The sequence below is a fragment of the Xenopus laevis genome, chromosome 2S (assembly GCF_017654675.1).
Source record: "Xenopus laevis strain J_2021 chromosome 2S, Xenopus_laevis_v10.1, whole genome shotgun sequence".
Taxonomy (NCBI): Eukaryota; Metazoa; Chordata; class Amphibia; order Anura; family Pipidae; genus Xenopus; species Xenopus laevis.
The window spans coordinates 28,356,914-28,428,340 of record NC_054374.1 but is presented as its reverse complement, the minus strand read 5'-3'; the positions used below and the strand labels follow the sequence as shown (position 1 = coordinate 28,428,340).

Below are 71,427 nucleotides of genomic sequence, written 5' to 3'. Positions count from 1 at the left end.
GGGGGACAGAGGGGCCCGGACCAAGGGGTCTGCTGAACTGAAACACTGTGTGCGGCGACCAAGATTGCCGCTTGCGAGAAGTAATTTAGCGGCGGAGCGGCGGGGCGGATCTGAGGCTCTCCGACGGGACAGGAGATGTGCGAGCGCTGAAGGTCAGCGGATGCGTGTATGCAGGTGTACGTGCGTGCAGCTAAGCCGGGGCCCCTGAAGATTTTTTGCAGGGGGGCCCGGTTAGCTGTAGTTACGCCGCTGTCAGCAGCTCTCAGAAAGATGGGGGGCCGGGCTAATCAAGTAAGTGTGGAGTGGCAGGGCCCCACTTACCCTCGGACCCCCCTACAACTCCCCCCCCCCCTGTCCCCCCTGATGGCTGCCCTGCACACGGATAAAAGAAGTAGGTAGAAAAACTCAGAAGGTTCCTGGGCTTGATACGCGAGACTCCTCCCATTATTTATCTGTCTCTTAGCAACCATTCATGCCTAGGGCCAATCAAAAGTAGAAGTGGCGGAGGGATACCGCTAGATGTTTCAATAGCGCAGTTAAAGCCTGCGAGGAAACTTTATCTTTACAATTATCTTGCTTCAGGTGGGCAGTGACGGGAACAGCTCGGTTATTAGAAGGACACCCCTCCCGGGCTGTCAGATACACAGAGGCGGTGGGACAATTTGACAAAATGGTGAAAAAAAAAATAGAAAACGAGAGGCGGAAGGATCTGTACAAGTCAAGTTCACTCGCGATTATATAAGGCGCTAACCGGGCCGGCTGGCAGTCAGTTAGCTGAAAGATAATTTACAGCAGAAGGAAGCAGAGCTCTATCTGTCAGTCCAAACGCCGCTTACTCTGACCCGCTACCCAGGTGAGTGCGACTTGTCCCCGAGTGGAAGTGAAACCCTCCTTCTCTCTCCGCGGCTTGTGGGGGCTCAGGTTGCTGCGCTACTCACACGTACAGTGTTTGCTTTACGGTCCGCTGGGAGAGGAATCCAGGGAGTTGTAAAGGGGCGAATCAGGAGTGAGGCTGCGGGGAGTTGTTGCTCAGTTGTGGGGGGATTTGGGAGTGAGGCTGCTGGGAGTTGTAGCTCAAGCTGGGGGGGGTTTGGGAGTGAGACTGCTGGGAGTTGTAGCTCAAGCTGGGGGGGGGTTTGGGAGTGAGACTGCTGGGAGTTGTAGCTCAAGCTGGGGGGGGGTTTGGGAGTGAGACTGCTGGGAGTTGTAGCTCAAGCTGGGGGGGGTTTGGGAGTGAGACTGCTGGGAGTTGTAGCTCAAGCTGGGGGGGGTTTGGGAGTGAGACTGCTGGGAGTTGTAGCTCAAGCTGGTGGGGTTTGGGAGTGAGGCTGCTGGGAGTTGTAGCTCAAGCTGGTGGGGTTTGGAAGTGAGGCTGCTGGGAGTTGTAGCTCAAGCTGGTGGGGTTTGGGAGTGAGGCTGCTGGGAGTTGTAGCTCAAGCTGGTGGGGTTTGGGAGTGAGGCTGCTGGGAGTTGTAGCTCAAGCTGGTGGGGTTTGGGAGTGAGGCTGCTGGGAGTTGTAGCTCAAGCTGGTGGGGTTTGGGAGTGAGGCTGCTGGGAGTTGTAGCTCAAGCTGGGGGGGTTAGGGAGTGAGGCTGCTGGGAGTTGTCGCTCTGCTGTGGGGGGGATTTGGGAGTGAGGCTGCTGGGAGTTGTCACTCTGCTGTGGGGGTGTTTGGGAGTGAGGCTGCTGGGAGTTGTAGGTCGGCAGCTGATTTAGGGCCAGTGTATGCTGGGAAGTAAAGCTGGGGGTGGTGGGCTTGCTTGGCACTATGGGAGTGAGTTGGGGGGGTTGCTGGCATATGGGGTGCAGTTGTTGGGTGGCACATGAGTTTATTGGGGGTGGGCACTTATTGTATAGTGCTCTGTAAAGACTGCAACTTACCTGGGGCAGAGCCTTGTGCTTTATCCCCTGGAGGGGCAGATTGTGAGTGGGCTTAGTCGCTGTATAGTTGGGGGGGGGGGCCTCTCTGTTCTAGGAATGCCAGCGTCTATATGTCCCAGGGCTGGGTCCTTATTGGCTCTGTGAGGGTCCTGGGTGGCTGCTAGAACTTGGCGCTACTTCTTGGCATTCTGCTGGTGTTCCAGGAGTTGTAACTGGGGTGCTGGGAGTTGATTGTACCGTCCACTTGATCATGAGTAAAGTATTTGACAGGAGATTGGCTGCCTGGTCTGTGCATGTGAATTGCGTTCTTGTGATCTGCCCCAAAGAGCTTGCACTTCTCCCTGCCCCCATGGTCTTGAAAGTGGTTAATGTGGCTGCTGTGTGGGAGGAAGAGGCGGCATGAGTCGCTTTCTTTGCTCCGTGAGATCACGTCTGGCACTGGGTCACATTGTGCCGACATATGGCTGGGCCAACTCCCCTAATAACTGTCCTGCCACAGACACTCAGGTAATTTTATAAATGGCATTTGTGGCCCATTTAAAAATCTCCAAAATGTATTCACGTCTGTAGCCGATGTGGCTGGGCATCCTGTAAACTGCTGCCTGGCATTGGTACCACCCCACTGGCCATGGTTGTAACTGGCAAACTGCCCGCAAAGGCTCTTCTTCTCAACCTTTTCCTATTGTGCCCTGAGCCTTTTCTATAAGGAGCCGAGACATTTATATGGCGGCACATGCCACAGCACTGTGAGCTTGCCGGGCACCAGCCATGTTGGACTGGCTATAGTTATTAGACTGGGTATGGCTGGTGGTGCCTTACAGCTGCTGTGCCAGTGCATGTTGTACGTAGTTATGGCTGGTGGTGCTGTGCCAGGCAGGAGAGTCTATAGTGGAAGAGTGTTAGTGGACTCTGGTTCTGAGCTCAGTATTAACTGGTTAGTGACAAATGTGACTTAACCCTGTGGGTGCCCCTTTCTAGATAACTAACTACAGTATCCGTTTTGTTTCCCTGTAACTGGGTTGGTGGCAGAGAAAAATGACACTTGTTCAGTCCATGGCAGGAAGGGGCTGCTGGGTGAGTGCTGTTCCCTCCTAATTGTGAGCTACATCGTTTCAAGAGCCCACATCCCATGAGCTTCTGCTCTGCGCGGAGATCCGGTTGGTGTGCCAGGCAGACTTCTTCTCTCCTATTGGCAGTATCTGGCGGGTTATAAATACATTTTATTGGGATGTGCCGCCCCCTGTGGAGGGTCTGGCAGTGGCTGCCCAGTGTCCAATCTGTTTCCTAAATAACGTGGGGAGGCTGCTGGGGGGGGTTGTAGGGCCTTACAGTGGGTGCCAACTTTACCCATGATGATTCTGCCCACGCTAGCCCTGCTGTTGGGTCTGATAGTCTTCTGGCCAGTGAGGCTGTATATCTGCTCCAACCCTCCTCTTCTTCCCTTATTAGCTCTGCCTTGCAGGGTGTCACTGGCCCTAAATATAGCCGGAACCCCGCACCCCCCACCCATGCAGGTACAGCGTGTTCCCTCTCGTATGGGTAGAACAGCAGACGGGCATCCTAGCTGCTCTGTGCCTCCTGCTTTTGTCCCGGGAGCTTGCAATCTTTACATGTTAGTATGGGATGGGCTTTATTAAAGGGTTAAGACACAGTGTGAAGGTACAGCTTGTGCCATCTTAGCCCAGTGCTCCCCGTGGTCCTGTGCGATATTCTTTCAGGAATCATTCTGGTTTCATAGGATGACTCCCACATATAATGGGGGTCCCCAGAGTTTTGTACTGCCGCCCCCCTGCTGACCATATATATATAATTATGCAACTGTGGAATGGTTCTATCCCATTGGTTGCTGCATTTGGTGCGAGCCACTTGTCCCCAGACGCAGCAACACTTTCTCTGCACATGGGGTTAAATTCTGGCCCCGGGCCCCAACGTTCAGAGCACACACTTGGCTTTGTTGCGGGGAGATTGGGTTACGTTGCTGCTAAATATATTCTTTAGGGAAAAGGCAGAAGGTTTGAGGGCTGCCGGTGTCACAATACAGGATTGTGATGGTTCCTACGCCCAGTACCGACCCTCTTGGGACCCTGCTGACTCCAGTGCATAGGAATGAGCTGGGGGATCGGGTTCTGTGTTTGACATCACAAGCCTGTATGGAATGGCGGGTATTATGACTTGCTGACGGTGCCTCACTGAGGAGGCTTATCTGGAAGTTGCGGTTCAGACGCCGGCATAATTGCAGGAAGGCCCCTCATCAAACTGCTTCATACAGGGACTTGTTATAGGGGGCACTATCTGTCCCCCCCCCCCCCCCACAGTGGAATTGCTCTTAAGATTTATAGGTGGGAACAGTCCTTAAAGGAGAAGTGATGCCTCTTAACTCTGCTTGGCATTTTGGAGGGTAGAACAGGATTTACTTTGCCTTTAAGCAGCACTTAGTAGGCTGCAATTCTATTGCCCCCCTAATGGAGTTGGGTTTCTGAGATTTTATTTTTGTTGCCTCTAGCTAGTGAATGGCCTTGGTTTGTATATAAGGTGCAGCCTGGTGAGAGCACCCATGCATGAGTAGCGACCCCATCCCTTTAGGCTAAAGGCACATGGGTACCTCCCGTGTATATACAGCCCTTGTGGCATTAGCCTTAAGGCCCCCAAACACAGGCCGATTAAAAGCTGCCGACAGACCAAGTCGATAGCTTATCGGCCCCTGTGGTAGAGCTCACCGGAATTCTGGCAGATGCCGATCGGGCAGGTTACAAAATCCCGTCTAATCGCGGCCGCATCTTTACGTTGACGCGGTCCCGCAATCCGACCGCCCGTTTGGCCTCTATTGATCCGATTGTTGGGCCCATGATCGGATCAGCCGGATATTGGCCACTTCAATGTGGGCATATCGGGGAGCTATCCACTCGTTTGGAGACATTGCCAAACAAACTGATCTCTAAGTCTATGGTCACCTTTAGACTCTGGACATGAACCCATGTGGTATGTGCCAAACCAACTAGAACCACACAAGCTGCCCACCTACCATGGTACCAGGGTCTGTTCCAGTCGCCACTCCTCGTTTATATATTGCCAGCAAGTTAGGCTGCACTTTACATTCATTTATAAGGGGGGGTTACAAAGTAAACCAGAATCCTGCTCACAAGCTTACACTCTGCTGCATCTCCCGAAGGTGGCACAGAACCTGGCATCTAATGAGGGGCAAAACTATTCAATAATTCTCCGTTCCTTGGTAGTACTTCTATGGTAGATTAGCTGTTACTCCCTGCATCCCCTCTCCTGATTGGTTGTGGGCATGTCTCTGCATGTACAGCACATGGCGCTGGGCTCATCCCTCAACCCAACTGATATGAAAAGAGAAGTAGCCGGGTTGTTTGCTGTGGCTCTAGTAATTAACAGTGGGACTCAGGAATCAGATAAGTGGCAGTGAAGGTGACTAACTGCTGCTTGTAGCGCTCGGGTGACTCTCTCCTACAGGCTCCTCGGCAGCACCTGCTTCTCCTGTACTCCCTTCTGCAGGGGCCCCAGTGACATTACTGCCTGATGTTTTTGTTTTCCTCTGCTTTTATCTATCTTGGGGGAGCCCTTGGATATCATTGCAGTGCTCGGTTACTGTACTAAAGTCTCTCTTGTCTGCTCCGATGAATCCCTACAGCTTCCCCTTATTCCCCGGCTCCTCTCTGTATTATTTTAACCCTGGGCCGGAATCTCTGTCCATGGAAGAAATGGCTAAATTGTTTCCAGAAGCTTCCGGATGGCTGTTCCACTCAACCTGTCTGTGCAGAAATAATAATTTCCGATTACGCAGTCTGTGCTGAGACTAAAGCGGTTTGTGTGTGATGCCATAACTGTCTGTGCTCTCGGCGTACTATAGGGGAACCCGCCCCGGTGTTTCCGACATGGCCTCTCCCTGTCAATCCCGACATGCTTTATGGCAGCTGAGATTCTAGCTATCTGTATAACAGAGCATTCTGTCCCAGTGGCTGTACAGATCCTGTCTGATCACCATTGGAAGCAGCAGTCCTGCCCTGCTTTATGGCAGCTGAGATTCTAGCATTCTGTCCCAGTGACAGATACTATGAAGTTGCTCAGGGCAATGTGAGGATTCCTGCCTTTCCCTTGTATAAGATATGATGCTGTTTACAACAGTGCAGTTTATTCTCTTTATTTAAGGACTGAATAAGAGGGTGATGTTTGGGGTGACTGCTTACTTGTCAGTACTAAGTGGCCTTCATGCTGGGCCCCCCTTGGCTCATAACAAGGTTACAGATATATAGAAACATTGGGGTAACAGTCACCCTGCTATAGTTCCAGGGGTACCCAGGGCACAGGTAAATGGGTGCACAGGTTCAGCAGGACAATGCCTGGGGGTTGCAGGGGCAGTACTGATACAGGCAGTGAAACCTCGCCCCACGGAGAGAAAAGGAATCTCCTGGAAATTCATGTATTCGGGCAGGCCTAGACTAAGCGATTGGAGCAGACACGTCGCAATGAGACTAAACGCATGGGCTGCATTTTTCATCCGACAGTCGGATCAATGTAGTTGTTACCTGCAATTTCTCCTTCACTTCCATTTTCATTAAAACATCCGACACATCGCATGCGTTTAGTCACATTGCGATGTGTCTGCTCCAATCGCTTTGTCTAGTCCTGCACTTAAAGGTGGCCATAGATGCAAAGATCCGCTTGTTTGGAAACATCGCCAAACGAGCGGATCTTTCCCCGATATGCCATTAACATATGGGAGCCACAATCGTGGATGCCGTGGACACTCTGTACATTATGGGGCTCGTGGATGAGTTCAGAGATGGACAGGAATGGGTGCAAGTAATCTGGATTTCAGTGTGGTAAGATAAATTGCTCTCAAAATAATGATTCTGTGTCTGTCTCTGCCCATCTGATTCTCTGAAGTTGTTTTAGGCCAGGTCAAGGTTCTCCTTTCCCACATTAGAAAATCATGCCTGTCCCCTTTAAACCTGTGTTTGCACTGAACCCACCCTTATAATTCTTGTCTGTTTCCCAGAATGCCGAGGTGTCTGTGTTTTTAAGGTGAACATCCGGTTCATCGGCGGCTTGCTGGCAGCATTCTACCTGTCTGGGCAAGAGGTAAGTACATACACAGAGCTGCTGCCACGAGGCAAGGCAGAATAGACCTCCATAAAAGTCTCTAGCAATAGTCCATCTCCTCTGCATCCCGGTCACATGGTCAGGTAGATGTGGAACATGAGGGGATAATATTTGAAGCTATGGGAGGGCTGTGTCCTGCCATGCTTTAGCCAGGAAGACAACTGTGCTGGGATCAATCTGTGTGTTTCCATGCTTTGGCCAGGGAGACGACTGACTCAAGGGGTTAATAGTGCACTGGCACCTATAGCTACAAACTCTGCTGATCTCCTACCTGCAGCCATGTGTTCCCTTGAAGTCCCTGATTTTCCCAGCATTTCCTGCTGCAAATGCTCTTTGCCTCTGGTCTCAGTGATTGATGGTGTCTCGTCCCCTGCACCAGTCCTGCAGAGAATGCAGGATTGGCCGCAGCAATTGCACCATTAAGCATTCCCCTCAGTATTTGCTACTCGCTCTGTGTGTTGGATATGGTAATTAGGAGTGATCTCAAGGGCCGGTCCCACAATCCTCCTGGGCAAAGGGAGTCACGTAGGGTGGGTGGTGCTTCAGCATGACTATGTACAGTCAGTAACATCAGGGGTGTCCAGGAGTAGCAGGGAGTATTATAAGGACTGGGTGCCACAAAGTATAATTGCCTTGTTCAATGTCCTCAGAAATGCCAACGCTGCCCAGGTAGGTATCTGTCTGCCCTGCACTAGTATGGCCCTGGTACCTCACCCCATGAGGTATGGAAAGTAAGAAGCCTCGGGGAGTAGATAGTAACACCCCAGGGGCAGTGTTATGGTGTGTAGTTAGAACCAGCAGTTCTGTGTACTACAGGTGGCACTTCTATACCTACTAAATTAGCCCCATTAGCAGCAGCAGACACAGCGTATCGGATGCATTTCCCACATCCCCAGGGCCCCTTCGCCATTGCTCGCATGTTTCCTACAGTCCGGGATATTCTCTTGCTCTGATTAGCTTCATAAACTGACGCAGCTCTGTAGCATGAATCATCCGTAATAGTTTGTCTGCTCTGATTAGCTTCATAAACTGACGCAGCTCTGTAGCATGAATCATCCGTAATAGTTTGTCTTCTCTGCCCAGAGTCCATTTGTGTCACTAGATTGTATGGCAGGGGCCCCTCCTCTAGGAATGCACTTGTATGAGCAGCAGCGATAGTGACTGGGCCTCACGAGGGTCTCTTCAAATGAAGTCAGGGAAGTAACAAGCAGGGCACGTGCCCTATTTGCATAGATAAGAAGAATAACACGTGAAGTCACTCCCCATCTCTCTAGCACCCTGCTTCTTGGACTCGGTCACCCATGTTTGCCTACAACTCCAGTTCTTCAACATCCTATCAAGCATTGGAATTGCATATCATTATCTTAGGACCAAGACTGATGGTGGTTTCTAATATAAATCTGTTATAACAGAGCATTGTGTCCCAGGGGCTGCACAGATCCTATCTGATCCCCATTGGATACAGCAGTCCTGCCCTGCTTTATGGCAGCTGAGATTCTAGCTATCTGTATAACAGAATTCCCAGGAGGCACATTTGTCAAGTCACATCATTGTATGTATGCAGCTGATTTATATTGACCTGACCCTGCAGTCACATGACCTCCATGCAGAAAGGGGAAAGGTCATCGGAACAGCCAGTTACTAATGAGGTGATATAAATGAATGGTGCTACAATGTCCCCTGCAGAGATGGGCCCTTAGAGACATTCCTATCTGTGGAATTATTTACTCCCAGTCTGATACGGAAGAATATGTGCACTTACCACCCACATGCTATTTACTGCATAAATATCTGCCACTCCTAGGGGGCAGATTTATTAAAGGGGTTGTTCACCTTTGAGCTAACTTTTAGTATGATGTCGAGAGTGATATTCTGAGACAATTTGCAATTGGTTGTCATATTTTATTATTTAAGGTTTTTGCGTTATTTATCTTTTTATTCAGCAGCTCTTCAATTTGCATTTTAAGCAATCTGGTAACTAGGGTCCAAATTACCCTAGCAACCATTCATTGATTTGAGTAGGAGAGGACCTTACTAGAAAGATGAGAAATAAAAAGTATCAATAACAATACGAATGTAGCCTTGCAGAGCATTTGCTTTTTAAATGAGGTCAGCGACGCCCATTTGAAAGCTGCAAAAAGTCAGAAGAAAAAGGCAAATTTAAAACTATAGAAAATATATAATGAAGACCAATTGACAATGTGCTTAGAATTGGCCATTCTATAACATACTATTTGAAAATTCTAATTTTTATGGTCAAACCTGTCAAATTCAACTAGGGAATTATCCAAATTTCTATTCGAGTTTTATTTTAAAATTTGATTTTCAAGATTTGTCAATAGTTTGGCCCTTTAAGAATTCAAATTCAACTATTGGACACCTTAAACCTTCCCGAATTCCTGTATGTCAATGGGAGAGTTCCAGTAACTAATTTGAAGATGTTTGCAGCCTTCCTGACATTCGAGATTTTTTTCAGAGAAAAAACTCGAATCGAGTTTGGTCGAATTCTAATTTAATTCCATTTGAGTTTTCGGGATAGTAAAATTTGTCCGCGTTTTACGTATTTTTTTAATAAATAATTGAATATTCGAATGTAGAGTTAAATCAAATTCATGTGAGTTAAAAAAAACTCACATGAATTTGAAAGTTTGACCCTTGATAAATGTGCCTCTTAGTCTACCTGCCCCCCAGTACCACTGTCCTAGCGCACGGCTTCTGGTCTGACTGGACGGCAATACATGATACAATAGTTACCCAAAATCAGTGTAGTGATGATTTATGGGGGCTTTCCTTCTCTTTCAGGTATTTAAGAACAAGGCGGTTCTGCTGGCAGAGAAGCTTCTCCCTGCGTTCAACACCCCAACTGGAATCCCGTGGGCTATGGTGAACCTCAAAACGTAAAGTTCTTTATTAAATCCTGTCTCCTGACCTTGTCTGTCAGCCCCCTTCCTCCTGCTATAGAGACCGTTAATATCAGCAGCGCAGTTTTGTTTAGCACTGTAGTCTGCAGCCAGATCTGAAATCATTCTATATTTACATGGCTGTGGGTTTCCCCGCACTCTGTCTCTATGGAAATCTATATTCCTTCTCTGTATATTTGTATTTATACCTACTGGGTGGGAGGTTGCCATACTGTCAGTACCATATGAGGGTAGAGAGCGAACACTCGGTAGTGGATCTTTTTTTTGTATTACTACAGTGGTGTTGGCAGGAACTGGGGCTGGGCATCGGCAGGGAGTAGTATCCTGGCAGAGTTTGGCACCCTACACCTGGAGTTTGTGCATCTTACCTACTTGACAGGGAACCCCGTTTATTATGACAAGGTAAGTGAGCCTATATAGGAACATTTGGGGTTAATCAGTCCACATGCACAGGGATAGTGAGCCTGTATAGGAACACATAGGGTTCATCAGCCCATATGCCTGTATAAGAGCACACTTAGGGTCCATATGGAGAGGGAGCCTGTATAAGCACACATTGGGTTAATCCGTCCATATGGACAGAGAGTGAGCCTATATAGGAACTTGTGGGGTTAATCAGTCTTACGGCTGTATAAGCACACGGTTAATTAGTCCATATGGACAGGGAGAATGATCCTGTATAGGAAGACATGGGGTTAATCAGTCCATATGGCTGTATAAGAGCACACATAGGGTTAATCAGTCCTGTGTAAGAGCACACATGTTCTTTTAGGTTATGCACATTCGAAAGCTCCTGCAGAAAATGGATCGACCCAATGGACTTTTCCCCAACTACTTGAATCCTAGGACGGGGCGCTGGGGGCAGCGTAAGTGCTCATATCTCTTGTACGTCTCTTCGGTGTAGAGAGGTGCTACCGGTGGTTCTGGGAGTCATGTCGCCAAAAGGGTAGGGTGAACTTAATTCTGACATCCCAACTAGTGCCCACATCTGATTTTACCATTGTGCCATAAGCCCATGTGTTTAAGCCTGTGTTCAGCACACGACTCTTCTGATCCGGCTGCAGCATGAATTGTGTGCCAGGGAAGCACATCTAGTGGCCAACACTACGTTACTCTTCTCTATGTCTCACAGTGAGAATTCCATGGGTGGCCAGCTTCTAGGCTCTGATGGGGGTTCAGGCGGGTGGTGGGTTTAACTGAAACTAGGGCCCATCCCCAGGCCTGGACTGGCAATCTGTGAGTTCTGGCAAATGCCAGAGGGGCTGCTGTAAGTTGCCATAGACAGTCACTATATATTGGGCTGGTTGGGCCACCATGTACCTGAAATGCCAGGGTTTATTTTGAATCTCAGTCCAGACTTGCCATCTCCCATTGGTGACATACACCAACAACTTCCCCTTCTGTGACATCTCCATGCCAATCTTGCCAGTTTGTGCCTTTATATGGGGGGTGGTATAACTTGGTGCTGGTGTGAGCTATAACCCCCTCTTTGCACTACAGGACCATACGTCGGTGGGAGGCTTGGGAGACAGTTTCTATGAATACCTGCTGAAGGGCATGGCTGGTATCAGATTGCAACGACCTAGAGGCTCGGCATATGTACGACAGCGCCATTGATGTGAGTATGCCAGTCTGTGCCCATCTTTAGGGGAAAACTTAACTGTCATCCATGGGTGTCTGCAGTTTAGGGCTGTAGCTACTTGTTAAAGTGGACCTGTCGCCCAGACCTAAAAAGCTGTATAATAAAAGTCCTTTTCAAATGAACATTTAAACATGAAATCCAAATTTTTTTTTTATTAAAGCATTCATAGCTGTTATAAACGTATTTAAAAATCTCAGCTGTCAATCAAATATTGCCTGCCCCTTCTCTATGCTTTAGGCAATTACTTTCACTTTCGATTCAGCACTTCCTAGATGTCACTGCTCTCCCCACATTCCCCCCATAAGTGTAGCCAGGGCATTGGGATGGATATCAGGTCCCCCATTCTGATGCACAAACAAGATTCTGAGATGATGCAAGCTTGTCTTAATAACAGTGTGCACAAAATGGCTCCTGCCTGCTTGCTATAATTATGAATTCCCAGATGGAAGAAAACAAATTCAAATATTTTTTACAGTGTAAACTAAAGTTCATTCATGCACGACTAACATGATAAAATAGGATTTGGAAGCATTTTTTTGGGTGACGTGTACCCTTTAAAAATCAAGTGGGTTCTCTGCCTGCCTGGAAGTTACCATTAAACAATATGGCACCTCCCCATATCCGAGGCAGATTCTTTAGTGTAACCTGGAAGGGTTAATCCATCATTCATTTTTCAGTGTGTCCTGACTGGGCACTTCCCCAGCAGATTTGTCTGAACCTTCTCAGACCAACTTCATGATTGAGAGTAGCCTTACAGTAGGCAGCCAGGATCAGCTTCTTGTTTGTCCTTCTTTCTATCTGCTTTATTGAACCTTTTGTCCTGGCACAGGCCATAGAGAGACACCTGAGTCCAGTGGGGGTCTGACCTTTATCGGCGAGTGAAGAACGGGCACCTGGAAAGGAAGATGGGTCACCTGACTTGCTTTGCTGGCGCTGGGTGCTGACGGCTCCCCTGGGGACAAGGCTGGCCACTACCTTCAGCTGGGGGCTGAGATTGCCCATACATGCCACGAGTCTTATGACAGGACGGGTATGTGAGAGAGACGCAATGGGCGAATTAATGGCTTTCCATCAGTGTAACTACCCATTATAAGTATTCCAATTGGCTTGCTGCTTAAATTATACACTAGTGTTCTATTTGTATAAATTAGATTAATTGTCTTCTATTTCTCTCTTTATTTCTCCCCCCCCCCCCCCACCTTGCCTTGTTGTCTATTCTCTTTCCGTGGCCCTCATAGTGCTAAAGTTGGGCCCAGAGGCCTTTAAGTTCGATGGTGGTGCAGAGGCAGTAGCCATGAGACAGAATGAGAAGTATTACATCCTGAGACCAGAGGTCATTGACACTTATTGGTACATGTGGCGCTTTACCCACGACCCAAAATACCGGCAGTGGGGCTGGGAGGCTGCTCAGGTAAGTGGCGCTCAGTTCTGTAAGTGCTCCTCCAGCCAATCCCTCACCTTGTGTTCCTACCAGGAGCCCTGTTTATTGTGAGATTAGGTTATATGAATAGTTCAATTGCTTCTCCTTAGGGTTATATTGTCTTATATGCATCTTAAATTCTGGTTGCTAGGGTTGCCCTGATAAGCAACCATCTAAAATTCCAAGATGAAGAGCTACAGTAGCAAAAAAAAAAACCAATAATTAAAACTGTGAAAATAAAGACCAGCTGCAAGTCATAGTAAACGCTTATTGTAAGGTGTTCTTTCCCTTTAAACCCAGTTTAAATCCAATAGCCATTCACTGTAGGTCTGAATTCACTAAATGAAGTTGAGTGTGTAACTGCAGTAACCCTGCGTGTGCCACAGTGCTTCTTACACACGTCTGCCTGCAGATTCTGTGCCACTGTGGCCACTAGAGGGAACCCCTGGTCCACAGAGTATTACCAGTCCAATGAGTAATGAGCCGCTATAGAAAGAGATTCAGTGCAGAGCAGGCAGGATAAACACACTACATGGGAATAAATTGGGTTGTCACCACTCTCCAGGCATTGCAAATACTGCAGGGTGAGTGGGGGATTCCTCTGGGATCAAGGATGTATGCCTCGTCAACCAAACTACGATGATGACAGCAGAGCTTCTTCCTGGCCGAGCCCTTAATTGAGTTTGTACCAGTTATTCCCTCCACTAGCTGAACTTTTTGTACAGTACAACTGGGATAACACAGAGTATTCCGAATAAAAGAGTTGGCTTGCTGATAACAGTATCCGTATAAAAGGGGGGCTAGGCTATAGAGGTATCGGGATGGGAAGCTGGGCTATAGAGAGTTCGGGATGGGAGCTGGGGCTAATAGAGAGTCATCGGGATAGGTAGCTCGCTGTAGATAGTATCAGAATTGGGCGATGGGTTATGGAAGAGTATCAGTATTACAGGGGAGCTGGCTATAGAGAGTTATGCAAGATGGGGTGGCTGGGCTATGGAAAGTATCCGTAATTAAGGGGGCTGGGCTATAGCGATATCAGGATGAGGGGCTGGGCTATGGAGAGTACCAGGACGGGGAGCTGGGCTATAGGGGGTATTAGGATTGGGGGAGCGGACTATACCAGAGTATCAGGATGGGGGGCTGGGCTATGAGAGATGTCGGGATGGGGGCTAGGCTATGGAGAGTATCAGTATAAAGGGGGGCTGAGCTATAGAGAGTATCCGGGCAGGGAGCTGGGCTATAGAGAGTATCGGATGGGGGTTCTGGGCTATAGAGAGTATCAGTATTAAGGGGGGCTGGGCTATAGAGAGAGAATAAAGTATCTTGGATGGGGGCTGGGCTATAGAGAGTATCAGGATGGGGGCTGGGCTATAGAGAGTATCAGTATTAAGGGGGCTGGGCTATAAAGAGAATAAAGTATCAGGATGGGGCTGGGCTATAGAGAGTATCAGGATGGGGAGACTGGCCTTTGGAGAGTATCGGTATAAAGAGGGGCTTGGCTATGGCAGGTATTGGTATAAAGGGGGGCTGGGCTATGGAGAGTATTGTATAAAGGGGCGGCTTGGCTATGGAGAGTATTGGTATAAAGGGGGGCAGGGCTATGGAGAATATTGGTATAAAGGGGCTGGGCTATAGAGAGTACTGGACAGGGAGCTGAGCTAGGGAGTATCTGGATGGAGGGGTCTGGGCTATGGATAGAACAGGACGGGGGGCGGGCTGGGCTATTGCAAGTATCAGTATAACAGGGGCGGCTGGGAATATGAGGATGGAGGGGACTGCCTATACAGAGCTTTGGGATGGAGGGGGTGTTGGGGACTGGCCTTTAGACATCGCCTATAATAAAGCCCTTATAGTGGGACAGAAATGAAGGTTTAGGAGTCTTATTCTGTATATATAAACCTGGTCTCTCACTGTTTACCCCCCCACAGGTACCTGTACCTCCTTTTCTCCAGTGACGACCTCCTGCCATTAGATAATTGGGTGTTCAACACGGAGGCCCACCCTTTACCAGTCATCCATTTGGTGAACAGCACTCTACCTGGTAACCATGTGGCACGATAGGGACTGCCCCGTGCGGGGGCAATGTATTTGGGACCATTACAGGCCTAAAGGGGCTTCTTAAACAAGACTCGGCAATGAGAGTGAGACGGCCCTACCCCGGGCCAATTCCATTTTCTTTCATGTAACTGCACCCCTGTCTGCTGGCGGAATGACATTAGACAACAAGCAGTGGGGGAGACTTACTGACCAAACTGCCCTGCTTGGGGAGGAGCCTGGCAAGTCCACACAGACCAAAAAGCCTGGAGATTGGCTGGACTCATTCGAGAACTGGCGCCAACATGAGGAGCGTCGTCAGTTTTTTTTTTTTTTTTTTTTTTTTAAGCGACATTCTGGAATCAGATTGAACTTAGTTCTTGGGCGGTGGGGAGCATCACTTTGTAACCCCAACACAGTAACTGTCAGAAAACTCGTTAAAAACACACATTCATTATGTTTCCCTTGGATTACTAAACCCACTAGGGCCCCTAGGAAAACTAGCAATTGGAAATCCGCCCCCTCCCCATGGACACTGCACCCTGCTTTCATTTTCTTAAGTTTGTGGTTCCTAGGGCATGAGCTAAATACTGAGCAGGGGATTAAAGAGAAGACTGTACAGCCCTAATCCGCCCTCGTTATTCCAGGGGGTACCTGGGCTTGGCAGGTACACAGGATGTAATGCACACAAACACAGCACTCTGATTGGCTCCTGCCAACTGTTCTAACACGGGGTGGATCCAGGTTTGAAGTTCAGCCCCGTATGATTGCACCCCAATACTTAGAGGACCAGGCTGCGTCAGGTTAAAGGGGAAGTTCACCTTTGTTTTGACTTCCACACCGCTTCCAGGTTGCAGTTTGCCTTCCAAGCCTGAGAGCTGGAAAATAAAAATAGTAAATGAAGACTAATTACTTGTGGTGGTTGGTGGCGGCTAGTCCTGCCCGTATTCAAACTAAAGGTGAGCATTAGGCCGAACTTCCCCTTTAAATGTAGGTACAGACTGTCACTGACACATGGCTGCCATAAAGTACCTTCCAGCCCTAGCAGCACTGGGGTGTGATTGGGCACCATATGGAGGCCAGTTACTTAAAGGGATACTGTCCTGGGAAAACATGTTTTTTCCAAAATGTATCAGTTAATAGTGCTGCTCCAGCAGAATTCTGCACTGAATCCATTTCTCAAAGGAACAAACTGATTTTTTTAGATTCAATTTTGAAATCTGACATGGGGCTAGACATATTGTCAGTTTCCCAGCTGCCCCAGTCATGTGACTTGTGCCTGAACTTTAGGCTTGGAACTACTTTCTGGCAGGCTGTTGTTTCTCCTACTTAATGTAACTGAATCAGTCTCAGTGGGACTTGGCTTTTACTATTGAGTGCTGTTCTGTAGATCTTCCAGGGAGCTATTATCTTTTGTCCGGGACCTGCTATCTCATTACCTTCCCATTGTTCTGTTGTTAGGCTGCTGTGGGGGGGAAAGGGAGGCGGTGAAATCACTCAAACTTGCAGTAAAGAGTGACTGAAGTTTATCAGAGCACAAGTCACATGACTGGGGGCCACTGGGAAACTGACAATATGTTTAGCCCCAGGTCAGATTTCAAAATTGAATTTAAAAAAAATCTCTCTGCTCTTTTGAAAAATAGATTCAGTGCAGAATTCTGCTGGAGCCGCACTATTAAATGATAAATTTTGAGAAAAAAAAACGTTTTCCTATGACAGTATCCCTTTAAATATAGTAGGTTGCTGTTATTGGTAGGGTTGCCACCTGACAGTTTCAGCTGCCATTTTTAAGTGCAATGACTTTGTTCTTATTGTCCAACCGGTTTTGTAGGAAAAAGGGCAGCCTCGTGCTGATTGGGTGGGAGTATTTGTAGCACATGTTTATATCTAATGATCATGAATAAAACCCCATTTGTCATTATGTGTGTATTTATTCTGTGCATGTCTGGGACATATGGCAGCCCCCATGGCACCCGCAGGTACCAGTGCCAAAGCCAGGCGGCAACTGAGCCACCTCTCACTGATAGCAGGCCCACCCCTCTGTCTCTCTTTACTGGGATCCCGGGCATTTGGGCTGGATCAGTCAGAGCTGAGTAAGTGCAACTGTACTGTCCCTGCCATGGTGGCCCCCAAGTGTGATACATGTATGAAATAAATACCCCTCTATTAGATGTAAACATGGTGCCAAACACTGGCCACTGTCCCTGCATCTAATCTGGTCTAGCAGGCAACTGATCGCTTAGAGGCAGTGCCATATATCAACTGCACCAAATGGCCTTGAATGGCATGTCACTGTATAAGGGTCTAGTTCCTGCAGCAAAACCAACTCTGACCAACCTGCCTCGCTGTTCTGCCTCCAAACCAGGCACTAATGGGACTTGGGAATCCCAGCAGATTTAGAGTGGGTTGTATCCTCCCAGTCCAGATAACCGATTCTGAAAGCTCCTGGTATCCAAGGCAATGTACAGTTGTGTTCATAATGATAGCAGTGTGTGAAAGCTGAAAATCCTTATAAAAAAAGTTTTATTTCCATCCAGGCAAATGCATTGGGAACACTGCACATTCTATTCCAAATCAAACCAGGAAGAAAAATGGATGAAATGTGTGTTATTCCTTTAGAGAAAGTGAAGGGAATATTAGGCTGCAGTCCCTGTATTCTTCTTTCCCAACTCATTGACTGTATCAAGTGAAAGACGTATCAATTTGTTGCTTTGAATGAGGGAACTAATATTGAGTTGTATAATCAGTGTTTCTGTGCTGCACATCTGTGTTGTATGGACTTCACCAACTTCCAACAACCTGTTCCACAATTCTTCTGCATTTCTTGCTTTTGCCTCACACCCCATGTCACCCCCCCCCCCCCCATAACGTCAATCTTGTTGGTGTGGAACCAAGATGTTGCTCAGTTACTGGTGTGTTTGGGCTCGTTGTCTTGTTGAAACCCCCATTTCAAGGGCATAAGACAACATGCGCTCTTCATGTATTTGGATTGAAACTGATCCATGATCTCTGGTATGGGATAAATAGGCCCAACACCATAGTATGAGAAACATCCCCATATCATGATGCTTGTGCCACCGACTTCACTCTGTACTGGGGCTTGAATTTAGTGTTTGGGGGGCGTCTGACAAACTGTCTCTGGCCCCTACACCCAAAAAGAACAATCTTGCTTTCATCAGTCCACAAAATTTTGTGTCATTAGGGATGGGCGAATTTTTTTCGCCTTGTTTCACCGTGGAAATGACGCACATAGTCAAAATAAATTTGCCGCGCGACAAATTTTTTGACGCCCATAGACTTTAATGGGCGTCAGCGACAATTCGCCGGCAGCTAAAATTCGCCCATCCCTATGCGCCATTTCTCTTTAGACCAGTCATTGTGTTCTTTGGCAAATTGTAAGCTCTTCAGCCCGTCTTTTTTTTCAACAATGGGGCTTTGCAGTGTTTTCTTACCTATAGCTTGGCTTCACATAGGCACCTTCAAATTGTAACAGTATCACTGGTAACTTTACTCCTTCTTAAATCCTTATGGAGCTGATCATTGGCTGAGACCTTGCCATTTTGGCTATTCTTCTATCCATTCCAATGGTCCTTTTCCCTTTTCTTCCACAGCTTTCAGGTTTTGGTGCCATTTGAGATCATTTTAGCTGAGCAGCCTCTCATTTCCTGCACTTTTTTCTATGTTTTATCCTCTCCAATCAACTTCCTTCCTTAAATAATTGCCAGAATTGACTCCTGTTTTTTCCTAGGGTCTGTTGGTTTCTATGACTCTACTACACCTACTAGTAAATTATTTGCCATGTCTTAGTTAGCTCTACTTCCCATTTTTCTTCCTTCACCCCACCTGTTTTGTTGTAACCTTTAAAGCATTAAATAAAAACTTGAAATAAAAAATGATGTGCCATGTAGAAATAGAATTTCAACCAAAACCAGGTTAGTGGTGTTGCACCGCTATTATTCTGCAAGTAGTTTGGTCCGCACGCTCCATGGATTAAGCTTGAGCTTCAGTTTGGTGCAAGTCATACAATGTGCACTTTACACTGTTCTCTTGAACCAGTATACTCACAGACAGCACCAAACACAGGATTCTTTGGTTTAAGACTCATGGCAGTTGCTAAATATTTGGGTCAGAGCCCATGTTCCAATAAAGGCGTTTTAAACCAAAGAATCCTGTGGCTGGTGCTGTCTAAGAGTATACTGCTATTTTTCTGAACACAACTGTACCTGCTCAGGGTTGTGAGAGCATTATGGGTAAGGGTACAAGTGGGACATTGGGGATAGCTGAGGTGGCGGCCCATAATTCTATTGGGTTTGCAGAGAAACCCATCCCCCGCTGGAGCAGCCAAGGGCACCAAACCTACTGGTTTCCCTCATTTCTGTAGAATTCTTATTTTTTACAGAACTGGCTGGTCCGGTTCCACACTCTTCCTTACTCATGGCCAAATCCATACACTTGCTCTAAGTAAGACTGGAATCCCAGGTCTGCGGCCAGAGCACAAACCAACCAATCAGAAGGCAGCCTGAGAAATGGAATGTAAGAGGGAATCCTCTGGGGCAAATGACGTCAATTGTTGCTCTCAGTATATCCGCCGTGTTTATCATGGAGTCTTCAGTGAGTTACTAAGAGCAACCAATGTACACAGAACCAACAGGCTGCACCCAAGAGCTGACAGTCTATAAACACAGTGCTGCCTCAGTGTACTGCCTGCTGGAAACACAGGGTTCCATATAACCACAATGCCCTGCCATACACTTACACAATCTGTCCCTAGAAACAAGCCAGGGGGCTACCAGTGGGGTGCAGCTTCTCTATAATAGTCACTGCTTTCTCTACTACTATATTTTCTCTTGGACCTCCTTCGCCTGGCACTATCAACTCTGGGACGTTCTACTGCGGTATTATAAGGGATAATGTACCCCCTTCTGTAAATGATAAGGATATTAGAAGTCACTGAGGGGTTCTGTGACCATATAAAGGCACAAGGCTGCAGGCTGAGTTATACAGGGAACTCGGAGTATCACTCATGTATTATAAGGGATAATGTACCCCCTTCTGTAAATGATAAGGATATTAGAAGTCACTGAGGGGTTCTGTGACCATATAAAGGCTCAGACTGCAGGCTGAGTCATACAGGGAACTCTGGGTATCACTCATGTATTATAAGGGATAATGTACCCCCTACTGTAAATAGGGTTGCCACCTTTGCCCCCGAAACAATAGGGGCATGGCAGATAGCATTGGGGGTGGAGCAGTGATCTTGAGGTGGGTCTAATGACATCAGAGGCAGGCACAATGATGTCGTGGAGTTATGATGGTGGGTCAGGCTGGGTTTTTGTCCAATTTTCGCAATGTTTTAAATGAGACAGACAGCCCTTTGACTTACTGAGATTTCCAGTTGAAACCCACATGGCTGGAAACCCTACCTCTGCCCGATGAGTAAGAGCAATCCTTTAACTACAGGTATGGGATCTATTATACAGAAATCAGTTATCCAGAAAGCTCTGTAATACAGTAATGCTCATTTAGAAAAAAACATTTCTTATTTTTGATTGATTTGCTTATTTCTGTTTCTTTAATAACAAGAAATTAACTGCACTTCATAATAACTAAGCCATGTAAGGTAAGTATCTTGGTATTTCCTTGGTTTTCATTTGGTCTGATTATTTGGTTTTCACAGAAAGTTGAGACCAGAACAGGCCTTTTCACAGAAAGTTGAGACCAGAACAGGCCTTAGAATAACCGAACTGTTCGGGTCAAAACCGGACAGGTGGCAAACTGGCAACCCTAACTGTAAGGATATTAGAAGTCACTGAGGAATAGTGTCCCACAAGGACCATATATAAATATATGATCAGTCGGTCTGTAAAAAGACAGAGAACTCAGAATGCGATGTCACACGGACAGGGCCGCCATTAGAAATCGCAGGGCTGCGCCCACCACAAGCCCCACCTACAGGTCCGCCCACCCCACAGGTCCAGCCCCCACCACACGCTAAAAAAAAAAAACATTGGTGGCTATGGTTCCCACATGTTAATAAAAAAACATTGGTGGTCAGAGCCCCCCATTGAAAATAAACATTTGTGGTCAGGGCCTTCCCATTGAAAAAAAAATTTGTGTTCAGGGCCCCCCATTAAAAAATATTGGTGGCTAGAACCCCACATGGGGGAAAAAATTGGTGGCCAGACCCCCCCCCCACATTATAAGAAAATTGGTGGCCAGGGCCCCCCTTAAACGTCCATGTAAAAAAACTTGCACCCCCAGAAGTTTAAAACAAACCACCACACAACAGGGACCACAAAGGGTTACCATGTTACACTTACTTCATTAGTGTGGCCCAACTGCTGTCAATGAGCTGCCAACTATAGAAGGGAGGAGTGGCTGCATCTTCTTCCAGTGACAACATTTTCTTCCCTTATTGGTCACAGAATTTAAAGTCCTGGTAAAGCTCCATGGTGATTGGATGAGCTGGAGGAGAAGTTCAAACCTCAGCTATCCAATCCCTGAGCAGCTCAACCGGGACTTAAACTCAGTGACCAATAAGGGGAAGTAATGGACAGAAGATACCTCCCCTTGTGCTCCCACCCTGCCTTCCCAAAGTCAGCAGCTCTCAGAAAGCAGGGGGGCCCGGCTAATCAAGAAAGTGTGAAGTTGCTGCTATATGGCCGAACCAGCATATTGTGAGTTTATCCCAGTCAACTAGTATGCGGGACAATTGTTGAAATTTCGGTTTATACTTATTCTTATATAGTGTTGCGTATGATTTAGTAAGTTTAAGTCCCAAGTAACCTACTGTCTCTTTCCTCCAGTGAAAGGGAAAATTTATTTCTAGTAGCTTCACTTGTGGTTCAGGTAAACTTATAGGAAGTGCCTCTGTTTTATTTGAATTTACATTCAAACCTGAGATTTTATGGAATTGATCCAATATCTGAAATAAATTGGAGAGGCTCCTCGGGTTTTGTAATTGTAAGGCAAAGATTGTCTGCATACAATGTGATCTTATTTTCTTGGGTGTCTTTTTTTATACCCAGATACGCCCAGAGAGTTCCGTATGAAATGAGCCAATGGCTCGATCACTAACGCAAATAATAACAGAGATAACAGGCAACCCTGATGAGTACTCCTACGAATCTAGATTCCTGAACAATGCATACCAGACAATATGGTTTACATATAATACTGTAAGCTGCAGGGTCCACAACAGACACTTTCCTTTTTTTTAAGGCAGTTTATTCACACCCCGGGGTGACCATTTCAGGATACAAAACAAATTATAAAAATAAATCCTGCCTACTGAGCTCTACCTTCACACATGAAGAGTGCCCTTACTAAACTGGGCCCCTTGTGGACTACCAGTAAGCAAACACATAAGTAGGGGTCACCCCTGTACTCACAAATGTCCTGGGGGATTGCTCAGCCTCCTGGCTTTTCTCCAATGTCTTACTCAGACCAACTCTCTGTTACTTGGTCTTGTCTCTCTTTCTGCACCTCGCAATGACAAGTGGCACCCCCGGCCCCTCTCGGAGTTCCTCACATAGGCAGATATCCTTGCTGCTCCGTGCCCTTTTCTGAGAGAGATTTCTAACAGGCTCACTAGAACTAGGACAGCCTTTCTGTGGAAGGTGAGCGCTAATCCATGAGCTGGACTACTGGATTGGAGTACCTGGCTTGCCTGTTCTTTCCAGAATACTCCAGCTTCCAGGACCTGGCCACCAAAGCCTTTAAACAGAGAACATATTCCCTGTCTATTAACACCCATCCTGGTGCCTACCTCTCCCACTATGGAGATCTTAAAGGGAAAACACACCTTTTCCCACATTGTTTTGGTCACTCTACCACAATACATATAATCATCCAAAAAGGCCCCATCAATGTTATACCTAGGTAACCGAGAGAGTAGATTCTGTCAGGACACTGTATCAACGGCTTTGTGGATGTCAAGTATCAAGGTTAATAAAGGGGAATTGGAGGAACTCACGTCTGAAATTATGTTAATTATTCTGTTGTTGTTTGACTGCCCTGAATAAAGCTGCATCGGTCTGGCTGTATTAAAGAAGGGAGAAATTTTGACCATCTAGTAGCCAGAATCTTAGTGAATAATTTAAAATCCACATTTAAGACTGATATTAGCTGATAGTTCTGAATATTTGTGTGGTCTTTATTTGGGTTTGGAATGAGGGAAAGATTAGCAGAAAGCATCTCAGATGGCAGTAAATGGCCTGCTAGCATATCATTAAGTGAGGGGATAATATATCTCCGAATTCTTTGTAGTATGATGGAGGGAAGCCATTTGGCCAAGGGGCAGTATTATTCTTGAGTTGTTTAATTGCCGTTTCAACTTCGACAAGATATATGGGAGTATTAAGTGTAGCTTTATCTGAAGCTGAAATCCGGGGCATAGGGCTCCAGTATTTGTTCTCTAGCCTGTACTGAAGTCAAAGGCTGAGAAGAGTACAATGAAGAATAAAAATCTTTAAATCCTGCTATAATGTCTACTGGGTTAGAAAGAGCACAGAAAAAAAATCAATCCTGGAATAGGGATTGTGAGGGGAGAATTAAAAATTCTAAGGGGCAGATTTACTAAAGGGCGAAGAGGCCATCGCTATCGAAAATCTGCCAGAAATCTCCAATTTATCACATCACCAATTTACTAACAGGTGTAGACAACAATTTGCTAGCGAAACTGACCATCGCTGGTGCAGTTTCTCGCCCTATGGTCATTCGTATTTTTGCTCAGGCGAATGATCGTTACTCCGCAAGTTTTATAGAATGTTTCCTCTTTCGCCAGAGTTTCCTTCACCACCTTAGACCAGGAGAACTGATAAGATGAAGCTTCATCCTCCTCAATCTCATGTCAGTGACATCATATCCCGTATGCTGTAAAGTCATAAAAGTTGTAAAACATGCTGGGTTTTTTTCATTTTTTTAAAACGGGATTTCCTTCCAAAGTCCTAACTATTAAAGATTTCTATGTTAACATTTTTATCCCAACCATTTGAGGGGCATGCCACATTTGTTTTAGGGTGGGCTCGTGTATAGGGCATTAGAGGATCTCTTTTGTCTTTATCTATATGTACCTGCCCTATTGAAATTGACCTAAGTGTAAGAGTACTAACTAAGTTTTGATTTGTAAGCGCTGACTAGGAGAATGTATTAGCCTTAAAAGTTTAAGGTTACTAGTCATGAAGAAAAACTGCTAATTGAAAAATTGGATCCAACTGTTTGGATCTGTATTGAAGTATGCTTATTAAAGTGTGCCAACATTCAGATAATCCAAGAAGACACTGGCACTCAAGGCAAGCAAAAGCAGGTTTATACCATGGCGTATTTTATTCTGCAAACGTGCAACGTTTCGGGGTCAGACCCCTTTGTCAAGCATTGACAAAGGGTTTGACAAAGGGTGAGCTGGTGATTTGCTGGCTAGTTAGGTGAATACAGGCCTGGTGGCAACCCTGACTATGTGCCGCTGTTATATAATAGCCATTCCCTCCCCCACAGACCAGTAACATTCCATACCTCCCAACTGTCCCGTTTTTTTGCAGGACAGTCCTGATTTTGACAGCTCAACCCCCAGTCCTGAATTGTTAACGAAATGTCCCGGACTTTCTCTTTGATCTCCTGCACTGAACAGCCAGAAAAAGATACAAAGTTTCTAAAACGTATTTAAATAAGAGGCTTTTCACTCTGACACTACTTAAAAGGTTTGACATTAGGGATGCACTGAATCCACTATTTTGGATTCGGCAAAAGATTCAGCCAAATACCGAACCAAATCCGAATCCTAATTTGCATATGCAAACTATTGTTTCCCCCAAACCAGGTGCAAGCTCTTTTAGCCAATAACCTCTGGTGGAGGAAATGATTTTTTGATGATAGGTGTCCTTTAAATCTCTTTCTACAATACACATTAGATGGTGTAACAAGCTGGTTGTTTATTAGGAGACTGAAGCACGTAAAGGAGAAATGTTGGCTGGTGTGTGAGGGCAGCGGGACCCCCATAGAGGGTGTGAGGGCTTCTGTGTCTGTAGTTACTTTATCATTATTCCTTATGTATTTCATAAATATTCAAATAAAGAATGGGAGCCTTTACTGTACAGGTGGTTATTGAATGCAGATATCTCTCCAGCAGCTGAATTATGCAATGACTGAGCACTGCAGAGGTTACATCCTGCCCTAATACATGGCTTCTTTTTCCAAGTGAATAAATGCACCACTGGGTTTTATATTTTCTGGTGAATTTTCTTTTTGTTGCAAACGGCACCAGTACTCTAGTCAACATTTTTTGGAATCATATAGATGAAACATGCTGCATGCGAGTGAGCCTATTTTGTAGTAATGTAACAGCTTAGCAAAATGTTACAAGAGATCCTCCACCCAAATACTGATTTTTACATGATGAAAGAAAATGTAATTATAAGAACTTTCCCATATACATTCATTGCACCTTTTCTATTGGTGTTCTTGTAAATGTAATTGTGTTCAGCTGTCCTGTTCGCTACTACGGACTCTTAAAACAATGCAACTGGAATCAGACCTGGAAACTCAGACCTTGCAACATTGCTTAAGGAGTCTGAACCAGCAGTGCAGAAATTGTAAACAGCAAGGCAGATACTGTTGGTAAAACCTTTACAATTAACTTTAAAAACCATTGAACATTTAAAATGAATGTATATTGCTTAGAAGGATATTTTTCTTTACTATGCAAAAACAGTTTTTTTATGGAGTCCATAATTATCCTAAATATATTCCAGCCAGGCCCGGATTTCCTGGGTGAGCGCCCCTAGACCGCACGGTCCTAGTGCCCGCCTGCACTTCCCTCCTCCCCTTGTGTACTGGGGAGCTCTGTGTCCCCAGTGTTCCCCTGAAAGCAGCTGGGTGAGCCGCCCCTAATATTTGGCCACCTTGGCCCGGGCATTTGTGGCCTCGCAACAAATCTGGCCTGGATTTCACCTCCATCCTGCAGGTTAACCATGATTCTTGCAGCAACCAAGTCATGCATTTTCTTGACCCCATGATGCTGTGCTGAACAAGGTACAAATGCCACTGTTACAAGAACGACAACTTTTCTGCAATGTTTTGAAAAGCGCTACAATCCAACCATCAAACCGCTCTGGTACACTCAGGTGTACTGTACTTCTTGCCAGGATGCTATTTGTAAAAAACTTTAAAAAAAGCAAATAGGATGCCGTCTCCCCCTTCTACCCCCCACTTTCAAGTGAGGAAGGGACAGAGGTGTTGCTTTACAGACAAAGGGAGTGCCCCAAGTGGAACCCACCTGTCACCAGGCCTGCTTTATTTGTCAGGCTTGTTTGTAAATCTGTAAAGTTCCAGTTGGAGCATTTATCACCCCTTATGCATAGCAGCAATTGTTATTTATTATTATTATCCAGACTGTTTGTAGAAAACTTTAAAAAGTCTGTGTATGGGCACCATTTTACTCACTATGTCAGTTTTCTAAACATGGACGTTCCTTACCACTGACTTCTACATACCTCATTGCAGTGTATAACGGCAATAATGTGCCTTAACTGTGGTATAGACACAACAGAACTTTAATATATAAAATGTATGCACATAGGGATCTCTCTCTCCCGTCATTTACCTGATGCACCTCATAAATATGTTGTTTCACACTTTTTTGCCATACAAATTAGTCCAAATGAGTCCAATATCCAAACACTTATAGATTTTATATGTCTTTATTATTTTTTTTATAAATAAAGAATTTAATTAAAAACACTTCATGAAAAAAAAAAGATTATTCTGGTAGTTTAGGGAATTTGAAATTGTATTTTTAGTTCACATAATTCCTATTTATTATAAAGCTTATCCAGAGGAAGGCGAAAAAACCCTCTGAGGCCGTGTCCTATGTGCCTCAAAAGGGGAAAAAATTCCTTCCTGACTCCAATAGGCAGTCGGACTTGTCCTGGATCACTAATGTAATGGTGCCTATATTCTAATGTTTAGGGCTTAGCTGGATACTATTGAAAATGCTGCAGTAAAGAGAATTTAAGTTTGGTGTGTTATAGACTGTAGTGTAAGGGATATATTTTGGGGCTGGTGGAAAGGGCTATATGTAAAGGTCCATTAAATGGACCAGTGGCGAAGGCCAGAGAGCGCTGCCAATGTTAAGGACTGCAGTCAGAGGCCGATACAGTGGGCTATTGTTAAAGTAAAGGTCAATAGAAGGGACAGTGGTGAGGGCCACAGACAATGTCTGATGTTAAGAGCCAATGGCATGGGCTAGAGGTAAAGGCTGATAATGTGGGCCAGTGTTGAGGCCGGTGGTGAGGGCCAGAGATAGCAGCCAATGTTAAGGGCTAGAGGTAAAGGCCGATGGAATGGGCTGGTGTTGGGGCCGGTGGTGAGGGCCAGAGACAGCAGCCGATGTTAAGGGCTAGAGTAAAAGGCCAATAGAGTGGCCAGTGTTTGGGCCGGTGGAGTGGGCTAGAGACCAATAGCCGATGTTATGGGCTAGAGGTGAAGGCCGATGGAATGGGCCAGTGTTTGGGCCGGTGGAATGGGCTAGAGACAGTAGCCGATGTTATGGGCCAGAGGTGAAGGCCGATGGAATCGGCCAGTGTTTGGGCCGGTGGAGTGGGCTAGAGACAGTAGCCGATGTTATGGGCTAGAGGTAAAGGCCGATGGAATGGGCCAGTGTTGGGGCCGGTGGTGAGGGCCAGAGACAGTAGCCGATGTTATGGGCTAGAGGTAAAGGCCGATGGAATGGGCCAGTGTTGGGGCCGGTGGTGAGGGCCAGAGACAGCAGCCGATGTTATGGGCTAGAGGTAAAGGCCGATGGAACGGGCCAGTGTTGGGGCTGGTGGTGAGGGCCAGAGACAGCAGCCGATGTTAAGGGCTAGAGATGAAGGCCGATGGAATGGGCCAGTGGAGTGGGCTAGAGACAGTAGCCGATGTTAATGGCTAGAGGTGAAGGCTGATGGAATGGGCAAGTGTTGGGGCCGGTGGAGTGGGCTAGAGACAGTAGCCGATGTTATGGGCTAGAGATAAAGGCCGATGGAATGGGCCAGTGTTGGGGCCGGTGGTGAGTGCCAGAGACAGCAGCCGATGTTAATGGCTAGAGTAAAAGGCCAATAGAGTGGCCAGTGTTTGGGCCAGTGGAGTGGGCTAGAGACAATAGCCGATGTTATGGGCTAGAGGTAAAGGCCGATGGAATGGGCCAGTGTTGTGGCAGTGGTGAGGGGCCAGAGACAGTAGCCGATGTTATGGGCTAGAGGTAAAGGCCGATGGAATGGGCCAGTGTTGGGGCCGGTGGTGAGGGCCAGAGACAGCAGCCGATGTTAAGGGGCTAGAGTAAAAGGCCGATGGAATGGGCCAGTGTTTGGGCCGGTGGAGTGGGCTAGAGTCAGTAGCCGATGTTATGGGCTAGAGGTGAAGGCCGATGGAATAGGCCAGTGTTTGGGACGGTGGAGGGGGCTAGAGACAGTAGCCGATGTTATGGGCTAGAGGTAAAGGCCGATGGAATGGGCCAGTGTTGGGCCGGTGGAGTGGGCTAGAGACAGTAGCCGATGTTATGGGCTAGAGGTAAAGGCCGATGGAATGGGCCAGTGTTGGGGCCGGTGGTGAGGGCCAGAGACAGTAGCCGATGTTATGGGCTAGAGGTAAAGGCCGATGGAATGGGCCAGTGTCGGGGCCGGTGGTGAGGGCCAGAGACAGCAGCCGATGTTAAGGGCTAGAGTAAAAGGCCAATAGAGTGGCCAGTGTTTGGGCCGGTGGAGTGGGCTAGAGACAATAGCCGATGGTATGGGCTAGAGGTGAAGGCCGATGGAATGGGCCAGTGTTGGGGCCGGTGGAGTGGGCTAGAGACAGTAGCCGATGTTATGGGCTAGAGGTAAAGGCCGATGGAATGGGCCAGTGTTGGGGCCGGTGGTGAGGGCCAGAGACAGTAGCCGATGTTATGGGCTAGAGGTAAAGGCCGATGGAATGGGCCAGTGTTGGGGCCGGTGGTGAGGGCCAGAGACAGTAGCCGATGTTATGGGCTAGAGGTAAAGGCCGATGGAATGGGCCAGTGTTGGGGCGGTGGTGAGGGCCAGAGACAGCAGCCGATGTTAAGGGCTAGAGTAAAAGGCCAATAGAGTGGCCAGTGTTTGGGCCGGTGGAGTGGGGCTAGAGACAATAGCCGATGGTATGGGCTAGAGGTGAAGGCCGATGGAATGGGCCAGTGTTTGGGCCGGTGGAGTGGGCTAGAGACAGTAGCCGATGTTATGGGCTAGAGGTAAAGGCCGATGGAATGGGCCAGTGTTGGGGCCGGTGGTGAGGGCCAGAGACAGTAGCCTATGTTATGGGCTAGAGGAAAAGGCCGATGGAATGGGCCAGTGTTGGGGCCGGTAGTGAGGGCCAGAGACAGTAGCCGATGTTATGGGCTAGAGGTAAAGGCCGATGGAATGGGCCAGTGTTGGGGCCGGTGGTGAGGGCCAGAGACAGCAGCCGATGTTAAGGGCTAGAGTAAAAGGCCAATAGAGTGGCCAGTGTTTGGGCCGGTGGAGTGGGCTAGAGACAATAGCCGATGGTATGGGCTAGAGGTGAAGGCCGATGGAATGGGCCAGTGTTTGGGCCGGTGGAGTGGGCTAGAGACAGTAGCCGATGTTATGGGCTAGAGGTAAAGGCCGATAGAATGGGCCAGTGTTGGGGCCGGTGGTGAGGGCCAGAGACAGTAGCCGATGTTATGGGCTAGAGGTAAAGGCCGATGGAATGGGCAGTGTTGGGCCGGTAGTGAGGGCCAGAGACAGTAGCCGATGTTATGGGCTAGAGGTAAAGGCCGATGGAATGGGCCAGTGTTGGGGCCGGTGGAGTGGGCTAGAGACAGTAGCCGATGTTATGGGCTAGAGATAAAGGCCGATGGAATGGGCCAGTGTTGGGGCCGGTGGTGAGGGCCAGAGACAGCAGCCGATGTTAATGGCTAGAGTAAAAGGCCGATGGAATGGGCCAGTGTTTGGGCCGGTGGAGTGGGCTAGAGTCAGTAGCCGATGTTATGGGCTAGAGGTGAAGGCCGATGGAATAGGCCAGTGTTTGGGCCGGTGGAGTGGGCTAGAGACAGTAGCCGATGTTATGGGCTAGAGGTAAAGGCCGATGGAATGGGCCAGTGTTGGGGCCGGTGGTGAGGGCCAGAGACAGTAGCCGATGTTATGGGCTAGAGGTAAAGGCCGATGGAATGGGCCAGTGTTGGGGCCGGTGGTGAGGGCCAGAGACAGCAGCCGATGTTAAGGGCTAGAGTAAAAGGCCAATAGAGTGGCCAGTGTTTGGGCCGGTGGAGTGGGCTAGAGACAGTAGCCGATGTTATGGGCCAGAGGTGAAGGCCGATGGAATGGGCCAGTGTTTGGGCCGGTGGAGTGGGCTAGAGACAGTAGCCGATGTTATGGGCTAGAGGTAAAGGCCGATGGAATGGGCCAGTGCTGGGGCCGGTGGTGAGGGCCAGAGACAGTAGCCGATGTTATGGGCTAGAGGTAAAGGCCGATGGAATGGGCCAGTGTTGGGGCCGGTGGTGAGGGCCAGAGACAGTAGCCGATGTTATGGGCTAGAGGTAAAGGCCGATGGAATGGGCCAGTGTTGGGGCCGGTGGTGAGGGCCAGAGACAGTAGCCGATGTTATGGGCTAGAGGTAAAGGCCGATGGAATGGGCCAGTGTTGGGGCTGGTGGTGAGGGCCAGAGACAGCAGCCGATGTTAAGGGCTAGAGGTGAAGGCCGATGGAATGGGCCAGTGTTTGGGCCGGTGGAGTGGGCTAGAGACAGTAGCCGATGTTAATGGCTAGAGGTGAAGGCCGATGGAACGGGCAAGTGTTGGGGCCGGTGGAGTGGGCTAGAGACAGTAGCCGATGTTATGGGCTAGAGATAAAGGCCGATGGAATGGGCCAGTGTTGGGGCCGGTGGTGAGGGCCAGAGACAGCAGTCGAAGTTAAGGGCTAGAGGTGAGGCCGATGGAATGGGCCAGTGGTTTGGGCCATTGGAGTGGGCTAGAGACAGTAGCCGATGTTATGGGCTAGAGGTAAAGGCCGATGGAATGGGCCAGTGTTGGGGCCGGTGGTGAGGGCCAGAGAGAGCAGCCGATGTTAAGGGCTAGAGGTGAAGGCCAATGGAATGGGCCACTGTTGGGGCTGATGGTGAGGGCCAGAGGACAGTACCCGGTGGTAAGGGCTAGAAGTAAAGGCGGTTGAATGGGTCACTGCAGAAACAGTGAGTGATGGAAAAGGCCGATGTTAATGGGCCTGAGACAGTAGCCATTGGAAAAGGCTAGAGGCAGATGGAAAGAACAAGTGTTATTAACAACGAAGGGTCAAAAATAAGCGTTAGGGAAAAGTGACAAAGGCCAGAGACTCAAGATGTTAAGGGCCAATGATAGAGCCAAGGACGATGGTTACTGCAGGTGTGATGGAAAAGGCCAAGGGGTGTTGACGACATCAAGAGGCAGGTTATGATAAACTGGGACTAAGACTGAAACTGGCGGAGGTCTAATAACAGGACCAAGGAAAGGATGGAGATTATAAGGAACTGATGGAAAAGGCTGTTGGTAGAAGCCGACATGAGGCCAATATGCAGGGTAAGGCTGGGCGGAGAAGCCAAAAGGACCAAATGGAAACGGATGGTATGGAGAGTTGATGGCCATTGGTTGGGCCTGACAATGGCAGAGATTCCTGGATGTCCAACAATGGCTTGGGTGCTCCAACTCGGATGACGGCGTGAGGCATTCTGAAGACATCTTGTATTTTATAGACTCCAAGAACGACAGCGGCTCTTCAATTGTCTTGCCGAAATCCACCGATGGCACCTGCAGTAAAGCAATATATTTAGCTTATTTTTCAGTCACAATAAAATAACTTCAGAATACTGAACATCTGCTAACGTTGCAGTGAAATTAATATTACAGTAACAAATGTAACGTAAACTGGACACCACTAGTAATTACTCTAATACAAAATATTAAAGGACAAGGAAAGGCAAAAAAATAAAATCCCATTTTTACTTTCTTTAATGAAAAAGAAACCTATCTCCAATATACTTTAAATAAATGTGTACGTTTTTATAAGAAACCTGAGTGTATGCAGTGAAATTCTCCCTTCATTTACTGCTGTGGATAGGAATTGTCAGACAGTCCCTAAATACTCTGCAGGGAAACAATCATACTTATGAACAGCAGGGGGAGCCCCCGCCTTACTTACCAGCCATGTAGAATTCAAGCAGCTTTGCTTATGAAGACCCCTAAGCAGCCCAGACCACACTGAGCATGTGCAGGGTCAGGGTCAGGCAAAGTTACAAGATGGTGGCCCCCCTGTGGCCAACTTTGAAAGCATAAATCATTTGTTTGCTTATTCTTTGTGGTGCAGTAAGTTCATGTTTATGTTTAGTATACAAAATACAGCATTTCTAGCCTTCTATTTTAGACTTTCCTTGTCCTTTAAATGTCTATCACAATCAATAAATACTGCTTTTCTTATTATTGGAGCAGGATAACTGAGTTTTTCAAAGGGTCAATTCTAGCTTAGCCCTGTCCATATTATCTGCTTGTACAGATCTATAGTATGGAAAGAAGATTTTTTACCCATTTACTAGTTTTAGTTAAAGGTGCACCTCCTTGTGTAATTGTATTATTCCGTAATTGAAATGTTTGGTGTTTCTGGAATTTTTTTTCTGTTTAAAGCTGGGAGATACTAGAAGGACATTTGAGCAGCTAGATAAGAAGTTACTTGAAACCTAAGAGAATGTTGAGAATGCTAGCGGTGATTGTCATTGAGAGGATGCTTTTGAGTGCCCCAGTGAATAAACCAGAGTTGGGAGGGTAATGGCCGAATTACAGGCTTATCTCTCCAGTGTAATGAACATAAAAGAGTTAGAGACACAAAGTTGTTAAAGTACTTTTAGTCTTCCGGCTACTTATTTTCAGAAGTTTCCAGAAGGAAATTTGAAAAATGTTCTAGGGTTACACAGAATTAGGAAAAATTACACTCTACAGTTCTCACATCAGAACTAAACTACTATCCATTTTAGCTATAAAATCCCCCTGCTCCAGGCTCAGACTGACAATCTATGGGCTGCTGCATGATGCCATAGAAAGTCACTATTTAGTGGGCTGGTGGGTGCTGTTTGTACCTTTGTGTACTTGGAATGCTAGAGCCTTTTTTGACTCCCAGTCAAGACCTGCCCTGCACCTACTGTCCCTACTGAATCAACCCCACTGCCTTAAAGTCTATTGAGTGGCTGCACCAAATCCGCTGTTCATCTCTGCACTTTGTTGGCAAGTACAGGGAGAGGGTTTAATGCAGTTGCAGACACGACACTGTGCAGGGGACCAGCAGTTAAAAACAATGGAGCAGTCTAGTTATTCTTTTCCTTGAATTTACAGAATGCTGGGCTGCTAAACTTTATATACATGGTATTGCTTTATCATGACAAAGTGAATTAGGCAAAAATGTATAGCTGATTCATTATATAAAACAATTCAGTGAATTGTGTGCAGTGTGGATAACAGATCCAATACTTAGCATAATAGTAGGGCAGTGGCACTGGTGGATGAGCAAAGTGTAATGTCTAAAGGTAAATCGGTGTCTTTTCATTCATACGGCAGACATGTACTTACTGTTTTTGGTTTGGAAGGGGGTGGTACATTCAGCTTTTCTAGGTTCACCCAATCGATGGAACGGAAAAATGGGTGCTTCCGAATGTTCCCATTGCGGCCAAGTCGCTTCTTAGGATCTTTCGTCAGTAGCTAAAGTATAAGAAAAAGAGATCAGTGATTTATATATATTGTTGGAGTTAAACACCTGCCATTCATATCACAAAGAGCCAGCTAGATCTGTACAAAGTTATCACACCCAGAAATAGATATATGACAGCAACAGGACCGAATTTCTCTTCAGGGCCCCCAGAGGCCAGCATCCTCCACCACCCCAGGATCGTGTGCAACTGCATTCTTTGATCTTACACAGATCACATTTAAACAAATTGACATGTGACATGCCACCCCTTAATTTGAGCCACCCTATGTCTGGGTGTTTGTGGCCTTGCTAGAAATACAGGCCTGTATAGCAGAGCTAGTGACATCCCTTGTAGTTCCTATATTCACCTTTCGCAGGAGATCTTGCAGTTGTTTGGTCAGCCATTCTGGAATGTAGGGCTCCTTATAGAGAATGTCGTTGGTGAAGTTTGACAAATCATTTTCCAAGCCGAATGGATGAGATCCGGTGGCCATCTTATATATGGTGATTCCAAGGCTCCACCAGTCTATTCCTGCATCATACTCCTCATCTCTGATTACCTAGAAAAGAAAAAACACGTAGAGCATTATAATTACCCAGTGTTTTTACTTATGCATTGTTGTACCTATTCACATCATTTGTTTTGGACAAATGAATGAGGAATTCATTTTTTCTTAGTGTACAAGGCCAGTGTTACAGCAGCCCTATAAATAATTATAGTAGCCTTAATTACTACTATGTCTTGTATCTTGTTTTATATTATATACATCTATACCTATCTGTCTATAAACAGAGGTAACTGACAGAAGCATTTCTAGCAGGGGCTTCTATGGAGGCACAAATCTTTACTGTTAAGGGACTGTGATAGAGGTTTAGGCCTTGTATAGAAGCCCAAAGCATTAGGTGCATAATTATGAGCCTAATCCATTGTTCAGTTTTCTTCTTTAAGGGTAGGCTACAAAATCTGAATATCATCATGCAGCTATGGCAATGGTAAAACCATATCTAAAAGAGAAAGATAATGAGAGGTAACATTTTTGATTCAATGAATGATATATGCATCCTAACTCTTTATCCCTGGCTAGCAACTTTTAAGAAGTTGGATAATAAGCACAATCAAATCATTCTCCCTCAATTTGCTTCATTGATCAGAAACCTAACACCTCAGTGCAATATGCATTTGCTTCGAGTCTCTTACCTCAGGGGCCAGGTAGGGCAATGTCCCTAGTACTCCTCTGGCTTTTTTCTCTCCAAAGATGCCCTCAACCGCCATTCCAAAGTCGAGAATCTTAATATGTCCTTTGTTGGTCATTAGGACATTATTTGCTTTGAAATCTCTACAAGGTACAGATTAGGGTTGAGAAAATGAAAATGAAAAGCAGGTCAGTGATATTGCAAAGTTATAAAAGGATAACAAATATGGAGCTGCACATATAAAAAAAATGTCATAATGGAAAAATAATAAAACAATGACCAAGTATAAAATGTACAATATTCAGGAAAACTGTTGAATCACACAGCTCCAGGCAGGATTTTTAAACTGCAATGTGTTTATTAGCAGTGTAGGCACACTACATGTTTATTTATCAAATAAAGACTTGATAAAGGGCTTTGCCCGAAACATGTAGTGTGCCTACACTGCTAATAAACACATTGCAGTTTAATAATACTGCCTGGAGCTGTGTGATTCAACTGTTTTCCTTAATATTGTACCTTAAGGTGTAACACAGACACCTGAATCCGCAGTCACAAGGAACATTGGGGCTTGAAACCAAATACTTTTTTTCTATAAAATGTCTTAAAATGTCATTATTTACAAAATACTAAAGGCATTGTTTTGATATTATAGGGCAACATGCAAAAAAGCTAAAACAAAACAACTTGCAACACCAGAAGCCAGCTCCCTCTCCTGCACAGCTGCAAACTTTTGGCTGTCACTACTGCACATGTGCTGGGCTTTCAGGCAATGGGAGAGATCCAGGAGCTCATGGCAGTACTTCAGTGTTCAGAAGGAGGTCGTTTGGACAGCAAAGTTGGGATGAAAGTGCCCCACAGACATGTAAGTTCTTGTAGTTAGTGTATGCAAAAAGTGTTGTTTAAGGTGGGCCACTGCTTCTGAAAGCAGCTCCTGTGACTGCTGGGAGTGTTGTTTCAGGAGACAGAGCCATGAGTGCAGAGAATGTAAAACTCAGACACATATTGCTTTTAAAAGCAATTACATGTACAAGTGTAAAATGATTGTATATATTTCTTTTTTTTTAATATTCGAAATTTTTATTAGTTTTTAATGTAACAAATAATAAATGCAAGAAATTACAACAATTGTCCAGCTGCATGCCTGTCCTAGTCTGGTTATTGTATGCGTACCTTAGGTATGATCCTACCCGACTGGTCACCTCCTGTGACCTCTTAGGATATTCTGTTTCAGTGTCATTATTTTGCAGCTGGCAGTAAGATGATGATTGAATATATTTCTAATGCATTGGAAAGCTGCTTAAACATCCATTTTGCTTCACAGTGCAAATAAAAAAAAACGGTTTTGGGTGAAGGGCCCCTTGAATTCAACAAATATATTGATTTTTTTTTTTTAACTCTTCTCTGCTATGAACAGTGTGATTTGTGATACAAGCTTAAATTGAAATGAAGAATAAACACAGAAATATAGTGAGAGTTTTTTGCAACATACCGATGGATAATCCCATTTGAGTGGAGATACTGCAGGGCGCAAACCATCTCCGCTGCGTAGAATCTTTGGGGGAAAAAAAACAGCAACCATTATTTAAAAGTTATAATGAATAAATAATATTTACTCTAGTCTATTGTTCTTCCTTAATCAGAACTGTGCTTACTATACTTAATTAGGTCTCATTTATTATCCTATGGCAAGTACCACAGTGCAACAAAAAAGGCACAAAGTGTGCGCACACACACACACACACACACACACACATATGTGCAGTAGGTGGGTGGATGTGGGTATCCAATCATTTTATGTAGGCTAGAGGTCACCAGCAGCCGCAAGGCACAGCCTAGCCCTGTACCTAAATTCTTAAATTAAGCTTTTAACACACAGTTACATGCCATCTATTACTTTAATAACAAAGATACAAATGCATCCAGTCTCATGCAAATATGAGAATATTAGACAACTACATTCACTTTATGCCATTATTATACTCTCATGTATTTTTGTTTATGACTATGACTACAGAAAAAATAGGCATTAGTGTAGTAAGAATCCAGGATTCATGGCAAAGGGAAGTGGGGCTACTGGACAGCACTTTTTAAAAGAGGAATATATTGTTGATTACATCATCAGATACACATAAAACAAGTAATATTTCTCAAGTGCTGTAATAAAATGAAAGTGGAAAAAACAAAATGGTGACCGTTTCCTTGCTTTCATATGGACTATAAACATCTAGGTCCTCTAGGTAACACCCCTCACTGCCTTTTTAATGTCTTATTCCTATCACACAATGAGCCACTTACTTTACTGAGTTCATCTTCAGAAGTCCTGAATCCAGAATCTTTTGATCCAAGGTCCCTCCGCTGATGTACTCCATGACCATAACAGCATGACGCTGGTTGGAGAAAGAAAAGAAAAAGCTTCTAAAGCCCAAACATATATGACCCCAACACACATGAATGATTATGGCTTTTTGCATTAAACTATTGTTTGTTTTTTTTATTTTAAGAGGAAAGCTGATCTATTGTCTTTCAAGTTCTTTCTTGTCATATTATCCTGATGAAGATGATCAAATTATGAGGCTGCATTGACATTACTATACACACACTGATGTTATGGCTGAAGAAACTCCAACTTGGAAATTCTTAGTAAATATATCTACTGCAGACATTGTTGGTGCAAGGTTCCCATAATGGAGCAGTGTCGGACTGGGACACCAGGGGCCCACCCAAAAACCTAAGACCAGGGCCCACCCAAAAACCTTAGACCAGGGGCCCCTCTCAGTACTATTATTCTTCCTCTCCTCAATCAACTTCTATTCTCCTAGTCTGTTTTCTTTACATACTATAATCAATTATTCCATCTATTTAGCCTCTTTGTTCTCATAGAAAAAGGTAATGGCCATGAAATTGGCCAAAAGTTTAGCAGCATGAGGTCCCACTGACACCTTGGCCCACCGGGAGTTTTCCTGGTATCCCTGTGGGCCAGTCCGACACTGTAATGGAGAAGGATCAGTAAGTATTGCTAACCCCATTATTGAGCTCATGATATGATAAAAAATAGGGCAACTAGCAGGAGACCCCTACATTACAGCACAAGACAGAAGTCAATAATGGATTTTGTGTTTGAGGAGGCTAACAAAAGATAGAGAAATCATGTATAGTCAGTTAAATAGGCACTGACCGATATAGAGATAGGCTGGGAGATATATTCAGCTTACATAGATACAGATATGTTATCATAGAGATAAACATATAGACACTTACACAGAAAGGCAAATTAATACAAAGACATATAGACAGATAGTCGATAGATACAGATTTGAAGTGAATCAATTCGATTAGAGACAAATAGATAAAGTGACAAAATTGGTTGGGATTTTAATAGGCATAGTTCACAGTTTAATAAACGAACCCCTTTAATTCCCATAAAAGTGAGAGCTATGAAATTTCTCTCTGGTGAACTGTGGCAAGTTCTACTTCACCCTTTGATAGATACAATGCCATTAATGTTTTGACACTATCTTGTACCTGAGTATGGAAGGATCCATATCCTTGACAAAGGAATGGGCATCCAGCAGCCATCTTCAGCACGTGAGCCTCAGTGAGGGTTTCACTAAGTTGGTCCTGGCAGCACTTCTTTATGACCTTTATGGCCACCTGCTGGCTCTTGTTGGGCAGAGATGCCAACATCACCTGAAAAAAAAACAGAAAAAGATATATGATTAGAAGTTTATTTCTGGGGGTGGATTAACCTCAGCCTAGGCCACTACACTTGTTACAGTATGGTGAGACATGGCTTGCATCTACACTTTATCCTACCTGTAGAAGATAAACATTAATGAGAGATCTAGCCACTGACAAGAGCGTTGGAATGAAAGTTTATGAACAGGTCACAGCAGCAAGGAACAAATAATTATTTTATAAAGTTGCCACCTGCTGCCTCCCAACATTTCTGGGGCTTTCCTATAATTCCAGGCTTGTTAGGGACAATTGGCCCTAACTGATTCTGACAAACAGTTCCCAGATGTTCATCACTTACTTTGCCAAAGGAACCAATCCCAAGCAATGCGTGGATCTTACACGTGCTGACTGCAACATGGAGAGGAACTTCTTCTTCTTCTTGGTGGGGCCTCTTCTGCTCACTTCCTGCTTCTAGAGAAAAAGGCAGACATATAAAAAGAATTAAAGTAGTTATTGGAAAACACAGAAAACACTGGGAAAATGTTTCCCTTGTGCATATTGGCATTTATTTAATATGAGATTGTGCTAAGCTTTCCACAAAAGTACATATTACAAAATCTATACTGGTTCGCTTATGAGAGATAATTTGATAGAACTATATAATTTATCAGTAAGCATAATAGATAATGTTCGCAATGAGTTCTGTGAACATATAAAAGAATGGAGCTGCAGGCCAAGTGCTAACCTCCACTAACTCCAAAGTCACTTCTAATATCTATAAAAATGTTAGTAATCCGTTATCCGGAAACCCATTATCCAGAAAGATAAGAAGAAAAGATTTATCTGGAACCTCTCAGGTCCCATTCTGGATAACAGGTCCCATGCCTGTACAGGGTACATAATACAGGCATGGAATCCATTATTTAGAAACCCATTATCCAGAAAGCTCTAAATTATGGGAAAGCTATCCCTTATAGACTCCATTTAAATCAAATAATTCTAAATTTTAAAAATGATTTCCTTTTTCTCTGTAATAACACAATAAAAAGTCATTGTTGGAGTAGTTGGCCATCTTAAATATTTTACAATATATGGACAAACAATCCCTGTTTTGTTTAAAGGGTAAGGCATTTTTTAGTAGCTGAATGCACAAAATGTCTCCATGTCTTAAATATATTGATAATGGCTTGAGTCCAGAGGACCTCTTGTATTTGTCTATATGTATTTTGTGGTCACAGCCTCATTGCACCCCCGCTTAATGGATTAAAAATTAGTGGTGAGCACAACTTTCCCTTTTTTTGGTAAGAAAGAGCAATGAAAGGGAGGGCAGTGAAACTATGCTTTTACAGATATGGGACCTGTTACACAGAATGCTCAGGACCTGGGGTTTTCCAGATAATGGATCTTTCTGTAATTAGAAATGGGAAATGTTCAATATATTATTTTATGGTTTGAAGTCTTTTGACTAGAAAAAAGCCACACAGCAACCAAAACAATCTGTTGAGATGGTTAAGTATCCCTTTTAGTAAGTTTTAATACACACAGAAGTCAGTTGGAAAAACTGCAGACAGGCAGCTATAGATACAAACTGACATACATATTGACCAGAGAAACTTGTAGGAGCAAAGATTGAAAGACATCTAGCTAGATTGATAGACAGACAGACAAATTAGGCCGATCTATAAATTTTCTTTAAATAGGTTTAGCCCCCCAGGCACAACTTTCCCTTTTTTTGGTAAGAAAGAGCAGTGAAAGGGAGGGCAGTGAAACTATGCTTTTACAAATATGGGACCTGTTATACAGAATGCTCAGGACCTGGGGTTTTCCAGATAATGGATCTTTCTGTAATTAGAAATGGGAAATGTTCAATATATTATTTCATGGTTTGAAGTCTTTTGACTAGAAAAAAAGCCATACAGCAACCAAAACAATCTGTTGAGATGGTTCAGTATCCCTGTAAGTAAGTTTTAATACACACAGAAGTCAGTTGGAAACACTGCAGACAGGCAGCTATAGATACAAACTGACATACATATTGACCAGAGAAACTTGTAGGTCCAAAGATTGAAAGACATCTAGCTAGATTGATAGACAGACAGACAAATTAGGCCGATCTATAAATTTTCTTTAAATAGGTTTAGCCCCCCCAGGCTTTCATTAAAATCCACATTACAAACGGTGCTGTTTACCCATAAATACATAATAGCAGCATCCCAGCTTCATTTAAAATGACTTGTTTTTAATTACCCTCTGTTTTGATGGGGTCCTCATCATTTCGTGGTCTTTTTCTTTCCTTCTTTTCTTTTTCCGTATAATCCTCCTCCATGATGTTGTCACTGCACTGATGTTTAACCTTTTTCTTCCTTTTTCTCCCACTTTCCTTTTCAGCGCTGATGTCCATCGTTCTCTTGGCCGTGATGGTATCCCCTTTCTCCTTTTCCATCTCTGCCTTAGTAGCAGCAAAAAGTTGTTGCTTTTCCTCACTCCTTATTGGAGGAGTACTCTTCTCCATCGCTGGAGGCAATTTATCTCCCATAATTGGGGAATTCACTTACCACAAGAAAAAAAAAACGCAAGTGAGACTCAGTGAGATGCACGCTGGTCTGAGTCAAACCATGTACTGAGACCAACTGTCACTAACTGTACAAGACTGAGCTGTGACCAACTGTCACTAACTGTATACGACCAACTGTCACAGTGGCATGTGCACTATACGGTCACATGTGCAGCCGTGTATCAGGGCAAGTCTGATATAAATCATCAGCATCAACAAGAAATAAAATTATTAATGGCGATTTCTTTCTGTGTTTTGTGTACAGATTGTAGTTAAATATTGGCTTTAGCTGCCATTTAGCCTTTAAAACATATATTAAAACATATATTAATTGGCTGGGGCTTAAAAGTTCCCTGCTTTCTCATTAGAGCTCCTGAGTTAAGGGTAAGTACAACATGGTCTTACTACTCAGCAGGACCGCCATCAGAAATCGCAGGGCCCCATACGACAAAATTTCCTGGGCCCCCTGGGCTGCGCCAACCGCAAGCCCCACCTACAGATCCACCCTCCCCACCACACAGTAATAAAACAAAAAATATAAGATATTGCTGGTCAGGGCCCCCATAAAAAAACATTTGTGGCCAGGGCCCCCCATTAAAAAATATTGGTGGCTAGGACCCCACATGAGAAAAAAAAATTGGTGGCCAGGGCCCCCCCCCAACATTATAAGAAAATTGGTGGCCAGGGCCACTTAAAAGTCCATGTCTTCTAGAAGTCAGCAGCCAGTGGCGTAACTATAATACAGCAGACCCCGCGGTTGCGGGGGGGCCCGGGGGACAGAGGGGCCCGGACCAAGGGGTCTGCTGAACTGAAACACTGTGTGCGGCGACCAAGATTGCCGCTTGCGAGAAGTAATTTAGCGGCGGAGCGGCGGGGCGGATCTGAGGCTCTCCGACGGGACAGGAGATGTGCGAGCGCTGAAGGTCAGCGGATGCGTGTATGCAGGTGTACGTGCGTGCAGCTAAGCCGGGGCCCCTGAAGATTTTTTGCAGGGGGGCCCGGTTAGCTGTAGTTACGCCGCTGTCAGCAGCTCTCAGAAAGATGGGGGGCCGGGCTAATCAAGTAAGTGTGGAGTGGCAGGGCCCCACTTACCCTCGGACCCCCCTACAACTCCCCCCCCCCTGTCCCCCCTGATGGCTGCCCTGCACACGGATAAAAGAAGTAGGTAGAAAAACTCAGAAGGTTCCTGGGCTTGATACGCGAGACTCCTCCCATTATTTATCTGTCTCTTAGCAACCATTCATGCCTAGGGCCAATCAAAAGTAGAAGTGGCGGAGGGATACCGCTAGATGTTTCAATAGCGCAGTTAAAGCCTGCGAGGAAACTTTATCTTTACAATTATCTTGCTTCAGGTGGGCAGTGACGGGAACAGCTCGGTTATTAGAAGGACACCCCTCCCGGGCTGTCAGATACACAGAGGCGGTGGGACAATTTGACAAAATGGTGAAAAAAAAAATAGAAAACGAGAGGCGGAAGGATCTGTACAAGTCAAGTTCACTCGCGATTATATAAGGCGCTAACCGGGCCGGCTGGCAGTCAGTTAGCTGAAAGATAATTTGCAGCAGAAGGAAGCAGAGCTCTATCTGTCAGTCCAAACGCCGCTTACTCTGACCCGCTACCCAGGTGAGTGCGACTTGTCCCCGAGTGGAAGTGAAACCCTCCTTCTCTCTCCGCGGCTTGTGGGGGCTCAGGTTGCTGCGCTACTCACACGTACAGTGTTTGCTTTACGGTCCGCTGGGAGAGGAATCCAGGGAGTTGTAAAGGGGCGAATCAGGAGTGAGGCTGCGGGGAGTTGTTGCTCAGTTGTGGGGGGATTTGGGAGTGAGGCTGCTGGGAGTTGTAGCTCAAGCTGGGGGGGGTTTGGGAGTGAGACTGCTGGGAGTTGTAGCTCAAGCTGGGGGGGGGGTTTGGGAGTGAGACTGCTGGGAGTTGTAGCTCAAGCTGGGGGGGGGTTTGGGAGTGAGACTGCTGGGAGTTGTAGCTCAAGCTGGGGGGGGTTTGGGAGTGAGACTGCTGGGAGTTGTAGCTCAAGCTGGGGGGGGTTTGGGAGTGAGACTGCTGGGAGTTGTAGCTCAAGCTGGGGGGGGGTTTGGGAGTGAGGCTGCTGGGAGTTGTAGCTCAAGCTGGTGGGGTTTGGGAGTGAGGCTGCTGGGAGTTGTAGCTCAAGCTGGTGGGGTTTGGGAGTGAGGCTGCTGGGAGTTGTAGCTCAAGCTGGTGGGGTTTGGGAGTGAGGCTGCTGGGAGTTGTAGCTCAAGCTGGTGGGGTTTGGGAGTGAGGCTGCTGGGAGTTGTAGCTCAAGCTGGTGGGGTTTGGGAGTGAGGCTGCTGGGAGTTGTAGCTCAAGCTGGGGGGGTTAGGGAGTGAGGCTGCTGGGAGTTGTCGCTCTGCTGTGGGGGGGATTTGGGAGTGAGGCTGCTGGGAGTTGTCACTCTGCTGTGGGGGTGTTTGGGAGTGAGGCTGCTGGGAGTTGTAGGTCGGCAGCTGATTTAGGGCCAGTGTATGCTGGGAAGTAAAGCTGGGGGTGGTGGGCTTGCTTGGCACTATGGGAGTGAGTTGGGGGGGTTGCTGGCATATGGGGTGCAGTTGTTGGGTGGCACATGAGTTTATTGGGGGTGGGCACTTATTGTATAGTGCTCTGTAAAGACTGCAACTTACCTGGGGCAGAGCCTTGTGCTTTATCCCCTGGAGGGGCAGATTGTGAGTGGGCTTAGTCGCTGTATAGTTGGGGGGGGGGGCCTCTCTGTTCTAGGAATGCCAGCGTCTATATGTCCCAGGGCTGGGTCCTTATTGGCTCTGTGAGGGTCCTGGGTGGCTGCTAGAACTTGGCGCTACTTCTTGGCATTCTGCTGGTGTTCCAGGAGTTGTAACTGGGGTGCTGGGAGTTGATTGTACCGTCCACTTGATCATGAGTAAAGTATTTGACAGGAGATTGGCTGCCTGGTCTGTGCATGTGAATTGCGTTCTTGTGATCTGCCCCAAAGAGCTTGCACTTCTCCCTGCCCCCATGGTCTTGAAAGTGGTTAATGTGGCTGCTGTGTGGGAGGAAGAGGCGGCATGAGTCGCTTTCTTTGCTCCGTGAGATCACGTCTGGCACTGGGTCACATTGTGCCGACATATGGCTGGGCCAACTCCCCTAATAACTGTCCTGCCACAGACACTCAGGTAATTTTATAAATGGCATTTGTGGCCCATTTAAAAATCTCCAAAATGTATTCACGTCTGTAGCCGATGTGGCTGGGCATCCTGTAAACTGCTGCCTGGCATTGGTACCACCCCACTGGCCATGGTTGTAACTGGCAAACTGCCCGCAAAGGCTCTTCTTCTCAACCTTTTCCTATTGTGCCCTGAGCCTTTTCTATAAGGAGCCGAGACATTTATATGGCGGCACATGCCACAGCACTGTGAGCTTGCCGGGCACCAGCCATGTTGGACTGGCTATAGTTATTAGACTGGGTATGGCTGGTGGTGCCTTACAGCTGCTGTGCCAGTGCATGTTGTACGTAGTTATGGCTGGTGGTGCTGTGCCAGGCAGGAGAGTCTATAGTGGAAGAGTGTTAGTGGACTCTGGTTCTGAGCTCAGTATTAACTGGTTAGTGACAAATGTGACTTAACCCTGTGGGTGCCCCTTTCTAGATAACTAACTACAGTATCCGTTTTGTTTCCCTGTAACTGGGTTGGTGGCAGAGAAAAATGACACTTGTTCAGTCCATGGCAGGAAGGGGCTGCTGGGTGAGTGCTGTTCCCTCCTAATTGTGAGCTACATCGTTTCAAGAGCCCACATCCCATGAGCTTCTGCTCTGCGCGGAGATCCGGTTGGTGTGCCAGGCAGACTTCTTCTCTCCTATTGGCAGTATCTGGCGGGTTATAAATACATTTTATTGGGATGTGCCGCCCCCTGTGGAGGGTCTGGCAGTGGCTGCCCAGTGTCCAATCTGTTTCCTAAATAACGTGGGGAGGCTGCTGGGGGGGGTTGTAGGGCCTTACAGTGGGTGCCAACTTTACCCATGATGATTCTGCCCACGCTAGCCCTGCTGTTGGGTCTGATAGTCTTCTGGCCAGTGAGGCTGTATATCTGCTCCAACCCTCCTCTTCTTCCCTTATTAGCTCTGCCTTGCAGGGTGTCACTGGCCCTAAATATAGCCGGAACCCCGCACCCCCCACCCATGCAGGTACAGCGTGTTCCCTCTCGTATGGGTAGAACAGCAGACGGGCATCCTAGCTGCTCTGTGCCTCCTGCTTTTGTCCCGGGAGCTTGCAATCTTTACATGTTAGTATGGGATGGGCTTTATTAAAGGGTTAAGACACAGTGTGAAGGTACAGCTTGTGCCATCTTAGCCCAGTGCTCCCCGTGGTCCTGTGCGATATTCTTTCAGGAATCATTCTGGTTTCATAGGATGACTCCCACATATAATGGGGGTCCCCAGAGTTTTGTACTGCCGCCCCCCTGCTGACCATATATATATAATTATGCAACTGTGGAATGGTTCTATCCCATTGGTTGCTGCATTTGGTGCGAGCCACTTGTCCCCAGACGCAGCAACACTTTCTCTGCACATGGGGTTAAATTCTGGCCCCGGGCCCCAACCGTTCAGAGCACACACTTGGCTTTGTTGCGGGGAGATTGGGTTACGTTGCTGCTAAATATATTCTTTAGGGAAAAGGCAGAAGGTTTGAGGGCTGCCGGTGTCACAATACAGGATTGTGATGGTTCCTACGCCCAGTACCGACCCTCTTGGGACCCTGCTGACTCCAGTGCATAGGAATGAGCTGGGGGATCGGGTTCTGTGTTTGACATCACAAGCCTGTATGGAATGGCGGGTATTATGACTTGCTGACGGTGCCTCACTGAGGAGGCTTATCTGGAAGTTGCGGTTCAGACGCCGGCATAATTGCAGGAAGGCCCCTCATCAAACTGCTTCATACAGGGACTTGTTATAGGGGGCACTATCTGTCCCCCCCCCCCCCCCACAGTGGAATTGCTCTTAAGATTTATAGGTGGGAACAGTCCTTAAAGGAGAAGTGATGCCTCTTAACTCTGCTTGGCATTTTGGAGGGTAGAACAGGATTTACTTTGCCTTTAAGCAGCACTTAGTAGGCTGCAATTCTATTGCCCCCCTAATGGAGTTGGGTTTCTGAGATTTTATTTTTGTTGCCTCTAGCTAGTGAATGGCCTTGGTTTGTATATAAGGTGCAGCCTGGTGAGAGCACCCATGCATGAGTAGCGACCCCATCCCTTTAGGCTAAAGGCACATGGGTACCTCCCGTGTATATACAGCCCTTGTGGCATTAGCCTTAAGGCCCCCAAACACAGGCCGATTAAAAGCTGCCGACAGACCAAGTCGATAGCTTATCGGCCCCTGTGGTAGAGCTCACCGGAATTCTGGCAGATGCCGATCGGGCAGGTTACAAAATCCCGTCTAATCGCGGCCGCATCTTTACGTTGACGCGGTCCCGCAATCCGACCGCCCGTTTGGCCTCTATTGATCCGATTGTTGGGCCCATGATCGGATCAGCCGGATATTGGCCACTTCAATGTGGGCATATCGGGGAGCTATCCACTCGTTTGGAGACATTGCCAAACAAACTGATCTCTAAGTCTATGGTCACCTTTAGACTCTGGACATGAACCCATGTGGTATGTGCCAAACCAACTAGAACCACACAAGCTGCCCACCTACCATGGTACCAGGGTCTGTTCCAGTCGCCACTCCTCGTTTATATATTGCCAGCAAGTTAGGCTGCACTTTACATTCATTTATAAGGGGGGGTTACAAAGTAAACCAGAATCCTGCTCACAAGCTTACACTCTGCTGCATCTCCCGAAGGTGGCACAGAACCTGGCATCTAATGAGGGGCAAAACTATTCAATAATTCTCCGTTCCTTGGTAGTACTTCTATGGTAGATTAGCTGTTACTCCCTGCATCCCCTCTCCTGATTGGTTGTGGGCATGTCTCTGCATGTACAGCACATGGCGCTGGGCTCATCCCTCAACCCAACTGATATGAAAAGAGAAGTAGCCGGGTTGTTTGCTGTGGCTCTAGTAATTAACAGTGGGACTCGGGAATCAGATAAGTGGCAGTGAAGGTGACTAACTGCTGCTTGTAGCGCTCGGGTGACTCTCTCCTACAGGCTCCTCGGCAGCACCTGCTTCTCCTGTACTCCCTTCTGCAGGGGCCCCAGTGACATTACTGCCTGATTTTGTTTTCCTCTGCTTTTATCTATCTTGGGGGAGCCCTTGGATATCATTGCAGTGCTCGGTTACTGTACTAAAGTCTCTTGTCTGCTCCGATGAATCCCTACAGCTTCCCCTTATTCCCCGGCTCCTCTCTGTATTATTTTAACCCTGGGCCGGAATCTCTGTCCATGGAAGAAATGGCTAAATTGTTTCCAGAAGCTTCCGGATGGCTGTTCCACTCAACCTGTCTGTGCAGAAATAATAATTTCCGATTACGCAGTCTGTGCTGAGACTAAAGCGGTTTGTGTGTGATGCCATAACTGTCTGTGCTCTCGGCGTACTATAGGGGAACCCGCCCCGGTGTTTCCGACATGGCCTCTCCCTGTCAATCCCGACATGCTTTATGGCAGCTGAGATTCTAGCTATCTGTATAACAGAGCATTCTGTCCCAGTGGCTGTACAGATCCTGTCTGATCACCATTGGAAGCAGCAGTCCTGCCCTGCTTTATGGCAGCTGAGATTCTAGCATTCTGTCCCAGTGACAGATACTATGAAGTTGCTCAGGGCAATGTGAGGATTCCTGCCTTTCCCTTGTATAAGATATGATGCTGTTTACAACAGTGCAGTTTATTCTCTTTATTTAAGGACTGAATAAGAGGGTGATGTTTGGGGTGACTGCTTACTTGTCAGTACTAAGTGGCCTTCATGCTGGGCCCCCCTTGGCTCATAACAAGGTTACAGATATATAGAAACATTGGGGTAACAGTCACCCTGCTATAGTTCCAGGGGTACCCAGGGCACAGGTAAATGGGTGCACAGGTTCAGCAGGACAATGCCTGGGGGTTGCAGGGGCAGTACTGATACAGGCAGTGAAACCTCGCCCCACGGAGAGAAAAGGAATCTCCTGGAAATTCATGTATTCGGGCAGGCCTAGACTAAGCGATTGGAGCAGACACGTCGCAATGAGACTAAACGCATGGGCTGCATTTTTCATCCGACAGTCGGATCAATGTAGTTGTTACCTGCAATTTCTCCTTCACTTCCATTTTCATTAAAACATCCGACACATCGCATGCGTTTAGTCACATTGCGATGTGTCTGCTCCAATCGCTTTGTCTAGTCCTGCACTTAAAGGTGGCCATAGATGCAAAGATCCGCTTGTTTGGAAACATCGCCAAACGAGCGGATCTTTCCCCGATATGCCATTAACATATGGGAGCCACAATCGTGGATGCCGTGGACACTCTGTACATTATGGGGCTCATGGATGAGTTCAGAGATGGACAGGAATGGGTGCAAAGTAATCTGGATTTCAGTGTGGTAAGATAAATTGCTCTCAAAATAATGATTCTGTGTCTGTCTCTGCCCATCTGATTCTCTGAAGTTGTTTTAGGCCAGGTCAAGGTTCTCCTTTCCCACATTAGAAAATCATGCCTGTCCCCTTTAAACCTGTGTTTGCACTGAACCCACCCTTATAATTCTTGTCTGTTTCCCAGAATGCCGAGGTGTCTGTGTTTTTAAGGTGAACATCCGGTTCATCGGCGGCTTGCTGGCAGCATTCTACCTGTCTGGGCAAGAGGTAAGTACATACACAGAGCTGCTGCCACGAGGCAAGGCAGAATAGACCTCCATAAAAGTCTCTAGCAATAGTCCATCTCCTCTGCATCCCGGTCACATGGTCAGGTAGATGTGGAACATGAGGGGATAATATTTGAAGCTATGGGAGGGCTGTGTCCTGCCATGCTTTAGCCAGGAAGACAACTGTGCTGGGATCAATCTGTGTGTTTCCATGCTTTGGCCAGGGAGACGACTGACTCAAGGGGTTAATAGTGCACTGGCACCTATAGCTACAAACTCTGCTGATCTCCTACCTGCAGCCATGTGTTCCCTTGAAGTCCCTGATTTTCCCAGCATTCCCTGCTGCAAATGCTCTTTGCCTCTGGTCTCAGTGATTGATGGTGTCTCGTCCCCTGCACCAGTCCTGCAGAGAATGCAGGATTGGCCGCAGCAATTGCACCATTAAGCATTCCCCTCAGTATTTGCTACTCGCTCTGTGTGTTGGATATGGTAATTAGGAGTGATCTCAAGGGCCGGTCCCACAATCCTCCTGGGCAAAGGGAGTCACGTAGGGTGGGTGGTGCTTCAGCATGACTATGTACAGTCAGTAACATCAGGGGTGTCCAGGAGTAGCAGGGAGTATTATAAGGACTGGGTGCCACAAAGTATAATTGCCTTGTTCAATGTCCTCAGAAATGCCAACGCTGCCCAGGTAGGTATCTGTCTGCCCTGCACTAGTATGGCCCTGGTACCTCACCCCATGAGGTATGGAAAGTAAGAAGCCTCGGGGAGTAGATAGTAACACCCCAGGGGCAGTGTTATGGTGTGTAGTTAGAACCAGCAGTTCTGTGTACTACAGGTGGCACTTCTATACCTACTAAATTAGCCCCATTAGCAGCAGCAGACACAGCGTATCGGATGCATTTCCCACATCCCCAGGGCCCCTTCGCCATTGCTCGCATGTTTCCTACAGTCCGGGATATTCTCTTGCTCTGATTAGCTTCATAAACTGACGCAGCTCTGTAGCATGAATCATCCGTAATAGTTTGTCTTCTCTGCCCAGAGTCCATTTGTGTCACTAGATTGTATGGCAGGGGCCCCTCCTCTAGGAATGCACTTGTATGAGCAGCAGCGATAGTGACTGGGCCTCACGAGGGTCTCTTCAAATGAAGTCAGGGAAGTAACAAGCAGGGCACGTGCCCTATTTGCATAGATAAGAAGAATAACACGTGAAGTCACTCCCCATCTCTCTAGCACCCTGCTTCTTGGACTCGGTCACCCATGTTTGACTACAACTCCAGTTCTTCAACATCCTATCAAGCATTGGAATTGCATATCATTATCTTAGGACCAAGACTGATGGTGGTTTCTAATATAAATCTGTATAACAGAGCATTGTGTCCCAGGGGCTGCACAGATCCTATCTGATCCCCATTGGATACAGCAGTCCTGCCCTGCTTTATGGCAGCTGAGATTCTAGCTATCTGTATAACAGAATTCCCAGGAGGCACATTTGTCAAGTCACATCATTGTATGTATGCAGCTGATTTATATTGACCTGACCCTGCAGTCACATGACCTCCATGCAGAAAGGGGAAAGGTCATCGGAACAGCCAGTTACTAATGAGGTGATATAAATGAATGGTGCTACAATGTCCCCTGCAGAGATGGGCCCTTAGAGACATTCCTATCTGTGGAATTATTTACTCCCAGTCTGATACGGAAGAATATGTGCACTTACCACCCACATGCTATTTACTGCATAAATATCTGCCACTCCTAGGGGGCAGATTTATTAAAGGGGTTGTTCACCTTTGAGCTAACTTTTAGTATGATGTCGAGAGTGATATTCTGAGACAATTTGCAATTGGTTGTCATATTTTATTATTTAAGGTTTTTGCGTTATTTATCTTTTTATTCAGCAGCTCTTCAATTTGCATTTTAAGCAATCTGGTAACTAGGGTCCAAATTACCCTAGCAACCATTCATTGATTTGAGTAGGAGAGGACCTTACTAGAAAGATGAGAAATAAAAAGTATCAATAACAATACGAATGTAGCCTTGCAGAGCATTTGCTTTTTAAATGAGGTCAGCGACGCCCATTTGAAAGCTGCAAAAAGTCAGAAGAAAAAGGCAAATTTAAAACTATAGAAAATATATAATGAAGACCAATTGACAATGTGCTTAGAATTGGCCATTCTATAACATACTATTTGAAAATTCTAATTTTTATGGTCAAACCTGTCAAATTCAACTAGGGAATTATCCAAATTTCTATTCGAGTTTTATTTTAAAATTTGATTTTCAAGATTTGTCAATAGTTTGGCCCTTTAAGAATTCAAATTCAACTATTGGACACCTTAAACCTTCCCGAATTCCTGTATGTCAATGGGAGAGTTCCAGTAACTAATTTGAAGATGTTTGCAGCCTTCCTGACATTCGAGATTTTTTTCAGAGAAAAAACTCGAATCGAGTTTGGTCGAATTCTAATTTAATTCCATTTGAGTTTTCGGGATAGTAAAATTTGTCCGCGTTTTACGTATTTTTTTAATAAATAATTGAATATTCGAATGTAGAGTTAAATCAAATTCATGTGAGTTAAAAAAAACTCACATGAATTTGAAAGTTTGACCCTTGATAAATGTGCCTCTTAGTCTACCTGCCCCCCAGTACCACTGTCCTAGCGCACGGCTTCTGGTCTGACTGGACGGCAATACATGATACAATAGTTACCCAAAATCAGTGTAGTGATGATTTATGGGGGCTTTCCTTCTCTTTCAGGTATTTAAGAACAAGGCGGTTCTGCTGGCAGAGAAGCTTCTCCCTGCGTTCAACACCCCAACTGGAATCCCGTGGGCTATGGTGAACCTCAAAACGTAAAGTTCTTTATTAAATCCTGTCTCCTGACCTTGTCTGTCAGCCCCCTTCCTCCTGCTATAGAGACCGTTAATATCAGCAGCGCAGTTTTGTTTAGCACTGTAGTCTGCAGCCAGATCTGAAATCATTCTATATTTACATGGCTGTGGGTTTCCCCGCACTCTGTCTCTATGGAAATCTATATTCCTTCTCTGTATATTTGTATTTATACCTACTGGGTGGGAGGTTGCCATACTGTCAGTACCATATGAGGGTAGAGAGCGAACACTCGGTAGTGGATCTTTTTTTTGTATTACTACAGTGGTGTTGGCAGGAACTGGGGCTGGGCATCGGCAGGGAGTAGTATCCTGGCAGAGTTTGGCACCCTACACCTGGAGTTTGTGCATCTTACCTACTTGACAGGGAACCCCGTTTATTATGACAAGGTAAGTGAGCCTATATAGGAACATTTGGGGTTAATCAGTCCACATGCACAGGGATAGTGAGCCTGTATAGGAACACATAGGGTTCATCAGCCCATATGCCTGTATAAGAGCACACTTAGGGTCCATATGGAGAGGGAGCCTGTATAAGCACACATTGGGTTAATCCGTCCATATGGACAGAGAGTGAGCCTATATAGGAACTTGTGGGGTTAATCAGTCTTACGGCTGTATAAGCACACGGTTAATTAGTCCATATGGACAGGGAGAATGATCCTGTATAGGAAGACATGGGGTTAATCAGTCCATATGGCTGTATAAGAGCACACATAGGGTTAATCAGTCCTGTGTAAGAGCACACATGTTCTTTTAGGTTATGCACATTCGAAAGCTCCTGCAGAAAATGGATCGACCCAATGGACTTTTCCCCAACTACTTGAATCCTAGGACGGGGCGCTGGGGGCAGCGTAAGTGCTCATATCTCTTGTACGTCTCTTCGGTGTAGAGAGGTGCTACCGGTGGTTCTGGGAGTCATGTCGCCAAAAGGGTAGGGTGAACTTAATTCTGACATCCCAACTAGTGCCCACATCTGATTTTACCATTGTGCCATAAGCCCATGTGTTTAAGCCTGTGTTCAGCACACGACTCTTCTGATCCGGCTGCAGCATGAATTGTGTGCCAGGGAAGCACATCTAGTGGCCAACACTACGTTACTCTTCTCTATGTCTCACAGTGAGAATTCCATGGGTGGCCAGCTTCTAGGCTCTGATGGGGGTTCAGGCGGGTGGTGGGTTTAACTGAAACTAGGGCCCATCCCCAGGCCTGGACTGGCAATCTGTGAGTTCTGGCAAATGCCAGAGGGGCTGCTGTAAGTTGCCATAGACAGTCACTATATATTGGGCTGGTTGGGCCACCATGTACCTGAAATGCCAGGGTTTATTTTGAATCTCAGTCCAGACTTGCCATCCCCATTGGTGACATACACCAACAACTTCCCCTTCTGTGACATCTCCATGCCAATCTTGCCAGTTTGTGCCTTTATATGGGGGGTGGTATAACTTGGTGCTGGTGTGAGCCTATAACCCCCTCTTTGCACTACAGACCATACGTCGGTGGGAGGCTTGGGAGACAGTTTCTATGAATACCTGCTGAAGGCATGGCTGGTATCAGATTGCAACGACCTAGAGGCTCGGCATATGTACGACAGCGCCATTGATGTGAGTATGCCAGTCTGTGCCCATCTTTAGGGGGAAAACTTAACTGTCATCCATGGGTGTCTGCAGTTTAGGGCTGTAGCTACTTGTTAAAGTGGACCTGTCGCCCAGACCTAAAAAGCTGTATAATAAAAGTCCTTTTCAAATGAACATTTAAACATGAAATCCAAATTTTTTTTTTATTAAAGCATTCATAGCTGTTATAAACGTATTTAAAAATCTCAGCTGTCAATCAAATATTGCCTGCCCCTTCTCTATGCTTTAGGCAATTACTTTCACTTTCGATTCAGCACTTCCTAGATGTCACTGCTCTCCCCACATTCCCCCCATAAGTGTAGCCAGGGCATTGGGATGGATATCAGGTCCCCCATTCTGATGCACAAACAAGATTCTGAGATGATGCAAGGCTTGTCTTAATAACAGTGTGCACAAAATGGCTCCTGCCTGCTTGCTATAATTATGAATTCCCAGATGGAAGAAAACAAAATTCAAATATTTTTTACAGTGTAACTAAAGTTCATTCATGCACGACTAACATGATAAATAGGATTTGGAAGCATTTTTTTGGGTGACGTGTACCCTTTAAAAAATCAAGTGGGTTCTCTGCCTGCCTGAAGTTACCATTAAACAATATGGCACCTCCCCATATCCGAGGCAGATTTCTTTAGTGTAACCTGGAAGGGTTAATCCATCATTCATTTTTCAGTGTGTCCTGACTGGGCACTTCCCCAGCAGATTTGTCTGAACCTTCTCAGACCAACTTCATGGTTGAGAGTAGCCTTACAGTAGGCAGCCAGGATCAGCTTCTTGTTTGTCCTTCTTTCTATCTGCTTTATTGAACCTTTTGTCCTGGCACAGGCCATAGAGAGACACCTGAGTCCGGTGGGGGTCTGACCTTTATCGGCGAGTGGAAGAACGGGCACCTGGAAAGGAAGATGGGTCACCTGACTTGCTTTGCTGGCGCTGGGTGCTGACGGCTCCCCTGGGGACAAGGCTGGCCACTACCTTCAGCTGGGGGCTGAGATTGCCCATACATGCCACGAGTCTTATGACAGGACGGGTATGTGAGAGAGACGCAATGGGCGAATTAATGGCTTTCCATCAGTGTAACTACCCCATTATAAGTATTCCAATTGGCTGCTGCTTAAATTATACACTAGTGTTCTATTTGTATAAATTAGATTAATTGTCTTCTATTTCTCTCTTTTATTTCTCCCCCCCCCACCTTGCCTTGTTGTCTATTCTCTTTCCGTGGCCCTCATAGTGCTAAAGTTGGGCCCAGAGGCCTTTAAGTTCGATGGTGGTGCAGAGGCAGTAGCCATGAGACAGAATGAGAAGTATTACATCCTGAGACCAGAAGTCATTGACACTTATTGGTACATGTGGCGCTTTACCCACGACCCAAAATACCGGCAGTGGGGCTGGGAGGCTGCTCAGGTAAGTGGCGCTCAGTTCTGTAAGTGCTCCTCCAGCCAATCCCTCACCTTGTGTTCCTACCAGGAGCCCTGTTTATTGTGAGATTAGGGTTATATGAATAGTTCAATTGCTTCTCCTTAGGGTTATATTGTCTTATATGCATCTTAAATTCTGGTTGCTAGGGTTGCCCTGATAAGCAACCATCTAAAATTCCAAGATGAAGAGCTACAGTAGCAAAAAAAAAACCAATAATTAAAACTGTGAAAATAAAGACCAGCTGCAAGTCATAGTAAACGCTTATTGTAAGGTGTTCTTTCCCTTTAAACCCAGTTTAAATCCAATAGCCATTCACTGTAGGTCTGAATTCACTAAATGAAGTTGAGTGTGTAACTGCAGTAACCCTGCGTGTGCCACAGTGCTTCTTACACACGTCTGCCTGCAGATTCTGTGCCACTGTGGCCACTAGAGGGAACCCCTGGTCCACAGAGTATTACCAGTCCAATGAGTAATGAGCCGCTATAGAAAGAGATTCAGTGCAGAGCAGGCAGGATAAACACACTACATGGGAATATAAATTGGGTTTGTCACCATCTACAGGCCATTGAAAAGTACTGCAGGGTGAGTGGGGGATTCTCTGGGATCAAGGATGTGTATGCCTCGTCACCAACCTACGATGATGTACAGCAGAGCTTCTTCCTGGCCGAGACCCTTAAGTGAGTTTGTACCAGTTATTCCCTCCACTAGCTGACTTTTTGTACAGTACAACTGGGATACACAGAGTATCCGTATAAAAGAGTGGGCTTGGGCTATAGACAGTATCAGTATAAAGGGGGGCTAGGCTATAGAGAGTATCGGGATGGGAGCTGGGCTATAGAGAGTATCGGGATGGGAGCTGGGCTATAGAGAGTATCGGGATCAGGTAGCCTGTAGATAGTATCAGAATTGGGGGACTGGGTTATGAAGAGTATCAGTATAAAGGGGAGCTGGGCTATAGAGAGTATCAAGATGGGGTGGCTGGGCTATGGAAAGTATCCGTATTAAGGGGGGCTGGGCTATAGCGAATATCAGGATGAGGGGGCTGGGCTATAGGGGGTATTAGGATTGGGGGGAGCTGGACTATACAGAGTATCAGGATGGGGGGGCTGGGCTATGGAGAGTGTCGGGATGGGGGGCTAGGCTATGGAGAGTATCAGTATAAAGGGGGGCTGAGCTATAGAGAGTATCCGGGCAGGGAGCTGGGCTATAGAGAGTATCTGGATGGGGGTCTGGGCTATAGAGAGTATCAGTATTAAGGGGGGCTGGGCTATAGAGAGAGAATAAAGTATCTGGATGGGGGCTGGGCTATAGAGAGTATCAGGATGGGGGGCTGGGCTATAAAGAGAATAAAGTATCAGGATGGGGGCTGGGCTATAGAGAGTATCAGGATGGGGAGACTGGCCTTTGGAGAGTATCGGTATAAAGAGGGGCTTGGCTATGGAGAGTATTGGTATAAAGGGGGGCTGGGCTATGGAGAGTATTGGTATAAAGGGGGGCTTGGCTATGGAGAGTATTGGTATAAAGGGGGGCAGGGCTATGGAGAATATTGGTATAAAGGGGGGCTGGGCTATAGAGAGTACTGGACAGGGAGCTGAGCTAGGGAGTATCTGGATGGAGGGGGTCTGGGCTATGGAGAGTAACAGGACGGGGGGCGGGCTGGGCTATTGCAAGTATCAGTATAACAGGGGGGGCTGGGAATATGAGGATGGAGGGGACTGGCCTATACAGAGCTTTGGGATGGAGGGGGTGTTGGGACTGTGGGGGACTGGCCTTTAGACATCGCCTATAATAAAGCCCTTATAGTGGGACAGAAATGAAGGTTTAGGAGTCTTATTCTGTATATATAACCTGGTCTCTCACTGTTTACCCCCCCACAGGTACCTGTACCTCCTTTTCTCCAGTGACGACCTCCTGCCATTAGATAATTGGGTGTTCAACACGGAGGCCCACCCTTTACCAGTCATCCATTTGGTGAACAGCACTCTACCTGGTAACCATGTGGCACGATAGGGACTGCCCCTGGCGGGGGCAATGTATTTGGGACCATTACAGGCCTAAAGGGGCTTCTTAAACAAGACTCGGCAATGAGAGTGAGACGGCCCTACCCCTGGGGCCCAATTCCATTTTCTTTCATGTAACTGCACCCCTGTCTGCTGGCGGAATGACATTAGACAACAAGCAGTGGGGGAGATTTACTGACCAAACTGCCCTGCTTGGGGGAGGAGCCTGGCAAGTCCACACAGACCAAAAAGCCTGGAGATTGGCTGGACTCATTCGAGGAACTGGCGCCAACATGAGGAGCGTCGTCCGTTTTTTTTAAAGCGACATTCGGGAATCAGATTGAACTTAGTTCTTGGGGGTGGGGAGCATCACTTTGTACCCCAACACAGTAACTGTCAGAAAACTGGTTAAAAACACATTCATTATGTTTCCCTTGGATTACTAAACCCACTAGGGCCCCTAGAAAACTAGCAATTTGGAAATCCGCCCCCTCCCCATGGACACTGCACCCTGCTTTCATTTTCTTAAGTTTGTGGTTCCTAGGGGCATGAGCTAAATACTGAGCAGGGGATTAAAGAGAAGATGTACAGCCCTAATCCCGCGTGACCCTCGTTATTCCAGGGGGTACCTGGGCTTGGCAGGTACACAGGATGTAATGCACACAAACACAGCACTCTGATTGGCTCCTGCAACTGTTCTAAACACGGGGTGGATCCAGGTTTTGAAGTTCAGCCCGTATGATTGCACCCCAATACTTAGAGGACCAGGCTGCCGTCAGGTTAAAGGGGAAGTTCACCTTTTGTTTTGACTTCCACACCGCTTCCAGGTTGCAGTTTGCCTTCCAAGCCTGAGAGCTGGAAAATAAAAATAGTAAATGAAGACTAATTACTTGTGGTGGTGGTGGCGGCTAGTCCTGCCCGTATCAAACTAAAGGTGAGCATTAGGCCGAACTTCCCCTTTAAATGTAGGTACAGACTGTCACTGACACATGGCTGCCATAAAGTACCTTCCAGCCCTAGCAGCACTGGGGTGTGATTGGGCACCATATGGAGGCCAGTTACTTAAAGGGATACTGTCCTGGGAAAACATGTTTTTTCAGTTAATAGTGCTGCTCCAGCAGAATTCTGCACTGAATCCATTTCTCAAAAGAACAAACTGATTTTTTTTAGATTCAATTTTGAAATCTGACATGGGGCTAGACATATTGTCAGTTTCCCAGCTGCCCCAGTCATGTGACTTGTGCCTGAACTTTAGGCTTGGAACTACTTTCTGGCAGGCTGTTGTTTCTCCTACTTAATGTAACTGAATCAGTCTCAGTGGGACTTGGCTTTTACTATTGAGTGCTGTTCTGTAGATCTTCCAGGGAGCTATTATCTTTTGTCCGGGACCTGCTATCTCATTACCTTCCCATTGTTCTGTTGTTAGGCTGCTGTGGGGGGGAAAGGGAGGCGGTGAAATCACTCAAACTTGCAGTAAAGAGTGACTGAAGTTTATCAGAGCACAAGTCACATGACTGGGGGCCACTGGGAAACTGACAATATGTTTAGCCCCAGGTCAGATTTCAAAATTGAATTTAAAAAAAATCTCTCTGCTCTTTTGAAAAATAGATTCAGTGCAGAATTCTGCTGGAGCCGCACTATTAAATGATAAATTTTGAGAAAAAAAAAACATGTTTTCCTATGACAGTATCCCTTTAAATATAGTAGGTTGCTGTTATTGGTAGGGTTGCCACCTGACAGTTTCAGCTGCCATTTTTAAGTGCAATGACTTTGTTCTTATTGTCCAACCGGTTTTGTAGGAAAAAGGGCAGCCTCGTGCTGATTGGGTGGGAGTATTTGTAGCACATGTTTATATCTAATGATCATGAATAAAACCCCATTTGTCATTATGTGTGTATTTATTCTGTGCATGTCTGGGACATATGGCAGCCCCCATGGCACCCGCAGGTACCAGTGCCAAAGCCAGGCGGCAACTGAGCCACCTCTCACTGATAGCAGGCCCACCCCTCTGTCTCTCTTTACTGGGATCCCGGGCATTTGGGCTGGATCAGTCAGAGCTGAGTAAGTGCAACTGTACTGTCCCTGCCATGGTGGCCCCCAAGTGTGATACATGTATGAAATAAATACCCCTCTATTAGATGTAAACATGGTGCCAAACACTGGCCACTGTCCCTGCATCTAATCTGGTCTAGAAGGCGACTGATCGCTTAGAGGCAGTGCCATATATCAACTGCACCAAATGGCCTTGAATGGCATGTCACTGTATAAGGGTCTAGTTCCTGCAGCAAAACCAACTCTGACCAACCTGCCTTGGTTTTTTTTAGTTAGTTGCCTCGCTGTTCTGCCTCCAAACCAGGCACTAATGGGACTTGGGAATCCCAGCAGATTTAGAGTGGGTTGTATCCTCCCAGTCCAGATAACCGATTCTGAAAGCTCCTGGTATCCAAGGCAATGTACAGTTGTGTTCATAATGATAGCAGTGTGTGAAAAGCTGAAAATCCTTATAAAAAAAGTTTTATTTCCATCCAGGCAAATGCATTGGGAACACTGCACATTCTATTCCAAATCAAACCAGGAAGAAAAATGGATGAAATGTGTGTTATTCCTTTAGAGAAAGAGAAGGGAATATTAGGCTGCAGTCCCTGTATTCTTCTTTCCCAACTCATTGACTGTATCAAGTGAAAGACGTATCAATTTGTTGCTTTGAATGAGGGAACTAATATTGAGTTGTATAATCAGTGTTTCTGTGCTGCACATCTGTGTTGTATGGACTTCACCAACTTCTAACAACCTGTTCCACAATTCTTCTGCATTTCTTGCTTTTGCCTCACACCCCATGTCACCCCCCCCCCCCATAACGTCAATCTTGTTGGTGTGGAACCAAGATGTTGCTCAGTTACTGGTGTGTTTGGGCTCGTTGTCTTGTTGAAACCCCCATTTCAAGGGCATAAGACAACATGCGCTCTTCATGTATTTGGATTGAAACTGATCCATGATCTCTGGTATGGGATAAATAGGCCCAACACCATAGTATGAGAAACATCCCCATATCATGATGCTTGTGCCACCGACTTCACTCTGTACTGGGGCTTGAATTTAGTGTTTGGGGGGCGTCTGACAAACTGTCTCTGGCCCCTACACCCAAAAAGAACAATCTTGCTTTCATCAGTCCACAAAATTTTGTGTCATTAGGGATGGGCGAATTTTTTTCGCCTTGTTTCACCGTGGAAATGACGCACATAGTCAAAATAAATTTGCCCGCGCGACAAATTTTTTGACGCCCATAGACTTTAATGGGCGTCAGCGACAATTCGCCGGCAGCTAAAATTCGCCCATCCCTATGCGCCATTTCTCTTTAGACCAGTCATTGTGTTCTTTGGCAAATTGTAAGCTCTTCAGCCCGTCTTTTTTTTCAACAATGGGGCTTTGCAGTGTTTTCTTACCTATAGCTTGGCTTCACATAGGCACCTTCAAATTGTAACAGTATCACTGGTAACTTTACTCCTTCTTAAATCCTTATGGAGCTGATCATTGGCTGAGACCTTGCCATTTTGGCTATTCTTCTATCCATTCCAATGGTCCTTTTCCCTTTTCTTCCACAGCTTTCAGGTTTTGGTGCCATTTGAGATCATTTTAGCTGAGCAGCCTCTCATTTCCTGCACTTTTTTCTATGTTTTATCCTCTCCAATCAACTTCCTTCCTTAAATAATTGCCAGAATTGACTCCTGTTTTTTCCTAGGGTCTGTTGGTTTCTATGACTCTACTACACCTACTAGTAAATTATTTGCCATGTCTTAGTTAGCTCTACTTCCCATTTTTCTTCCTTCACCCCACCTGTTTTGTTGTAACCTTTAAAGCATTAAATAAAAACTTGAAATAAAAAATGATGTGCCATGTAGAAATAGAATTTCAACCAAAACCAGGTTAGTGGTGTTGCACCGCTATTATTCTGCAAGTAGTTTGGTCCGCACGCTCCATGGATTAAGCTTGAGCTTCAGTTTGGTGCAAGTCATACAATGTGCACTTCACACTGTTCTCTTGAACCAGTATACTCACAGACAGCACCAAACACAGGATTCTTTGGTTTAAGACTCATGGCAGTTGCTAAATATTTGGGTCAGAGCCCATGTTCCAATAAAGGCGTTTTAAACCAAAGAATCCTGTGGCTGGTGCTGTCTAAGAGTATACTGCTATTTTTCTGAACACAACTGTACCTGCTCAGGGTTGTGAGAGCATTATGGGTAAGGGTACAAGTGGGACATTGGGGATAGCTGAGGTGGCGGCCCATAATTCTATTGGGTTTGCAGAGAAACCCATCCCCCGCTGGAGCAGCCAAGGGCACCAAACCTACTGGTTTCCCTCATTTCTGTAGAATTCTTATTTTTTACAGAACTGGCTGGTCCGGTTCCACACTCTTCCTTACTCATGGCCAAATCCATACACTTGCTCTAAGTAAGACTGGAATCCCAGGTCTGCGGCCAGAGCACAAACCAACCAATCAGAAGGCAGCCTGAGAAATGGAATGTAAGAGGGAATCCTCTGGGGCAAATGACGTCAATTGTTGCTCTCAGTATATCCGCCGTGTTTATCATGGAGTCTTCAGTGAGTTACTAAGAGCAACCAATGTACACAGAACCAACAGGCTGCACCCAAGAGCTGACAGTCTATAAACACAGTGCTGCCTCAGTGTACTGCCTGCTGGAAACACAGGGTTCCATATAACCACAATGCCCTGCCATACACTTACACAATCTGTCCCTAGAAACAAGCCAGGGGGCTACCAGTGGGGTGCAGCTTCTCTATAATAGTCACTGCTTTCTCTACTACTATATTTTCTCTTGGACCTCCTTCGCCTTGCACTATCAACTCTGGGACGTTCTACTGCGGTATTATAAGGGATAATGTACCCCCTTCTGTAAATGATAAGGATATTAGAAGTCACTGAGGGGTTCTGTGACCATATAAAGGCACAAGGCTGCAGGCTGAGTTATACAGGGAACTCGGAGTATCACTCATGTATTATAAGGGATAATGTACCCCCTTCTGTAAATGATAAGGATATTAGAAGTCACTGAGGGGTTCTGTGACCATATAAAGGCTCAGACTGCAGGCTGAGTCATACAGGGAACTCTGGGTATCACTCATGTATTATAAGGGATAATGTACCCCCTACTGTAAATAGGGTTGCCACCTTTGCCCCCGAAACAATAGGGGCATGGCAGATAGCATTGGGGGTGGAGCAGTGATCTTGAGGTGGGTCTAATGACATCAGAGGCAGGCACAATGATGTCGTGGAGTTATGATGGTGGGTCAGGCTGGGTTTTTGTCCAATTTTCGCAATGTTTTAAATGAGACAGACAGCCCTTTGACTTACTGAGATTTCCAGTTGAAACCCACATGGCTGGAAACCCTACCTCTGCCCGATGAGTAAGAGCAATCCTTTAACTACAGGTATGGGATCTATTATACAGAAATCAGTTATCCAGAAAGCTCTGTAATACAGTAATGCTCATTTAGAAAAAAACATTTCTTATTTTTGATTGATTTGCTTATTTCTGTTTCTTTAATAACAAGAAATTAACTGCACTTCATAATAACTAAGCCATGTAAGGTAAGTATCTTGGTATTTCCTTGGTTTTCATTTGGTCTGATTATTGTTTGGTTTTCACAGAAAGTTGAGACCAGAACAGGCCTTAGAATAACCGAACTGTTCGGGTCAAAACCGGACAGGTGGCAAACTGGCAACCCTAACTGTAAGGATATTAGAAGTCACTGAGGAATAGTGTCCCACAAGGACCATATATAAATATATGGGCAGTCGGTCTGTAAAAAGACAGAGAACTCAGAATGCGATGTCACACGGACAGGGCCGCCATTAGAAATCGCAGGGCTGCGCCCACCACAAGCCCCACCTACAGGTCCGCCCACCCCACAGGTCCAGCCCCCACCACACGCTAAAAAAAAAAACATTGGTGGCTATGGTTCCCACATGTTAATAAAAAAACATTGGTGGTCAGAGCCCCCCATTGAAAATAAACATTTGTGGTCAGGGCCTTCCCATTGAAAAAAAAATTTGTGTTCAGGGCCCCCCATTAAAAAATATTGGTGGCTAGAACCCCACATGGGGGAAAAAATTGGCTGCATCTTCTTCCAGTGACAACATTTTCTTCCCTTATTGGTCACAGAATTTAAAGTCCTGGTAAAGCTCCATGGTGATTGGATGAGCTGGAGGAGAAGTTCAAACCTCAGCTATCCAATCCCTGAGCAGCTCAACCGGGACTTAAACTCAGTGACCAATAAGGGGAAGTAATGGAAAGAAGATACCTCCCCTTGTGCTCCCACCCTGCCTTCCCAAAGTCAGCAGCTCTCAGAAAGCAGGGGGGCCCGGCTAATCAAGAAAGTGTGAAGTTGCTGCTATATGGCCGAACCAGCATATTGTGAGTTTATCCCAGTCAACTAGTATGCGGGACAATTGTTGAAATTTCGGTTTATACTTATTCTTATATAGTGTTGCGTATGATTTAGTAAGTTTAAGTCCCAAGTAACCTACTGTCTCTTTCCTCCAGTGAAAGGCAAAATTTATTTCTAGTAGCTTCACTTGTGGTTCAGGTAAACTTATAGGAAGTGCCTCTGTTTTATTTGAATTTACATTCAAACCTGAGATTTTATGGAATTGATCCAATATCTGAAATAAATTGGGGAGGCTCCTCGGGTTTTGTAATTGTAAGGCAAAGATTGTCTGCATACAATGTGATCTTATTTTCTTGGGTGTCTTTTTTTATACCCAGATACGCCCAGAGAGTTCCGTATGAAATGAGCCAATGGCTCGATCACTAACGCAAATAATAACAGAGATAACAGGCAACCCTGATGAGTACTCCTACGAATCTAGATTCCTGAACAATGCATACCAGACAATATGGTTTACATATAATACTGTAAGCTGCAGGGTCCACAACAGACACTTTCCTTTTTTTTAAGGCAGTTTATTCACACCCCGGGGTGACCATTTCAGGATACAAAACAAATTATAAAAATAAATCCTGCCTACTGAGCTCTACCTTCACACATGAAGAGTGCCCTTACTAAACTGGGCCCTTGTGGACTACCAGTAAGCAAACACATAAGTAGGGGTCACCCCTGTACTCACAAATGTCTTGGGGGATTGCTCAGCCTCCTGGCTTTTCTCCAATGTCTTACTCAGACCAACTCTCTGTTACTTGGTCTTGTCTCTCTTTCTGCACCTCGCAATGACAAGTGGCACCCCCGGCCCCTCTCGGAGTTCCTCACATAGGCAGATATCCTTGCTGCTCCGTGCCCTTTTCTGAGAGAGATTTCTAACAGGCTCACTAGAACTAGGACAGCCTTTCTGTGGAAGGTGAGCACTAATCCATGAGCTGGACTACTGGATTGGAGTACCTGGCTTGCCTTTTCTTTCCAGAATACTCCAGCTTCCAGGACCTGGCCACCAAAGCCTTTAAACAGAGAACATATTCCCTGTCTATTAACACCCATCCTGGTGCCTACCTCTCCCACTATGGAGATCTTAAAGGGAAAACACACCTTTTCCCACATTGTTTTGGTCACTCTACCACAATACATATAATCATCCAAAAAGGCCCCATCAATGTTATACCTAGGTAACCGAGAGAGTAGATTCTGTCAGGACACTGTATCAACGGCTTTGTGGATGTCAAGTATCAAGGTTAATAAAGGGGAATTGGAGGAACTCACATCTGAAATTATGTTAATTATTCTGCAGTTGTTTGACTGCCCTGAATAAAGCTGCATTGGTCTGGCTGTATTAAAGAAGGGAGAAATTTTGACCATCTAGTAGCCAGAATCTTAGCGAATAATTTAAAATCCACATTTAAGACTGATATTAGCTGATAGTTCTGAATATTTGTGTGGTCTTTATTTGGGTTCGGAATGAGGGAAAGATTAGCAGAAAGCATCTCAGATGGCAGTAAATGGCCTGCTAGCATATCATTAAGTGAGGGGATAATATATCTCCGAATTCTTTGTAGTATGATGGAGGGAAGCCATTTGGCCAAGGGGCAGTATTATTCTTGAGTTGTTTAATTGCCGTTTCAACTTCGACAAGATATATGGGAGTATTAAGTGTAGCTTTATCTGAAGCTGAAATCCGGGGCATAGATATTGGCTCCAGTATTTGTTCTCTAGCCTGTACTGAAGTCAAAGGCTGAGAAGAGTACAATGAAGAATAAAAATCTTTAAATCCTGCTATAATGTCTACTGGGTTAGAAAGAGCACAGACAAAAATCAATCCTGGAATAGGGATTGTGAGGGGAGAATTAAAAATTCTAAGGGGCAGATTTACTAAAAGGCGAAGAGGCCATCGCTATTGAAAATCTGCCAGAAATCTCCAATTTATCACATCACCAATTTACTAACAGGTGTAGACAACAATTTGCTAGCGAAACTGACCATCGCTAGTGCAGTTTCTCGCCCTATGGTCATTCGTATTTTTGCTCAGGCGAATGATCGTTACTCCGCAAGTTTTATAGAATGTTTCCTCTTTCGCCAGAGTTTCCTTCACCACCTTAGACCAGGAGAACTGATAAGATGAAGCTTCATCCTCCTCAATCTCATATCAGTGACATCATATCCCGTACGCTGTAAAGTCATAAAAGTTGTAAAACATGCTGGGGTTTTTTCATTTTTTAAAACGGGATTTCCTTCCAAAGTCCGAACTATTAAAGATTTCTATGTTAACATTTTTATCCCAACCATTTGAGGGGCATGCCACATTTGTTTTAGGGTGGGCTCATGTATAGGGCATAAGAGGATCTCTTTTGTCTTTATCTATATGTACCTGCCCTATTGAAATTGACCTAAGTGTAAGAGTACTAACTAAGTTTTGATTTGTAAGCGCTGACTAGGAGAATGTATTAGCCTTTAAAAGTTTAAGGTTACTAGTCATGAAGAAAAACTGCGGATTGAAAAATTGGATCCAACTGTTTGGATCTGTATTGAAGTATGCTTATTAAAGTGTGCCAACATTCAGATATACATATACTTAAGCATTTCACTAATATCAGATGGTGTTAGTTCAGCCTTGTCCACAGCTGCACTATGCTGTCAATATTTCTGGCACCTCCCTCTCAACTGCAGTTTCGATAGAACAAGGCACAATATACTGGTACTGTTGTGTGTTGGGGGATTGGTAATTAAACATGTAAGTGGTGCTCTGCTTCCATCTAGACCCTCCTACTAAATATGCAGTTCACATCTATTTCATCTGAATGTTGCCATTTGGAGTTTTATAACAAAAGGTGCCATATTTGCCACCGGTTGGTAAGTTTGCAATTATCCACCCGTTCTCCCCTTCACAAACTGTTTTGCTGCCTATGACTAAGCCCATCATCCCCCTTGTCGCCACATATAGATTCCATTCCCAACCCTGTCCAGTGTTCTGCCAATGGAGAGGGCCAGTGAAGGGAGGGTTTTATGGGTAAAGAACCCTTACATGTTTACTGGCACATCATCCCCCTTGCTGCCACATATAGATTCCATTCCTAACCCTGTCCATTGTTCTGCCAATGGAGAGGGGCAGTAAAGGGAGGGTTTTATGGGTAAAGAACCCTTGAATATTTACTGGCACTAGCCCTAGCTGGTGATTTGCTGGCTAGTTAGGTGAATACAGGCCTGGTGGCAACCCTGACTTTGTGCCCCTGTTATATAATAGCCATTCCCTCCCCCACAGGCCAGTAACATTCCATACTTCCCAACTGTCCCGTTTTTTTGCAGGACAGTCCTGATTTTGACAGCTCAACCCCCAGTCCTGAACTGTTATCAAAATGTCCTGGACTTTCTCTTTGATCTCCTGCACTGAACAGCCAGAAAAAGATACAAAGTTTCTAAAACGTATTTAAATAAGAGGCTTTTCACTCTGACACTACTTAAAAGGTTTGACATTAGGGATGCACTGAATCCACTATTTTGGATTCAGCCGGACCCCCGAATACTTCGCAAAAGATTCGGCCAAATACCGAACCAAATCCGAATCCTAATTTGCATATGCAAACTATTGTTTCCCCCAAACCAGGTGCAGGCTCTTTTAGCCCATACCTCTGGTGGAGGAAATGATTTTTTGATGATAGATGTCCTTTAAATCACTTTCTACAATACACATTAGATGGTGTAACAAGCTGGTTGTTTATTAGGAGACTGAAGCACGTAAAGGAGAAACGTTGGCTGGTGTGTGAGGGCAGTGGGACCCCCATAGAGGGTGTGAGGGCTTCTGTGTCTGTAGTTACTTTATCATTATTCCTTATGTATTTCATAAATATTCAAATAAAGAATGGGTGCCTTAACTGTACAGGTGGTTATTGAATGCAGATATCTCTCCAGCAGCTGAATTATGCAATGACTGAGCACTGCAGAGGTTACATCCCAGACAGGGCCGCCATTAGAAATCACGGGGCCCCGTACAACAAAATTTTTGGGGCCCCCTGGGCCCCGCCCACACTGACGACCAAGCTCCGCCCATATCCCGCCCACATCGCAGTTAAAAGACCAACACAGACAATCAGCGCTAAAAAAGTAACCCCCCCCCCCCCACACAAATTGTAAAAAGCTATTGATGGTCAGGGCCCCCTTATAAAAAAAATTGGGGCCCCAAAAAAAAAAAAAATTAAAATTTTTTTTTTTTTTTTTTTAAAACATTGGTGGCAGGGGCCCCCTTATGAGTTAAAAAAAACTTGGGGCCCCAACAAAAAAAAAGTAAAAAAACTAAAAAATAAACAAACATTGGTGGCAGGGGCCCCCTTATAAGTTAAAAAAAACTTGGGGCCCCAACAAAAAAAAATGTAAAAAAAAACTAAAAAATAAACAAACCATTGGTGGCAGGGGCCCCCTTTATAAGTTAAAAAAAAACTTGGGGCCCCAACAAAAAAAAATGTAAAAAAAAACTAAAAAATAAACAAAGCATTGGGCGGCAGGGGCCCCCTTATAAGTTAAAAACAAATTGGGGGCCCCAAAAAAAAATTTGAAAAAAAAAAAAATTTTTTTGAAAAAAAAAAATGGGTGGCAGGGGCCCCCTTACAAGTTAAAAAACAATTGGGGCCCCAAAAAAAATTTAAAAAAATAATTTTTTTTTGAAAAAAAAAAAAAAAAACTGGTGCAGGGGCCCCCTTACAAGTTAAGAAATTTGGGCCACCAAAAAGAAAATTAAATTTTTTTAAAAAAAAAAAACCAAAAAAAACAATGGTGGCAAGGGCCCCTTACGAGTTAAAAAAAAAATTGGGCCCCAAAAACAAAGTTTTAAAAAAAAGATTGGTGGCAGGGGCCTATAGAATATTAAAATAATACATTGGTGGCCAGGGGATTAAAAAAAAAAAAAAACACAAACTGGTGTTCAGTAGAATTGAAACTCATGGCTTCAGTACTTCAACTTCGCCTCCTTTCGTGACTTCGGGTCTTTTCACCGCTTCAGGACTTCAAATTTCGGCTGTTTTCGTGACTTCGGGTCTTTGCGCTGCTTCAGGACTTCGGCTTCGGCTGTTTTCGTGACTTCGGGTCTTTTCGGCGCTTCGTGACTTCGGGACTTCGGCTTTTTCCGTGACTTCGGGTCTTTTTCGGCGCATCGGCTTCGGCTTTTCGGCACTTCCGCATTCGGCACTGAAGAGGCAAGACGTACGGCTCGGGCGCTTCGTAAGGGGGGGCCCGGATCTTCAAAAAAATGCAGCGCTGCCGGGCCCCCCTTCATGCCCGGGCCCGGTACGCTTGTCCCCCCTGTCCCCCCCTGATGGCGGCCCTGATCCCAGACAGGAGAGAACAAGTATCCCACATCCAATGTTACCTCCTTTGCAGTCTGGACTGTAGCTGATCAATGTGAGTTGACTGACATGAGCTATCAGGTTTCTTCTCTTACAGGCTATTGACTAAATAAAAACCTAACACTGACGTAAAAGTACCAGAAAAGAATATTGACATACAAAAAAGGGACTCGAACTTGCCTCAAGACTTTATTCCTTTTATCCTGCTGCTCTGTGATTGTCTAAGGGCAGGACTACACTGGCGATTTCGCAGCAATCCGTGCGCTGCGCAAAATCACAGGCGTCACGTCCGATGCGACAGAAACAAGGTAAATAATGGCAGTGTCGCATCACATCAACAATGTGACACGATGCAACAATTGAATTACTTACCTTATTTCCGTCGCATCCGACGTGACGCCTGCGCTTTTACGCAGCGCGTCGGATCGCTGCGAAATCACGGCCACAGATAGTCCTGCCCCTTAAATTAATGCTTCTTTATCAAGTGAATAATGCCACGACTGCGGTCTTTACTATTTTGTGGTGAATTTTCTTTTGGTAAGGCACAAACGCACACAAGTACTCTCAGTCAACATTTTTTGAATCAATATAGATTAGGCAATAATTCTGGAAACATGCCGCATGCAGAAGTGTGAGCTTATTTTGTAGTAATGTAACAGCTTAGACAAAATGTTCAAAGGAGATCCTCCACCAAATTACTGATTTTTACATAGATTGAAAAAAATTGCTAGATTATAAAAACCTTTCCAATTTATACATTCGATTTGTACCCTTTTCTCTCATTGATTGACATGCGGTTTTTAAATGTAACTGCTGGTTCAGTGTCCTACTGTTCGCTTACTAACGGACTCTTAAACATGCAACTGAATACAGACCTGAAACTCAGACTATGCAACATATCTGCCTTAAGAGTTCTGAACCCAGCAGTGCAGAAATTGTAAACCAGCAAGGCAGATTACTGCTTCGCCGGGCTAAAAACCTCTTACAAATTTAACTTTAAAAACCATTTGACAAAATTAAATAAATAATAATGCTATATTGCTAGGGCTCTACAGCACGGAGCTTTAATATACGTGCGTCGCACTGCGTTCCGTTTTTCTGCGTTCAGCCGCATGGGAGCACAGGGACAATCACCACTTGCATACTGTACATTTCTTCTCCAATGCGTCGGCTTGCTACACACAACAGGTGCGATGTAGAGGCCGCCTGTACGCCAAGAAAAATGCGATTCATGTTGCGTCGTTCAACCGTTGCCGTTACGGAGCTCTACACATCGCACTGTGGGGTTTTGAGTACAGACCATTGTAAAAAATGTATCATCTTGATTCATGACGGTCTCTCCTCGCAGCCCTAAATCGCTCAGAATAAAACAGAACGCCACTGGGAGCGCAGGTAAAAAACTCTCGTCTGTAAGAGCCACTTAGTGAAATATTTTTCCTTTTACTATGCAAAAAAACAGTTTTGTCATTGGATACACTATCACTAAAAGTATTCCAGCCAGCCCGGATTTCTGGGTGTGGCGGGGTAGAGGCCCGGGCCCCCCTAGACCGCTACGGTCCTAGTGCCCGCTCCCTGCCACTCCCTCCTCCTCGCCCTTGTCTTGCATACAGCAGCTCAGCTCGCCGAGAGCTCTTTCTCCCAGTGGTTCCCTGAAAGCCAGCTGGTGAGCCGCCCCTAATATTTGGCCAGCGCTTGGCCCAGGGGTTGAACGTCATTCCGTCGCCCGCAACAATCTGCCTGGATTTCCCGTCCCATCCTGCACGTTAACCGATGATTCTTGCAGCAAACCAATCATGCATTTTCTTGACCCATGATGCCTGTGGCTGAACGAGGTACGAAATATGCCAGCTTAATGGTCATTCTACCTACACGTCTAGACGTCTTCTGTCTATTATGCAATGTTTGAAAAGCGCTAGAATCCAACCATCATAACCTGCCCTTCTCGGCTACACTCAGGCATTACAATGCTTACTGTATTACTTAGCCCATATGCCTATTTGTAATATCTAGAAAGCAATAGACGATGCCGAATACTACCACACACTAAACTTCTACCCCCCCTTCATCCCGTGAGGACGCTATCAAGTTGACTTCAACTTTTAGGAAAACAAAATGATTAAAATCGACTATATGCATTCATGGTGGTGCTTAATTTGTGAGCGTCACAGGGTATAAAGTGTGTTTGTTTTAGGAGGGTATAAGAAATGAGAAAACAGTCGAAAAAATAATGAGTTTTGGGTTGAAAACTATTTAGTGTGACGAAGGCAGGGGTTTAACAGGTTAGTGATGGAACAAGGAACAGAACTGTATTTGTTTGAAAAAAAAAAAGAATACTACAATAGAAGCTACCCCCCATGAATGAGCAAATAGCATATATTATATTCTAGCCGTGGTAGGGAACGCGGTGAGAGCTAAGGATGGTGGTTTTTTTAATTCATTTAATAAAAAGCGCCAAAAAAAAAAAAAAATAAAAAAAAAAAAAAAAAAAAAAAAAAAAAAAAAAAAAAAAAAAAAAAACAAAAAAAAAAAAAAACAAAAAAAAAAAAAAAAAAAAGAAAACAAAAAAAAAAAAAAAAAAATAACAAACAAGAGAAGACTAACACTAGGATAAAATATAACGGATGCTTCAATTAACGCAGAGTGACTACTGCATACTCGACACGGTCGGCACGGAGTCGTCATAGCTTGTCGTGTATGTACCGACAACTCGCTTGGTGGGTTTGATGGCTAGGGGGTGGGGACTGGCGAGACAGATCCTGAGAATATAACTTACCAAG

At 45.6% G+C, this 71,427-nt stretch overlaps 2 protein-coding genes and 2 pseudogenes across 4 annotated transcripts in view; 2 read left to right on the top strand and 2 right to left on the bottom strand.

Moving 5' to 3' along the window:
• The window catches only part of LOC121400426 (protein kinase C delta type-like), an 18,196-nt gene extending 10,928 nt beyond the window's left edge, over positions 1–7,268 (bottom strand). Inside the window, exon 1 of one of the 2 annotated variants that reach the window (XM_041583524.1) lies at positions 6,876–7,268. In XM_041583524.1, the coding sequence (XP_041439458.1) occupies positions 6,876–7,071 (196 nt within the window). In that variant the 5' untranslated portion in view covers positions 7,072–7,268. Of the gene's footprint in view, positions 1–1,881; positions 3,079–6,875 lie in introns of those variants that run through there. The other variant, XM_041583523.1, reaches the window with a different exon arrangement.
• Positions 7,269–7,304: 36 nt separating this feature from the next.
• Positions 7,305–13,125, top strand: LOC121400382 (annotated as a pseudogene).
• An 18,115-nt stretch (positions 13,126–31,240) lies between these two features.
• LOC121400427 (protein kinase C delta type-like) lies at positions 31,241–50,320 on the bottom strand. 2 transcript variants are annotated; one of them, XM_041583525.1, is made up of 10 exons: positions 43,807–45,005; positions 40,846–41,148; positions 38,957–39,069; positions 38,446–38,610; positions 37,219–37,310; positions 36,413–36,475; positions 34,925–35,063; positions 34,095–34,286; positions 33,609–33,737; positions 31,241–31,802 (listed from the first exon to the last, which is right to left on the bottom strand). In XM_041583525.1, exons 2-10 carry the CDS (start codon positions 41,132–41,134, stop codon positions 31,392–31,394), a joined length of 1,593 nt encoding a protein of 530 aa, XP_041439459.1. In that variant the 5' UTR covers positions 41,135–41,148; positions 43,807–45,005; the 3' UTR covers positions 31,241–31,391. The 2 variants fall into 2 exon arrangements, with proteins under 2 accessions (XP_041439459.1, XP_041439460.1); XM_041583526.1 differs by lacking the exons at positions 40,846–41,148; positions 43,807–45,005 and adding an exon at positions 49,199–50,320.
• LOC121400428 lies at positions 47,851–57,446 on the top strand (annotated as a pseudogene).
• The last annotated feature ends 13,981 nt before the right edge of the window (positions 57,447–71,427 follow it).

What these genes read in the sequence shown, in the direction of transcription:
- LOC121400427 (XM_041583525.1), bottom strand. Translation starts at nt 41,134, where the DNA reads ATGGGAGATAAATTGCCTCCAGCGATGGAGAAGAGTACTCCTCCAATA. An exon ending in TCAAATGGGATTATCCATCG is followed by an intron (nt 35,064 to 36,412) that starts GTATGTTGCAAA and finishes TGTACCTTGTAG; the next exon opens with AGATTTCAAAGCAAATAATG. An exon ending in TGCAAGATCTCCTGCGAAAG is followed by an intron (nt 33,738 to 34,094) that starts GTGAATATAGGA and finishes CTTATACTTTAG; the next exon opens with CTACTGACGAAAGATCCTAA.